Source organism: Vicugna pacos, chromosome 2 (assembly GCF_048564905.1).
Source record: "Vicugna pacos chromosome 2, VicPac4, whole genome shotgun sequence".
NCBI classification, from domain to species: Eukaryota; Metazoa; Chordata; class Mammalia; order Artiodactyla; family Camelidae; genus Vicugna; species Vicugna pacos.
In genome coordinates this window covers 122,784,592-122,856,680 of record NC_132988.1, presented here as the reverse complement: position 1 = coordinate 122,856,680, position 72,089 = coordinate 122,784,592, and the positions used below count along the sequence as shown (strand labels likewise).

Genomic DNA, 72,089 nt, shown 5'->3' with positions numbered 1-72,089 from the left:
TGGCTTGCACACTCTTGGGCCTGCTCCCTCCTTAGCCTGCATAGTCCTGGGCCTGCACACACCTGGGTCTGCCCTCTCCTAGGCCTGTACACTCCTATGCCTGCACACACCTTTGACTGCACCCTCCTGTGCCTGCAACCTCTTGTGTCTGCACACACTCGGGCCTGTACACTCCTGGGACTGCACACTCCTAGGTCTGCTCCCTACTGTGCCTGCACACACCTTGGCCTGCTCCATCCTGTGCCATCACACTCTTGGTCCTGCATACCCCGGGCCTGCAAACTGCTTGTCCTGCCCTCTCCTATGCCTGCATAATCCTGGGCCTGCACAATCCAGGGCCTGAACAATCCTGAGCTGGCACACTCCTTGGCGTGCACTCCCCTGTGCCTGGTTCCTCCTGTGTATGCACACCCGTGGGCCAGAACTCTTCTGGGACTGCACACTCCTGGGCCTGATCCCACCTGTTTCTTCACACTAGTGGGCCTGCACAATCCTGGAGCTTCCCACTCCTGAACCTGCCCTCTCCTGGGCCGGCCCTCACCTGTCCTGCCCTCGCCTGTGTCTGCACACTCCTGGGCCTATACACCCCTGGGCCTGCACACTCCTGTGTCTGCACGCCCTTGGGTCTGCACACTCCTAGGCCTGCACACTCCTGGGCCTGCTCCCTTCTGTGACTGCACAAACCTGGTCCTGCGCCCAACTGTGCTTGCACAATTCAGGGCCTGTACACCCCTGGTTCTTCTCCCTCCTGTACCTGAACTGACCTGGGACTACACAGTACAGGGACTGCACACTCCTGAGCCTGCAGACCCCTCGGCCTGCATCTCCTTGTCCTACCCTCTCCTGTGCCTGCACACTCCTGGGCCAGTCCTCTCCTGTGCCTGCATATTCCTTGGCCTGCACTCTCCTTGGCCTGTACACCCTTGATCTTGCCTTCTGCTGGGCCTCCATAATCATGGGCCTTACCTCTCCTGGGCCTGAACACTCCTGTGTCTGCACACTCCTGGGCCTGCACACTCCTGGACGTAACCTCACCTGTGCCAGCCCCCACTTCGGCCGGCCCACTCTTGGACCTGTAAAAACCTGGGCCTGCTCTCTCCTGTGCAGGCACACACCTGGGCCTGCACACACCTGCGCCTGTACACTACTGGGCCTGTACACTCCTGGGCCTGCACACTCTTGTGCCTGCTCTCATCTGTGCCAGCACCCTCCTGGGCCTGCACAATCCTGGACCTGCACAATCCTGGGACAGTACTCTCCTGTACCTGCACACTCTTGGGTCTGAACTCTACTGGGCCTGCCATCTCATGGGCTGCACAATCCTGGGCCTACCCTCTCCTAGGCCTGCACACAGCTGGGACTGCACACTACTTGGCCTGCACTCCTAGGCCTGCTACCTTCTGTGCCTTCACACTCCTGGGCTTGTACATTCCTGGGCCTTCACACAACTTTACCTGCCCCCTCCTGTGTCTGAACACCCATGTGTCTGCATCCTCCTGGGCCTGCACACACCTTGGCCTGCACACTCCTTTGTCTGCACAATCCTGGTGCTGCTCCCTCCTATGCCTGCCCACAGCTTGGCTTGCACACTCCTGGGCCTGCTCCCTCCTTAGCCTGCATACTCCTGGGCCTGCAGGCACCTGGGCCTGCAACTCCTTGTCCTGCCCTCTCCTGTGCCTGCACACACATGGGCCAGTCCTCTCCTGTGCCTGCATACCCCTCAGACTGCTCTCTCCAGGGCTTGTACAATCTTGATCCTGCGTTCTGCTGGGCCTGCACACACATGGGCCTGACCTCTCCTGGACCTGATCACCCCTGGGCCTGCACACTCCTGTGTCTGCACACCCTTGGGCCTGCACACTCCTGGGTCTGCAAACCCCTGGGCCGGCTCCCTACTGTGACTGCACAATCCGGGTCCTGCTCCCTACTCTGCCTGCACAATCCAGGGCCTGTACACCACTGGTTCTGCTCCCTCGTGTACCAGCACAATCCTGGGACTGCACACCCCAGGGACTGCACACTATTGGGCCTGAAGAACCCTGGGCCTGCATCTCCTTGTCCTGACCTCTCCTGTGCCTGCACAATCCTTGGCCTGCTCTCTCCTGGGCCTGTATACTGTTGATCCTGCCTTCTGCTTGGCCTGCACACTCATGGGCCTGACTTATCCTGGGCCTGAACAGTCCTGTGTCTGCAAACTCATGGGCCTGCATACTCCTGGACCTACCCTCTCCTGGGCCAGCCCCCAAGTCGGACGGCCCTTGCTGGGCCTGCACATTCCTGGGCCTGCACAATCCTTGGAATGCTCCCTCCTGCACCTGCACACTCCTGTTCCTGCACATACTTGGGCCTATCCTCTAATGGGCCTGCCCTCTCCTGGTCCTGCACACAGCTGGCACTGCACACTCCTTGGCCTGCACACTCCTATGCCAGCTACCTCCTGTGCCTGCACACTCCTGGGCCTTCACAATCCTGTGCCTACTCCCTCCTGTGTCTGAACACTCCTGGGCATGCACACCCCTGGGCCTGCAGGCTCCTTGGCCTGAATCCTCCTTGGCCTGCTCCCTCCTGTGCCTGCACACTCCTGGGCCAGCACACTCCTGGGCCTATTCACCCATGGGCCTGCCCTCTCCTGGTCCTGCCCACTCCTGGGCCTGATCGATCCTGTGCCTGGACACTCCTGGGCCTGTACACCCCTGGGCCTGCAGAATCCTGTGCCTGCTCTCACTTGTGACAGCACACTCCTGGGCATGCCCACTATTGGGCCTGCACAATCCTGGACCAGCACACTCTTGGCCTGCCCTCCCCTGGGCCTGTACACTCCTGGGCCTGCACACACCTGGGCCTGCACACTCCGGTGTCTGCACACCATTGGGCTTGCACACCCCTGTACCTGCACACTCGTGGGCCTGCTCCCTACAGTGCCTGAACAAACCTGGGCCTGCTCCCTCCTGTGCCTGCAGATTCCAGGGCATGCTCACTCCTGGTTCTGCTCCCTACTGTACCTGCAGAGTCCTGGGACTGCACACTCCTGGGCCTGCAGACCCCTTGGCCTGCAACTCCTTATCCTGCCTTCTCCTGTGCCTTTACACTCCTGATCCTGCCCTCTACTGGGCCTGCACACGCACGGGCCTTCCCTCTCCTAGGCCTGCACACAGCTGGGAATTCACTCTCCTGGACCTGCACACTCCTTGGCCTGCTACCTCCTGTGCCTTTACACTCCTGATCCTGGCCTCTGCTGGGCCTGCACACAGATGGGCCTGCCCTTTCCTGGGCCTGCACACAGTTGGGACTACACACCCCTTGGCCTGCACACTCCTGGGCCTGCTAACTCCTGTGCCTGCACATTCCTGGGACTGCACACTCCTGAGCCTGCAGAACCCTGGGCCTGCAACTCCTTCTCCTGCCCTCTCCTGGGCCTGCACACACCTGGGCCTGTCCTCTCCTGGGCCTGTACACCCCTGATCCTGCCCTCTCCTGTGTCTGCACACACCTGGGCCTGCACACTCCTGGGCCTGCTTCCTCCTGGGTATGACCTTTCCTGTTTCTGCACACTCCTGGGCCTATACTCTCCTTGGCCTACTCCCGCCTGAACCTGCACACTCCTGGGCCTGCACACTCCTTTGCCTGCTCCCCCCTGGTCCTGCCCACTCCTGGGCCAGCACACTCCTGGGCCTATTCACCCATGGGCCTGCCCTCTCCTGGTCCTGCCCACTCCTGGGCCTGATCGATCCTGTGCCTGGACACTCCTGGGCCTGTACACCCCTGGGCCTGCAGAATCCTGTGCCTGCTCTCACTTGTGACAGCACACCCCTGGGCATGCACACTATTAGGCCTGCACAATCCTGGACCTGCACACTCCTGGGCCTGCACACACCTGGGCCTGCACAATCCTGGGCCTGCTTCTTCCTGGGTCTGACCTTTCCTGTGTCTGCACACCCCTGGGCCTGCACACCCCTTGGCCTGCTCCCTCCTGTGCCTGCACACTCCTGGGCCTATCCACACATGGGCCTGCCCTCTCCTGGTCCTACACAATCCTGGGCCTGATCGATCCTGTGCCTGCACACTCCTGGGCCTGTACACCCCTGGGCCTGCAGACACCTGTGCCTGCTCTCTCTTGTGACAGAACACCCCTGGGCATGCACAATATTGGGCCTGCACATTCCTGTGCCTGCACACACCTGGGCCTGCTCCCACCTGTGCCTCCACAGTCTTGGGACAACACACTCCTGGGCCTTCACACTCCTGGGCTGCACCCTCTTGGACATGCCGTCTCCTGGGCCTGCACACTCCTGGGCATGCACACACTTGGGCCTGGACACTTCTGTTTCTGCACACTTCAGGTCCTGCCATCTCCTGTGTCTGCAACCAGCTGGGCGTGAACAGTCCTGGGCCTGCACACTGCTGTGTCTGCTCAAAACTGGGCCTGAACACTCCTGTGTCTGACACTCCTGGGCCTTCACATTCCTGGGCCAGCACAAACCTGGGTCTTCACACTCCTGGCCTGCACAATTCTGGACCTGACCTCTTCTTGGCAGGCACTCAAAATTCCTTCCCTCTCCTTTGTCTGCGCACTTCGGGGCTTGCTCTCTTTTGGGCTTGAACAATCCTGGGCCTGCACACCCCTGGGTCTTCACTCTCCTGGGCCTTAACACTCCTGGACCTGCCCTCTCCTTGGACGGCCCTCAAAATTCCTGCCCTTTCCTTGGTCTGCACACTCCCAGGCCTGCCCACTCCTGGGCCTGGACACACCAGTGCAACCACACTCCTAGAATGATCTCAATTGTCCTGCTCTCAGCTGTGTCTGCACACCACTGAGCCTGAAAATTCCTGTGCCTGCTCCATCCTGTGCCTGTTCCCCCCTATGCCTGTACAATCCTGGGCATGCACACACATTGACGGCCCTCTCCTGGGACTGCAGATTCCTGGGCCTGCACAATCCTGGAACGGCTTTAACACACAATTATCTCTCAGAACGGAGCATGGGGAGAGACGTTCATTCATCTTGCAAAAAGTGAAGGGGTTGCAGGAGAAACACATACTCTGGCATCTCAGACTGTATCCTAGTGTCGGTTTGAAATCCCTGCAGTTTTCACTGAAAAACCGATTTGGAGCATTTAACACACAATATATATGTATGTAGTGGAGTTTGTAACTGAAAGGAAACTATGTGTTCCCAACAACCTATGTGAAGGACGGCTTTCACACACAATTACCTCTCAGAACTGAGCATGTGGAGAGACGTTCGTTCATCCAGCACAAAGGGAACGGGTTGCAGTTGAAACATACTCTGGTTACTCAATCAGATTCCTAGTGGCAGTTTGAAGTTCCTACAGTTTTCACTGTAAAACCGAGTTGGATCCAGTTCATTTCCTTATATATATATATTTAAGGGAGTTGGCAAATGAAAAGGAAGTTTTTTTTCCAAACATGCTTGGTGAAAGTAGGCTTGCACACACAATTATCTCTCAGAAATGAACATGTGGAGAGACCTTCATTCATCTAGCACAAATGGAACGGTTTGCAGGGAAACACTTACTCTGGAATCTCAGTCTGTTTCCTGGTGCCGGTTTGAATTTCCTGCAGTTTTCACTGTAAACCCGAGTTGGAGCTTGTACTTCCCCATATATATATATGTAGTGGAGTTTGCCAATGAAAAGAATCTTTTTGTTCCACACAAGATTGGTGAAAGTAGGCTTGCATACACCCTTTTCTCTCAGAAATGAGCATGTGGAGATATGTTCGTTCATTAGCACAAAGGAACGGGTTGCATGAGGAACACTACTCTGGTTTCTCAATCTGTTTTCTAATGCCGGTTTGAAGTTCCTGGGGTTTTAACTGTAAAACCGACTAGGAGCTTGTACCTCTTCATAAAGATGTATGCAGAGGAGATTCCAACTAAAAAGAAATTTTGTGTTCCCAACAAGCTTGTTGAAGGAGGGCTTTCACACACAATTATCTCTCAGAACTGAGCATGGGGAGAGACGTTCGTTCATCTAGCACAAAGGGAAGGGTTTGCAGGAGAAAAACATACTATGGAATCTCAGTCTGTTTCCTAGTGACAGTTTGAAGTTCCTGCAGTTTTCACAGTAAAATCGAGTTGACGCTTGTAACTACCCATATATATATATGTAGAGGACTTTTCAAATGAAAAGAAATTTTGTGTTCCCAACAAGCTTGTTGAAGGACGGCTTTCACACACACTTATCTCTCAGAACTGAGCATGTGGATAGACGTTCGTTTATCAAGCACGAAGGGAACTGTTTGCAGGAGAAACAAGTACTCTGGTATCTTAGTCTGTTTCCTATTGCCTGTGAAGTTCCTACAGTTTTCACTGTAAAACCGAGTTGGAGCCAGTATTTCTCCATATATATATATGGAGAATAGATATATATATATTGGAGTTTGCGAATTAAAAGGAAATATTTGTTCCAAACAATCTTGGTGAAAGTAGGCTTCCACACACACTTATCTCTCAGAAATGAGCATGTGGAGAGATGTTCGTTCATTAGCACAAAGGAACGGGTTGCAGGAGGAACACAACTCTGTTTTCTCATTCTGTTTTCTAGTGCCGGTTTGAAGTTTTGCTTTTTTCACTGTAAAACTGAGTTGGAGGTTCTACCTCCCCATATATGTGTATGTAGTGGAGTTTGCAATTGACGAGAAACTTTGTGTTCCCAACATGCTAGGTGAAGGGCGGCTTTCACACACACTTATCTGTCAGGAAGGGCATGTGGAGAGTCTTTCATTCATCTAGCCTAAACGGAACGGGTTGCAGGGAAACTCTTTCTCTGGAATCTCAGTCTGTTTCCTGGTACCAGTTTGAAGTTCCTGCAGTTTTCACTGTGAAACCGTGTTGGAGCTTGTACCTCCCCATATATATGTATACATTGGTGTTTGCAACTGAAAAGAAACTGTGTTTTCCTAACAAGATAGGTGAAGGAGGGCTTTCACATATAATTATCTGTCAGAATTTAGCATGGAGAGAAACGTTTGTTCATCTAGCACAAAGGGAAGGGGTTGCAGGAGAAATACTTTTTCTGGATTCTCAGTCTCTTTCCTAGTGGCAGTTTCAAGTTCCTGTAGCTTTTACAGTAAAACCGAGTTGGAGCCTGTTACTACCCATATATATATATGTAGAGGACTTTTCAAATGAAAAGAATCTTTGAGTTCCCACGAAGCTAGGTGAAGGACGGCTTTCACACACTCTTATATCTCAGAACTGAGCATGCGTATAGATTTCGTTCTTCAAGCCCAATGGGAACTGGTTGCAGGAGAAACAATTACTCTGGCATCTCAGTCTGTATCCTAGTGTCGGTTTGAGTTTCCTGCAGTTTTCACAGTAAAACCGATTTGGAGCTTTTACCACCCCATATATATGTATGTAGTGGAGTTTGCAACTGAAAGGAAACTTTGTTTTCCTAACAAGCTAGGTGAAGGACGGCTTTCACACATACATATCTCTCACAACTGAGCATGTGGTGAGATGTTCGTTCATGTAGCACAAATGAAACGGTTTGCAAGAGAAACAGTTACTATGGTTTCTCAGTCTGTTTGCAATTGTCGGTTTGAAGTTCCTGCAGTTTTCACTGTAAAACTGACTAGGAGCTTGTACCTCTTTGTAAAGATATATTCAGTGGAGATTCCAACTGAAAAGAATCTTTGTGTTCCCAACAAGCTTGGTGAAGGACGGCTATGACACACACATACCTCTCTCAACTGAGCATGTGGAGAGACGTTCGTTCATGTAGCAGAAATGGATCGAGTTGCAAGAGAAACACTTACTATGCTTTCTCAGTCTGTTTCCTAGTGCCGGTTTTAAGTTCCTGCAGTTTTCACTGTAAAACCGTGATGGAGCCTGTACCTCTCCACATATATAAATGTAGTGGTGTTTGCAACTGAAAAGAAATTTGTGTTCCCAATAAGCTAGGAGAAGGATGGCTTTCACACACATTTATCTTTCAGAACTGAGCATATGTAGAGACGTTCTTTCATCTTACACCAAGGGAAAGCTTTGCTGGCAGAACTCTTATTCTGGTTTTTCAGTTTGTCTCCTTGTGCCGGTTTGAAATTCCTGCAATTTTCACTGTTAAACCGAGTTGGAGCCTGTATCTACCCATATATATGTATGTAGTGGAGTTTGCAAAGAAAAGAAACTTTGTGTTCCCAACAAGCTAGGTGAAGTTAGGCTTTAACCCACACTTAACTCTCAGAACTGAGCATGTGGAGAGACGTTCGTTTATCAATGTCAAAGGGAACAGGTTGCAGGAGAAACACTTTCTCTGGTTTCTCAGTCTGTTTCCTAATGCCGGTTTGAAGTTCCTGCAGTTTTCACTGTAAAACCGAGTTGGAGCTTGTATCTACCTATATATATGTATGTAGTCGAGTTTGAAACTGAAAAGAAACTATGTATTCCCAACAAGCTAGGTGAAGGACGGCTTTCACACACACTTATACCTCAGAAATGAGTATGTGGAGAGAATTTCCTTCATCTAGCACAAAGGGAACGGGTTGCAGGAGAAACACTTCCTCTGGTTTCTCAGTGTGTTTCCTAGTGCCAGATTGAAGTTCCTGCAATTTTCACTGTAAACTTACTTGGAAATTATACCTCCGCATATATTTGCTTATAGTGTAGTTTCCCACTTAGAAGAATTGTTTGGTCCCAACAATCTAGATGATTGAAGGCTTTCACACCCATTCAACCCTCCGAAGTGCGTGTGTGTATGGGCATTCATTCAAGTAGTATAAAAAGAATGGGTAGCAGTAGAAACACTTACTGTGATTTCTCAATATCTTTCCTAGTGCCAGGTTGCAGTTCATGCAGTTTTCACTGTAAAACCAATTTGTATTTAGTACCACTGCATATATATTTATAATGTGTATTTCTCCACCTAAAAGAAACTATTTTTTCCCGACAAGCCTGGTGATTGACGGCTATCACACATATTCAATTTTCCGAACTATGAATATTCAGAAGTGTTCCTTCATCTGGCATACAGTTTATGGTTAACAGTGGAAAGACTTACTGTGATTTCTCAGTATGTTTCCTTGTGCACGTATGAAATCATGCAGTTTTCTCTGTAAAACCGTTTGGGACTAGTATCTCCACATATATATGTATGTATTGTATTTCTCCACTGAAAAGAGACTGTGTGTTCCCAAAAAGCTTGGTGATTGACGGCTTTCACACACTCTTATCTCTCAGAATTGTGCATGTGAAGAGGCGTTCATTCGTCTAGCTTCAAGAGAATGTAAAAGCGTTGATCATGGCCTATACTGGTAGGAAAAGAGTAAAGGGAAGATTTATTTAGGGACTTTATAGTTATGGTCAACAGAAATCACAGAATTTCATTTTCAGCAGTAGATTTCTTTTTTTTTTTTGAAGTTCAGAAATCTTAATCGTTTCCTGTATCTGGATATATATATATTGAATGTATTAAAGTGTTTGAGCAACTGCTTTAAATTAGAATAATTACTTTGCTTTTGGTCTTTAACCTAAGGGAATATCCAGAATTCCAGTGGCAGTTCAAAAACAAGGGCCTGTACCTTGCCTATTACATTTTTTAAGTACAGTATGAATAATTGTAAACTAGGGTACTCTGGATAACTGAAAAGCTGCTTGGATATGTTATATGTAAGTTATATTTTTCAAAAATTATAAATATCATAAAAATCAATCATCCTTGGAGATCTTTTAGATATAATTTAATCTTTAATAATGTAGATTTAGATAGCCATTTTGTTTATGTACCACTTATGAAAATAAGTTGGCTTTATATAACTCCTTTATAGATATATGATTTAAAAATTGGTTTTTTTATCATTTGCTTGTTAAAAATAGGATATTAATTGCATAATATGTATTTACCTTCAAGTTCATATATTTTTCCCTATACTATCTTGATTTGTTTAGATAAGCTAACCCATTGTCTTATTTATTTTAAACACTCAGTATGTGCTTCTGTCTGTTGCTTTATTAGAGAGCAAGAATTCTTTATTATTTTTAATAAAATATACTTGCATGAAACTATACTGGGATTCTTTCATTCACAAAGTCAAGCAATGATACCTGTTTTGTTAGATCAATTGTCGAAGCCTCTCAACTTCCAAAAGATTACATGGACAAAGTTAAAAACGTCATAAATGATCAACTAACAAAATATATTGTGTCCCTTGATTAAAGGTGTAAATATGGGTCAGTCTTAAATTCGGATGTAAAGCTCTTATGAATTGCATGAGTCTTCTCCAAAATTCTTTAATTTTGGCTTTAAACCCTCCAGTAAAATACTGGTTTGAAGAAAGAAGAAAGTCGAGAATAGATTCAATCCAAATTCTATGGAAATAAACAAAGCTAAATGTTTCAGTCATTTTTTGAAGCAGAACAGATATGTTTTCTGCACCATATGATTTTAATACTATTCATCTGTACATACAATTTTGACACCATGAGACCACAAGCCAACAAACAAGATCTCAGGCAAAGCAAGAAAAACAACTGAGGGGATTTTCTACTGCAAAATTTCCCCTAACTAGAACTGTAATAGAGAACAAATCTGACGCCATATTGGATCTGTTCCTTCTGTTTGAAGCACTGCGCCCTGTTTTCCAGGCTTAATCTTGCTGGCTCTGCACCTTTTGTAAAACAATGTTGCCTTTAGCCTAAAATCTACAGGAACGCTAATTCTTGGGGATCTGACCTTTAAGGATGTTAGCACTTCTGCACTTATGCAGAGATGGCAAGTTGCAAAATAGAGAGTAACCTTTGTTTTGTTCGAGGTTTACAGGGACACCATAGACTGACCCACATGGATGGCTGCAAGAACAAAGAATGCCTGCAGCAAGAAGTTTGCACAGCCAACCACACCCCCTCCCCTTTTTAGTTTAAAAGGAGCCTGATTTCTGACTTGGGCAAGAAGAATCTCCAGCATATTAGTCCCCCAACTTCTTGGTCTGCCAGCTTTCTGAATAAAGTTACTATTCCTTGCCCCAAAACCTTGTCTCCTGATTTATTTATTTATCCCTGTTGTGCAGTGAGCAGAACAAGTTTAGCCTCGGTAATAGAACCAACTTTGTCATTCCCTCTGATGTGAAATCTCTCTGGGTGTATACGTGCTTGCCTGGTGGTGGTGGTGGTGGTGGTAGACAAAAATGTTTCACTACTTCTGATTTCAATAGGCTAAAATTTCCTGCTATTTAAGTCAATTCTAGACTTTTACAGTCTCACCTGCAGATGTGCTTCTCGAAGCTACAAAAATTCCAACAATGAAAATAATTCTATTGTCTCCAGACAAGATAATTTTCCTCAAAACTGAGCAGCTCTGAGACACACTTCAGGAGTACAGATAGATGCAGTGTGCTTCATTTCCCATGCTGTTCTGACACAATTTTCCACTTATATCAAAGTAAATTAAAATCCGTCTTCAATAGCAGATGCTCTGGCATGATACAACAATGTCAATTCCACGTATTTATTGAGCCAGAGCAGCTTTAGAATAAATTATTTTATACCAAACTCCTGCTTGATGTCCTGTCTTCTCCCTGGTGGCTAATTCCTTCTTCATTCTTCCTAAAAGTTCTCCTGTTATGGGAAGTTAGCCTTTACTGTGCACATTCAATTGGGAAGACACAAATTAAATATGTTAGGGGATGACATGCATATTTAATTCTTACTTATACATATATACAAACACACAGGACCTGTGTCTTGGAAGACGTCACTTCCTAATGTGGACAAGAGGATGGTCTATAGTTCAATCAATGACCTAAAAGCAGTTTTCTAGGATATAATAAAGCAATGCTTGAGTTATGAGACAGAACAACCCCTGGATATGAATCAGTGGCACCAATCAGTGGGTGCACATGCGTGCACACACACGCCCATGCACACGGAGCAGCCTTGGAGACACTCCATCTGTGCTGATGGAGCAAAGTCATGCTGGGGAGATCAGGAAAAAGTGCATAATACAATCAAACCAGGACACCTGTGTAACGAGGAATAGGAGTCAATTGAATTTTCTTTTTAGCTGAAAGTCAAACAAAAACACTTTTAGATTCAAACGTCATTGCTAAAAATTTCCTTAAAGCACAGAAGCCTGTTTTCCTGCCTTGCTTAGTGTCATATGGCATATTAAACATGACAGATTCATACTTCTCTGACTGTGGAACGGGAAAGGCCTTGCTGTCATATTTCTGAACATTAGTCTATGTTTTGCAGCACAGTGGGTACTGAAAATGGGGCAATTGGAGTGAATGAGAAAGAACATAAGCTAGCAGGCAGTGACTGTGTGTGATTTGCCAACTTTCTCCAAAAAGTAGGGGTAGCAAGCAAATCAGATAAATTGAGGGTTCTTGAGGTGGGGAGTCGTGTGGGCTGACAGATGGGTGGTCCCAGGTAGCTTGTTTTACTGCGTAAAATAGTGACTATGATCCAGACAGTGACACATTGTCAAATTCTTGTTCCTGTAGCTTTGATTCCTGGCCAAGTCTGTGCAGCCAATTTTATCGATGGTGCATAATGATGTTAACTAACATTCCCTGAGGACCAGGTTGTGTGACTTCCATGCATTGACTCACTGAATTCCCTTTGTGGTACATAACAATCTTAAAATATGCAGCAGGGAATTATTCTGTCTGCAGGTGATAAAATGAAGCTCTGAACTGTTGAAGCCTGGCCCAAAATCATGCAGATGGGAAGACGCCATTCTGGGAGCTAATCTGGGGCCAGACTACAGAACCTGAAGGGCCCAGCAAGTCCCCTCACCGAGGAACCTGGCCCGCAGCCACTGCCAGGCCCTGTTCTGTTTCTATGAGTGCTCATAGGAAAATACCAGGGACTCAGGGTCAATGTGACTTGATTAAGAAATTCAAACTGGGATAGCCTTTTGTTGGGGACTGTAACCTGGGAGTGAAACTGGCAGTGAAGTAAGGGAGGAAACAGCCCTGGTTGTAAGAATATTTCTAGGGAAGAAGGTTCCCTGATGGGCTGGCATGGGAATCGCTGTGTTTGCGAGCCCCCTGTTGCCCTGTGGCGGTGCGGGCAGGGAAGGAGAGAGACTGTTCAGACTGGTCATAGTCACTAGAGTTTGTAAACAGCTGAGTTCTGTTCCCTCACAGCTCAGACACATGCAGGACATGAGGATGCTTAGTTAATGACCAACAGTGGGTAGCAAAGGCCAAGAGTGGGGTGGGGAGGAGAGATGGGACCACCTTCTGGAAGAACCTCTGCCCCAGGGGACCAGGAAGGTAATGAATGATTGGGGATGCACAAAGGTTTTATATGGCCTCATCAGGTAATTCCTACTTTAAACTGATAGTCTGGAATATATGGTCAAATACAGTGAAATGACTGCTTTTATTTTAGGTTCTACAAACTCTTAAATGGATAGATTTCTATCTCCATTATACAAGCACTGCTGGGTAACATTTGTAGTCATGTGAGGATCAAAAGAGTGATTACTTATTAACACTATTACCATGCTTCTAATGAATTAACACTTCAGCAACAGTATAATGGCCACGCTTCTTAACAACTGCCTCTGTAAGAGCTCTTGAAAGTCACAAATAATAATTATAAAGAAAATATATTAAAAATAATAACAATTAGAGTTGGAAAAACTATGTTGTTTATAATGATGATAGTGTTAGCATCTCCCTCTCATATTAAACAATACCCAACACTGGATTCCTTAGGAAGCAACACCAATGTATTTTTGGACTCTTCAAGTTCTTCACCCCATGAAGCCTGTTTACTCACATTGGTCCGCCACAGCCAGAATTGCTGTTTCTTGCATGGTGGGCTGCCATGCTGCGATTTCCTGGGCTTTTTCTGGCACCATGCGTCTATACCGGGTAGTCAAGTTTCCACGTACCCACTCTGATTTCCAATATATTGTTCTCCAGGGCCAACAGAGGGGCCACTGGAAAGAGGCCACAAATAAGGTGGTGAACCCAAACTGAATACCTGTTGAAGGAATGGACACACAACATGGAGTGCTGGATGGATGGAAGGACAACATAAATTCCTTTACTCCTGTAAAGAAAGAGGCGCAAATGGTGAACTAAATTCCAAAGAGAAAAGACATTCATGGTAATAATAATGTTCAACAGTGAAAGAATAAACAAAAGGCAAATATAAAATCTCTGGGAAGAAGACTAATTAAAACCTGTTTCTTTCACGTATATACCCTTAGTAGGAATAACATACTTAAAAATCTTTAACCAACCATAGTTATTTGCTGATAATAAACTTGTGAATCTTGAAGCATATTATTCACTCTCAGTGTTGAAATAATACAATCTTGGAAGATGATTTTTAATTGAGGATTAAAAAAAGAATATTGTGGATGTATCTAACAATTTAAATAGAAATAGGAAATGTACCTTTGGGAAAGCTCTGCATAGAGGATGTTGGAGGAAATGCACTGAAAATAGGAAAGTGAGCAGGCTCCCTTGAGTCTGGGTAGGTGAGTGCAGCACATTCAGAGTGTCTATGAAGTTATTACAAGTCACAGAAAGGTATACAATTAAAGTGTCTTCATAAGCAAAATGTCCTTCTTCAGGAATTTTTATCTTGATATTTCTATGGTCTGTGTGGTCGCAGGAAGTCAAAGTTATGGTGATGGCTTAGAATTTCTTTTCTCTCTGTAATTTATAGGGCATTGCTACAGATGGGGCAGCAGAGATCTGCGGTAAGCTGTTCCATGGGGTGGGGGAGCGGTTAGAAATGATAAGGCCAGGGATCTAAAAGACTTTTAGACCCTTCCCTCCTAACTGGCAGACCTTGAAACTAAACTAGCACAGGTATGTAACTAAGACATTGGATGAGAGGCAAATTTATACTCCCTTTAGTGTTACTGCTCAGTCAAGGGGTAGGGACCACTCTGGCCAGGAATTCCAAGACCATGGATGGGGTGGATGGGTAGGAGGAGCTGACATTTGCTTCTGACCTGAGAGGCAGGGGTGTGTTGCAGAAAAGCAAACAGTGCTGGAAAGATGCAGAAGGTCCACAGCCCAAAAGGAGCTGTCATATTCAGGGAGGTCAGAGAGCAAGAACCAGAGTTAGTGATGCCACAGAGTCAGCAGTGTGGCAGCAGTGATGTCAGTATCTGTGTCCATAACCCACCTAACCCTACATGAACTCATCTGCCTACAGGGGGCAGGTAAGTAGCAGAAATGTGTGGAGTGGGTGCAGCCTCTGGCAAATTGGTAAGTGGACATCCTAATGAAATGCACTGCTCAAAGTCACCATATTGGAAATAGGGCCTCACACTGTCAGATCTCCTCCTTATTCAAGAGAAGCCAGAAATTAAGAGTTTATTAGCAATCAACCCAGCTCAAAACCTAGAAAACATAACATTTATAATGACAAAAAAGGCACAGACTATTCAAAAATAAATTAGTGAAAAATATTAAGATGATTCTGATAAATGGGGACTTAAAAAAAGAAAAAAAAAGATTATTGAATGAACAGTAGAATGCACCATCCTCTTCAGTGGGCAGACTCAAATTTGGGGGACATAGAACATTTTTTCTCCAAAATAAATTTAGTATCTAAATGCAAATTTAGTTAATAATCCCAAAAGGATTTAAGAAAAAAATCTGAAAGGTGATCCTAAATTTATTCCAGAAATATACACATATATACAAATAAAATAATGAGGAGGGATGTTTGAATTTGTAGTATTAGTGACATTCTGGAAAAGGATAAAATAGGACCAACTCTAGGAAGTATTAATCTATGGTCATGGAAACAGTATAGAAATAGTGCACTGAGAGTATGAATGAAATAGATTACATTTCAAGAATACACGTGGATATTTATGAGATTTTAGTAATATTATAAAACTGACACTTCAAATCAGTGGATTCAAATACTGGAGTAATTAGCTACATCATTGGAAGTCCTGGTACAGTGTCCTCATTTATCACATTAAAATAAATTCCAGATAATTTTTTAATTAAAAAATAAAACACCAGAAACAACCCAACATGATTTAATCTGTTCAGATATTCAAGCGAGAAGAACTTTCTAAAAAGCTTTTGGAATAAAGCCCAAAACAGCAGAGGCCTAGCAACTCAGCAAGGCCAGAAACGCCCACTGTAAAACAAAACTAACCCTCGCCCAACCCTCTCTCACGGCCCTGTATTGCTTTCTGATACGTTCTACACTTTCTTCTTCCCCTTAAATTCCAGTTTCTTGGAGAAGTGCCTGCGATGATGACTCCTCCAGGGCTCAGATCCCTGCATCCCCCACGGCCCTCACCGTGGCACTGAGACAGTAGTTGCACTGCCGGTGGCTGCATGCTTCAAACCAGTTGGCATTTTCAGCTCCTGTTTATTTGATTACCAGTTAGCTTTTGACGTGGGCAAATATTTTCCTCTCAGTGGAATATTTTCCCCCCTTAATATTTGTTTTACTTAAATAAATTTAAATGCCCAGGCAGAAAAGTGTGTGTGCACATATGCACACACACAGATACACACAGATCTGTTTTTTAAAGTCTACCTAAGTATAGTCCTCCTCCTCCTTTTCCCCAGTCTTGTCAATTAAAGGTGGGCTTTAGCCCTTGCATTTTTGCCCCACACACTCCCCTTTCTCACTATGCTCCTTTTAGTCAGTGTTCAAATCCCTCTTAAGCCAGGTTACAGCCTTCTCTGTGTTGCCTCAACTAGTTTCTCCCAACTGCTCTGCTATTCTTCTTTCTCTTGGTGGATTTCTCGTCTCCCATTTGCCATGTACATGGCCCTTTTCCCCAGGGCCTCGTCTTCAGTCCTCCACCTGGCAGGACTGAATCACCCGCATGGCCTCACCCACAGCTCCTCTGAGCTCCTGGCTGGTGAATCCAGCTTAACAACGGACATCACCCCTCAGATGTCCCATAGACATTTCACAATTAAAATGCCACACACAGAAGCATCTCCTTGAAACCAGCTCCTCCCCTTACACTCCCCCTGCAGATCCGCTCTCCGGATGGGTCACTGGAAAGTCACCTCAGCAGCTCTGTGGCCAGCCACCTCGGGCCTGCAGTCCCCTCTGTAGCAGTCACCACTTCTGCCGCCCATGTCTCTCTCCCTCTGCCCAGGGCCTCTCTGCAGGCGTTTGCCACTTGTTGTCTGGGTTACCTGGGTGGTCCCCAAAATATCCTTTCCCCCCAAAATATGGGCCTCCCCCCAAAAATAGTATCTTCCATTCTGCTACCAGTATAACCAGATATTCTTCAACATAATCATTATGCAATTCTCTTGCTTACATATATTCCAATATATCCCTGTTTCTTTAAGAATACATTCAAGTCTAAGCACACAAGGCCCATCGTGACAGGCCTTGTGCACCAGATACTCCCACCTTGGATACTTTGTTCTAACCCTACTTGTTATTCTTCAGTCTGGCCAAGCCGCTTCATGCCGTGTACTCTTATATGTCTCTACCTGTCTGCATGAAGTGTCCACTCCCTCTACCACACATTAGAGAGCTAACTTCCTTTCACCTTTCAAAATTCAGTTCAAATATTTCCAGCTCTAGGAAGTCCAATTTGTGTTCACCTGCTTAGCAATCCATCAACTACTTGCCAAGTCTTGCCTGGCCTGGGGATTGCAGACACCGAGTCTTACCTGTCTTGGTCTCCCCAGCAGTTGATACAGTGTTTGGCATAGCAGGTGCTCAGTGTTTGTTGAATAGATAAACGAATGAATCAGTAAAGAGATGAGAGGTCTACAATCCCCCCCCAGTTACTCAGCTGCCATTTTGGAAAGTTCATTCTGCAGAGTTAAGGAAATGTCTGTGCAGGTGGTGGGCAGACAGAACAGAGGTGAGGGCATGGGGGAGACAGGCCTGGTCCTGGAGAGTGCAGGAGAGGCGTGGGGGGGACAGCACTGGAGAGAGAGGGAATGGGGGGTCAGGTGCAAGGAGATGTTGAAGAACAACTGATATTAACTGCAGCAAATTAAATGGAGAACATAATATATGAAGGGAAGATCAAGTTAACACAGCAAGGGTGGAAAAGGCAGTACCAGAGACAAAGAGCTCTCACTTCATCCCTCACTGCATTTCACTTATGCCACCCGCCCTCTGGGAAGGCAGCACCAAATTCTTGAGAGACTGGTGTTTGTGCTGTGGGTGCTGTAAGTAAGAAACAGTATCTTATGGCTTCCAGATTTTAAGACTGATAGATTATTTCTCTTATATCCCATGTCTGAGTTCTCAGACAGCAGGATCTTTTGCTGGTGGGGGGAGAGCTATCGTGGTTAACAACTCAGGGTTACTCTAATAATCTCAAAGGACAGTGGGGAATTCACTAAAACAAATAAAAGAGAAATTTCACTCAGAAAAAACCATATGCCATATAGAACCTTATGGGGGCCTTGAGGGCAATGTTACCGCCAACTCATCTAACAGCTGTATGTAAGTGTGCTGAAACTCCAAGCTCAAGTCACTTAAACACGTATGAGATCCAGGGTCCAGGCTGTGGTGCTCCAGACATGGACGGGAAGATGAAAAGCCTGACTACTTCCTCCGACAGGATCAGTCCAGCCACGGAGCACAATGGACACGGACACGATCACGCACCATCAAGACAAGAATCAAGTGCAATTCATGCCTAGAGAGGAGAGCAGAAAATCTCTAAAAAGTGGAGGGCTTCCTGCCAAGGCTTGGCAAGAGTCCTTCCAGGCAGAAAAGCAGAGAAAGGTACTTCAGGCGAAGGAGACTAGTGTTGGTGGCTGGGTGTGACGCCTAACGCAGCACGGGTGGAGGGATCCAGGGTCATCAGTAAGTAGCTCTTCCCCTTCAGCAGCTAAGAGGCATAACTAAAAGGCAGGTGGGGTGTCATTAATGATCATGGGGAAAACTGGGAGGAGGAAACTGAGGTCAGGAGATCACCACCAAAGGCACTTTATTTTAGAGGAACAAAAATAATTCAAAAAGCACTTGGAAATTCTATCTCCCATGAACGAAAAGAACATAAAATAAGTTTCACTCCAGCATTGAATACAGAATAACAGACTGCTTACCCTCAGAAATGGATTGAATTTTCTAATTCATTAGGAATTATTTAGATAATAGGAAAACGAATAAATCTGAAAAATCTCTCTAGAATAGCTGTTAATCCATCCTGTTATGTAGGGTAGAGTTAGGCTGAATTATTTAATAAGTATTTTAATGAGACTACAAAGTTCTAAAAGTCCTATAAATTTCTCCCAAAAGCATACAACTTTTCCTTTCAATGACCTTCATTTGACTTAATTAGAACAATAATTTTTTCCAAGGCTTTTTTCGTGTGTGTTAAAATACCAAATGATATGCTGCCTTCAGAATGTTGTTGTTATTATTAATGCTGATAATAGCCCCAATAAGACATATTTACAAATATGACTCATTTTGGAATAACAGGTCATTGGCTTAAAGTCCTTTTGAAAATAAGCAGAATAAACGAATGTAATTTCTACACCAGGGACAGCAGCTGCACCCTTAATGGAACCTGGTCACTAAACACAATAAAATCAAAGATGAAACTCAAATCAGACCCCAGGCCACAAACATAGCTGACTGAAGATGCCACAAGATGAGCTTTCATTCACCAAGGGAACCAGATGTGTTTCCATATACAATATATATTTTTAAAACCAATTATTTTATATATAGAATGTAATTTAGGAGAAAGAAAACTCCCTCTATCTGTAGACTTATAAACAGGAAGCACAAAGGGTGCCTTTGCAGACATGAACCCGCATGCATAAATGCGAAGCCTATTGACCAAAATCCTTTCCTGTTTCCTAAGCTTAAATATAAATAAATAAATAAAACTAATTTAAGGCAGTTATGAGCTGAAATGGCTCAGATACAAAACTTGCACATCATCAGCCTTCTAGTAGCTAAAAGTGTGCCATGCATGATAGAAAAGATGAAGTTTCCTATGGAAATCTATTTTGAGATGCAACAATTTAAAGGCAACTGAGAGCTCAAAAGCAAGTTCAACCAAAGAGAAACAGAGCCCAAGCAAATGTACAGAAATGGACAAAGACATTGGAGAAGGAGGGGATCTGTGTTCTACCAATACTCCATATAAGCAAATTCATCCTGAATTCAAGCCAGTGATGTGCCATGAGGTCACTCAAGGAACCAGGCAGAAACGATCAGCCAGAAGAAATAGGAACAATGTGAAAGGCAGGTGTGACATGTGGAAGGGGTGACCCTGTGAACCTTGCTGCCATGGATGCTCTTGCGGGCTTTCTGCACAGGCTGGCTGGCTCACATGACTCTGTTTAGAAGGATATCAGACAACAGCTGTGCCACACGGGCTACAGCCCGAGCTGAGTCACATCTAGTTACGGTTCTGAGTTCATCTTTAGACGACATGACCAGAAGGATCTGAGAATCAATGGTGGAGACATACCTGAATATTCATTCCATTTCATTCCTTGGCAGTAAATCTTCAGCTTTCTACAACATAAATATTGACAAAGATACACACAGGCACCCTATTTGAAAGCCTGACTGCATAATTGCATCTAATGGAGAAAAGCGGGCTCCATTTCGGTGTGGTAAGTCATTGGCTCAGTAACCGATGCTTCTGAGACCCAAAGCATATTCTAGTATAACCGACAACACAGAAGTCTCCACTGATGACTTATTCATTTCGGGGTATTCATAAAATAACCCCAGTTTGCCCATGGGATACAGATGGTTGTCCTGTTCCCATCGTGGGGTGGTCTGTTCTGCTCCAGAAACTGTGGCACCATTAGATTCATGGCCCAGCTGCCAAACAGATCAAATTATAAGGCAGGATATTATCAGACCAAGGTCATAAAAGTATTACTGACATTTCAAGCTGAACACATCATCTTCCCAAGAATTTAATTTCTTGTTTTCAGGATAAATTTCTTTTTATTGCTGCCTCTGTACCCTCAAATATTGTGAAAACTAGTCCTGACTACGTACCTTGGATTTAGCAAAATTGTAGCGACGACTACTACTTTATCTCCTACCTCCTTTTCAGGTGGGCATTTTAGCTTTTAGAAGATGCCTTCCCTCATTTGTCTTTTTTACCCCCATTTCTCTGCTATTATCCACCATGACCTTTCCAGTCTGAAAATCATCAGAGAAAATAAGAAATATAGGGTCTGTGAGCTGGTGATAAGTGCTGTGGAGGAAAATAAAGGAGGGCGAGAAATGTGTGGTAGGGAGGAGTGGGGCTGGGGCAGTGACCTTTGAATAAGGCAAAGACGGAGGCAAAGGGGTGGGCTGAGGCGGGGCAGAGGGAACAGTGATCACAGTGGCCTGGAGGCCCTCACGCTGGGCAGACAGCATGGAGACTGGTGTGGGCCACAGTGAATAGGAAATAAGTGGTGGTTTTGGGGGTGGAGCCTTAGAGGCTGCCGTGAGGTTGTGGGCATTTTTCCTTCTGAAGGAATTGCAGAGCCATGGAGGGTCACCAAGCAAAAAAGTGATACTCTAATGTTGGATAGAACAGGTCCAAGACCCTAATTTAAGCAGAACAAATCAAGGGCCAAAGAAGTGACTTGCCACCTGAAATTCAGTGCAGAGCTTGAAAGAAACACAGCCCCGACTCGCCACCCAGTGCTCTGCCCCCTTCTGGATGCTGTCCCACAGAGCTGTCTCTAAGGTTATGTTTTTTCCTCACTCAGAGGCTTGTGGGCCAACTGAATGCGTCCCCCTTTTTCAAATGGCAATTTGTCCTGAAAGGAAATCAGAGTTGGCAGTGAAACAATGCATTAACCTGTAGCCTACAGAGCTGTTGTCCCTGAAAGCAACAGCTGGCGCATGGCTTACTCGTGGAGTTCAGCAGAAGAGACAGAGCAACAACAGACTACTTAGGGTGTGGCTGAGCTTCGGCTGACTGCTCTGCACGATTGGATGGATTTCAAATTTGGACAGTGAGGCGGCTTCACACGAAAGGCAGGTGTATACATCATACATGTATGTATGCACATCTGTATGCACAGACGTCTGTATGCATACACACGTGGACACACACAGAGTACATGATGTGACTTGTAAAGAGCTGTCCCTGCTAGGTTTCCCACTGCCTCTGATCTCAGCGTTAACCTTTTACTGGCCATCCTCCAAGGCTTGTTACGAGATTTCTTTGCAATGGAACATGCCCTTCGCTTCACAAACATTCCCCACCTCTTCCCATAACATTAGGGGAAGAGCAGGGAGCTCTGGGATATGGTGGGGATATGGACTCGAGATACCCCTGAATCTGAATCCACACTTCATGGCTTATTTGTTATTTAACTTTATTTACATTCCAAATGCAAATGTTGCAGATCTCAGAAGATGATTTACACTCACTGCTATGGCAGAATGTTGCGGTTAGTAGACCCACCACTGGATCCTTTTAATCAACACGTTCTTCCAATAATTCAGATATTATTGTATCACAAATGCCCATTTCTATATTTTGATATCTGCTTTTCAGTATAATTATCTTCCTTCTTTATTCTCTAAATCTTATGATTTTAAAACATTTTTCTGAGAAGTGGTCCACAGGCTCTACTTATGATAAGTTGATAAAGGGATCCTGGAGATCTAAACCACATTTAAATCCCAAGATAAACTCAATTGTGTCATATACATGGCTAGGTTTAGTCTGCTTATTTTGTTACTTTGTTTAATAATTTTTGTTTCAAACAACAAGATCCTACTGTATAGTACAGGGAACTACATTCAATAACTTTTAATTCCCTATAGTGGAAAAGTATATGACAAGGAAAATATATATATGTATATGTGTATGTATAAGTGAATATATATATATATATGTATGTATGTATAAGTGAATCACTATGCTGTACACCAAGAATTAACACAATATTGTAAACCAACTATACTTTCAACAAAAAAAGTTGATATAAAATTGGGAGATGAAACTTCCACCGCCCAGGCTGCTGTCAGGATGAAATGATTCAAAGCAGGCCAGGTATTAGCAACCCCCCTGACACATCAAAACCCCATGGGGGATCTTCCTTTTGAGCAGCACAGGCTAACAGGCTGTGGCCACCTGTAAATAGGGTTGAAGTCACTTAGACCCTTGGCTTGGGAACACCGTGGCCACAGGGGTGGGGGTCACTGCAGCACCTACGAGAATGACGGGGCCAGCCTGCTGCTGAAGCCGCTCCCCAGGCTGCAGACCGGAGCGCTGCAGGCAGGTCTGAGGTCCAGCCGGGAGCGCGCAGCTCCACAGCCCCTCGAAGCCCTGCGGTGCGGGTGGCGCTGGGACCGTGCTCCGCCATCACCCTTCCTGGCAACGAGACTCGGGAGACTCCTGGAGGAATTTTTCTCTGCCTCATGCTTCCTGTCTCAGCCTCTTGTGGAATCCGATCCATGCCCCAGGGAAGAAGGGCTTTAACGCCCCTGGACTCAAATCCATCACGGTATGGATCCAGGATGAAACATCCATGTTAACTCACCTGGCGCTCCCTTCTTGTGCTGAACTGCCCTCCCCCGTCGATGGCATTAGGTCATATTAGAAGTCCCGACTTGCTTGTCCTTAGCCAAGACTCTGAGCCTCTTGCTCAGTCTCCCTGGGTGGAACCACTCATCTGTGGCAGAAAAGCTTGAGCTGTCGTCTACCCATCATTTTCCTTGGTCTTTTGGGTTTTCTGTTGGGTTATGGTTCTCGTGCAGGGATATCAATCTGCACATGAGAAGCACCTGTAGACATTTTAAAAAATACAGACACTGTATCTTCCCCCCTCTCTAGCCGAGGCTGTAAGCTTTCTCCCTCTAGCAGGGGTTACACAATAATTTGCTTGGGAATTGACCACACATATTGGCATAATCATAGTAAATTGCCCTTTACTCAGTGCTTGCCCCGTGGCATTTTCTAGTTCATGTTGTTTTTGTACCTTCATTATCACATCTAATCCCTACATTATGGATTATCACCATTTCTGTTGAGGACACTCCCCCTTGCTAATCTTGAATACAAGTATCTTTGATTTTCTTAATCTATTTCATTCCTGAGTTTCCTGTTCCTGAATTTAAAGAGTGAATTATGGACACATGTATTTAAAATTCTCTTATTATATGTATCTGACTCATCCTCTAACCAAATAATATCTGGAGAAGAGAGATAGTCTCTTTTAAACATTTGCTTTTTCTTATTATATAGTAGTGCATACACACAGTGGAAAATGTAGAAAACATATAAAGTAAGAAAAATATAGCCATACATTATCTAAACACCAAAGGAGAATGCTATGCTATTTTGGGCATTTAACTATTTTTCTTAATATTTTATCATAAAATTTCCCTAGGCAAGTTGCTTAACCCTGGAATTGTACTAGCGTTTTGTCAAGTACAGAATAACATTCCCAGAAATGACCCCAATATCAAAATAGTATGTGAGGCTGGGAAGGCCACAGGGCTCTCAGCTTATTCTCTGAGTCCTACAAAGAATGCTGTTAATTCACTGATGTCACGCATTCGATGCCTGTGAGTCGCTCACTCACTCAGCTGGCTCGGACTGACACCTACTTTATACCAGGTGCCGATCCACATGCTGGGGAGACCCCAGAGGGAGCCTGGATCACGGCATCACTGTCCTTCTTCATTTGCTCCCAGAATCCTACTCAAGAAGACACAGAGTCAGAGACACTCAACCACGCTGATCTTGAGAGAGATAAAAGAGGTCACAGGCCAAGAGATGCAGGTGGCCTCTGGAAGCCAGAAAAGTCAAAGATACAGGTTCCCCTGAGGCCTTCAGAAACATCCCTGCCAATACTTTGACTTCAGCAGGCTTCTGCATTCAAGAACCCTACGAGGTTAAATTTGTGTTGTTTAGTGGAGACTTTTTCTTTCTTCTTCTTACTACCATGACGTTCGGGGATACTTGTTACAACAGCAACAGAAAGTGAATACAGTAAGCTCCTTGAAATGTTCAGAAATTGCAGATAACACTGGACTGTCCACTTTGATGTGGGATTGGGCTTATGTGAAAATCAAAAGGACAGTGTGACCTTTGCTAACACAAGCTTTTCTCATTTTTAGGAAGAGAACAGTAAGTCAAAACCTCTGTAGTTATTATTTTAGACAAGTGTCTCTTAAAACATTATGTAACCCTGCGACTTAGGACCCCAAGAGAGTCTCTGTTCTTAGAAGAACATGGATTCAGAGAGATAGGGTCTTACATCTGAGTCCCACAGTGGTCTCTTATTGGCAATGAGAGCTTGGGCAAATCATTTACCCTCTTTAAGCCACAGGATCTTCATTTGAAAAAGGAAGATAAGAATAAGATTTGTTTGGGTGATTAAATTGTACATGCACATGCACACGCACACACACATATATGTACCACATTTAATACAGTGACTAGCACATACTAGGCACTCAACAAATTCCTGTTATGGATATTTAAATGCATGTATAAAAGGAGGAGAAAGTTGTGGGAACCTGTGGGAAAACTTAGTTCACAGACCTAAAAAGGGCCATTTCTCAAAGGGCTCTGATCAGTCAGTCCCCAGTGATGGGCTAATAAGCAGAAACTATAGAACTTGGGGATTTAAGTTAAACATAAAATGGAAGGTATTTAAGCATAATTATTAAACAGCAGGTACGTTTTGCACTGTTGGCTGGATCATCTTATCTGGAGAGCTTTAATAAGGAGAGAGACTCCCCAGTTTTAGAGATGGGCACGCAGGAAAATGATGTGGATGGGTGGGCCGTTCTCACCCCAGGATCACATGACTGAGTACTCACGGAAGTAACACCTTTCGTATGTTATTCCAGGTGGACTGTCCTCCCATGATTATTGTCAGCTGTGTCATCAGTTCAAGGAGACAGCCACCTGGGTCACACTGGGGTATTAGAAAGAAAATCTCATTTAAATTTTAGAAAGCTCTAACATGAAGTAAAGTCATTATTTTATGCCTAAAAAAACTAAGGATCAGAAAGTAAAGACACTCTTCATTGGGCAACTAAGAGAAAACATGAAACACGTTAGACTGTCAGAAAACAAGGCTGTATTCACACTTCTTCATTTCTGTATTTTCATAGCCAATACACCAGATCTCCCTGATAAGTCACAAATCTGCCCTTAAAGAATGTGATGTAGAAACACGAGGAGTAGTATTTGACAAACTGGAACAAGAACACCTTCATGGCTGGGTTGTTCTCATAGTCAGTCTGGTCCTTGGGAGCTCTGCAGCTAGAATAAAGAAAAGGTAAGTCTGCAAAACAGTGAACGGCTTTGAGACCCTAATCAAAGCCACAGACACATGAGTTAACACAGTAAATATGTGTTTGTGTGTGTGTGTGTATATATATATATATATATACACACACACACACAAAATTCACAGTATTTTCATTTAAGCTGTTTTGAATTCCTTAACATAGCTACTATGTTAATTCTAAGTGTACACACTGTTGTAAGAGTTTCTCCCACTATGAACGCAATATTCCACAAGACAAAAAAAAAAAAAAAACAGTCAGCCTTTCATTAAAATTTATAAGCACAACAATATCCAATGGGCAAGAACTGTCCTCTGTCAGGTGTAAGTTGACAGAAAGCTACTTTAAACATCCTGCTAAATGATATTATCTTGTCTCCCTGAACGGCAGTAAGGTAGGACTATTGAAGAAAACAAACAAAACACGGGCCAACTTGCTAGAAGCATTTGGGGAACATAAAACGGGTCAAACTCCTAGTTCAGAATTTGAATTGGTCTTAGTGTTTTCAGAAGATGACCCCTGAGCAGACCACTGGGAGAACCACCCAGCCACATGCAGCATGTGGGAAGCACTTAACTTGGGCCGCCAAGCCGCTGGCTGGGATACAAGCCAGAGAGAAGAAACATTTATTACAGAAGAAACAGCTGATGAGAATGGAGCTACACTAACAGGAACAGCATGGGGGAAGACACATAACACTGTGATTACTTGTCCTCTCCATAATGCACAAGAAAATCTGCCTCTGGAACCAGAAACCTCTTCCACTTATTTGCAATACAGAGACTAGTTACTTTCAACAATAGGGTAAATGATCTAATGTAATTGAAATTATTATTAAGCACTGACCTGTTTACACAGAGCTTGGACATTCTAATGCTTCCTTTGTCCCTTTTACTAATGCAAAACTGGAGCTAGTCCACTTCTCACATAGGCTAGAGAAAAAACGTTTCCACTTGAAGTTTTCTAAAGACTGTAATATACTGGAATTGAAGTATCTAAAAGATAGTCTCTGTTTCGACTTGGTTCTAAAACTGGTGTAGAAATGGCCTCAGCTGCAGAAGGAGCTTACCAGACTAACTCATCATGATTGCCACTTTCTCATATATGGCGTTCAGCGTCACGATGATGATAAAACTGATGAGGGAAGCAGTGATGGGCGTGTCCCACCTGCACAGTCAGGTACTTCTGGATTGGGTCACTTCCATTCAGGTTCTTGGGAAGTTTTGAAGAAAATACTATGAACACTGAAAGTCCGTAGACAGTGATCCCAATAACTGAAGCAATGGTCATCAGGACCTGACAACCCAAAAACCCAGCAGCATGAGACTCACTAATGATCGTAGTTTTACACAGAAAACTTGCCCCCAATCCACGCTTACACAGACAACATTCATGTGCTGTAAACCTCACATAAACGTGAGAAGTGATGTAAATCGAACATAAATGTCACAAGAGATGTGAATACCAGGCATCTTAAACTTTAGAGGAGGAAGAATGAAGGATGTCAAAAAGAATGAGCACATCCACTAATGTAACATGCTGACAGCAGGAACAGCTGTGTGCAGGGCATAGAGAATATATGGGAACTCCACTTTCTGTGAATTTTTCTGTAAACCTAAAACTACACTAAAGAAGGAAGCCTGTTAAATATATCTTTTAATGGGTGAAAATGGAGTAACTGGTGGCATGTTCTTTTGGAGACAAGTCTTTGATAGCAGAACCAAAGAAAATATCCCTTCTACATCTATAGAATTACTTAGGTTATGAACTAGTTGTAACCCATGAAGGGGATACACTTCCTTTCAAGGGAGAACCTATCACTGATTTAGGGGTCAACAAGTGCTAGCTGTCGTCTTCATTCTGAATAGGACCAGTGAGGCTGTGGATGTGCCCTGAGGGAAATAGTAGAAATGACAGCAGGTCTCTGCTGATGAAAGCTTCACATGCTTTTCATACTCCTTGAGATCTTAAAATGGCAGGTATTCCTACTCCCTGCATTTGCACAAGATTCATGTCCCTGACCCATTGTAGTTCTGACTGTGTGGACCCAAGGACAACAGGGGTGTCTGAAGCATAATTTGCACGTGGCTGATAGGGTTTCAGTTCCTCACTAGGCAGGTTTTTTCTGGCCACTGAAAAATGCACATTAAAGATCCCATTTTTAAACTGTTTTCCTTCCATCTAGCTTCTTGGTCATAGTCCAGAAGCATGTACTCAGTGTCCCTGGCTGCTCCTGATGGCTGCCCCAGAGAGAAAGCTACAACGAATGTGAATTTCAAGACTAAGTGAACCACATCATGTTATTTACAGTAACAGTGGGCGGCTGGCTTGCACCTGCAGGGCAGAGCAGTGGGAGTGTTTACAAGCCCCTCCTGGAGCCACACTCCTGCATCTGGATCCCAGCTCCGATGCTAGCTGTGGGGTCTTGTGCAAATTTCTTAACCTCGGGGCTTCCATCTCATCACCCATATAATGGGGGAATAATAATAACAATTTATAGGACTATTGTGATGAGTCAATGATTTACTAATTGTGAAAACAATTGGAACATTAACCACAGGCATGTGAAAATCTCTACCTAAGTATTAGCTATGAATATGGTGACCAAAGTCTTAAAAAGTTGTTTCTCTGTTTTTAAACCATCAGTTTTTAGAGAAAACATTTTATTTCCTCATCTAGTCTCTTTCATCATCCTTTTCTTCACAATTAATGCTTCATGCTTGTGAAAGGAATAACTTTTTGGTGTGTGTGTGATTAAATGTGAAAATTAGTTAAGGCTGAGAAAAATGTATTATAGAAGCTTTATTAAGCCTTCCTCTCTTGTACGGCACATATAGGCCATTTAAATAGTATGCATTCTTAAAAAGTCTGCATAATAATTTTTTAATTATGTATTAAGTAATCATAATAGTTAAGATTCCTTAAATGCTTACTATTGCTTCAGCACACATCTATTTTTCTAAATCCTCACAATCACCCGTGGGGAAGGTAATATTATATCTCTTTTACAGATGAGGAAGTAGGGCCATGTGGAAATGATGCAATTTGCCCCAAATGAAGCAACTATTAAGTGAAAGTACTGAAATACTCAAAGAGCCCAAAGACACACTAACTGTATAGCACTGTCTCCTACATGGTCTGTGAAATCAATTCTAATTCATTTCAGAACATTTACAAACTTGACACATTTCCATTTTCCTTTTTAGCACTTAATGGGTTCAATATTTCTTAAGAAACAGGAAAGTTTTCCATTCTCCTTCCTCAAGTTTCTTCTTATTTATCATACTTTCTGATCATAAATTTAACATTTGCTCATTAAAGAAAATTTGAAAGTACTCAGTAGTGAACAGAACTGCTGTCCTGGATCTGTCCCCAGTCTTAGAATAGGACCCAGAATTTGCTTTAGAATAAATAACCTCCCTTTTGTTTTTAGTCCTGTGATTTAAGCTAGATTGACCCACTCTTTCTGAAGCACCAGAGGTAGATCTCAGTTAGTTTAAGACAAATAATACCCCTCATTGTACTGGCCTTGCAAATGATTGGAGAATTGGCAAATAACCCAGGAAGAGCCACTATTATGTGAGGAGATACATGCTGGTGACCATGTGAATGATAAGTTTCCTCTATCAAGAGAGGAAACTGCCAAAAGAGACCTCTCTTGGTTTGGATGGATGATCTGGGATGCTGACTGCCTAGAAGCATTATGCTGAGACACCCTTGGACACAGAATGAAGATAGGACAAAACCAGCCCTTGACATCATCTGGGCTACAGTATCTCTCCTTGACTGAAGCCGGACCTCAGACCTGAGGTTTTCATTTACAGGAACCAATAAATCCCATGCATCCCCATTTTTTGGTTGTTGTTTAAACACATTGGAGATTGATTCTTTCACCTACAGTCAAAAGACTCCAACTCTGAAAATGAATAAAAAATAAAATTAGAAAAATTGTTCTACCTATAGACATAATCCCTTCAGAAGGGTACATTGTTTGTATATTGCAAATCATTTTATATATTAATTTTATTCTCAAGCCTATCTTAAGTATAACACTTTGACATGTCATAAAATATTTTCATGGACACATTTTTGCATGGCTGCATTCTATTCTACTTTGTGAAGTGTTGGAAGTATATTTTGGCTGAGATTTTATATATATATATATATATGTATATATATGTATATATATATACACACATACATACATACATACATACATATAAAAGTATGTCTGTGACTTGCATCCATACTGACTTTTCCCTGCCATTTTTAAATAATTCCTGATTAAAAGTTTTTGAAAGCTGAATTAGTGGATTAAAATATAAGAATATTTTTGACTCTTGATATCAACTGCCAGACTGCTTTCTAAGTAAGCTTGAGGAGTACACCAGAAATTATCACAGCATTGTAAATCAACCATACTTCACAAAAAATATCCAGTAACCTAGGGATGGGATTGGTGATCACTGGCATTTCATCCTCATAAACAGAGCTGTGTCACTTGAGAGGTGGAAAACTATTTCATTTTGATGTGCACTGAGTGAATTACCATTGGAGTGTGACATCTATTTTTTCCTTTGTGAATGTGTGTTCATTTTCTCTGCCTTCTACACTCCTGAGTTTTTTTAATGTTACATTTGAAGTGATCTGATCTCTCTATGTATTGAAGGAATTAGCCCCTGTTGGATTTGTAAACAAATAATATCCTCTGGTGTTTTCTTTAAAATTAGGATTCTTCTGATGCATGGAAATCATTGTATACTTTCCTCTGAAACTTACTGCTCATCTAGAGGTTGTATACTCATCCATATTTATTTCTAGTTTTTTTTTAATTGTGTTACATTGTAAATGTTTCTGGAATTTATCACAATATATGGTTCACTGTATGATTTCAATCTTTTCCTTTCCCCCCAAGTAGCTAACAAGAGTTCCATTCACTGAATAACCTTTATTTATCTCCCTGATTTGTAATGCCTTCCATCTCTTATATTAAATTATTATTGATATCAGAGCCCATATCTGGACTTCCTGTCCTATTTTCTAATCTGGCTATTCTTGAACTAGTAAAACTCTCATTATCTTATTAATTATTATATTACTAGTATGATTTTTTTCACAATAAACCCCAAATGAATTTTATAACTTCTGATATTTTGGAGATATGATCTTTTAATCTAGAATCATGTGATTAAAGCATCTTTTATATATTTCAGTAGTTTTTACTTTTATTTTTTGATAGTTCCTACTATCTTTTTGTTAGGCTATTCTTAGACATTTTACCTTGGTTAATATTCTTGGAAAACTTTAGAAATCTTAATGCCTCCATCTGGTCTCTTAATCAGACCCTGGAGAATCCTAAACCACTGATCTGATTTGAACAAATGAGGTGAAAAGAATTAGGGGAAGCACTGTGGGCAGAAGAGACCATGGAACCTCCAGAGTGGCGCCCTGCGTTGGCTCAGATGTTCTCTGGATAGTTTTCTCTATGAGACTACATAGTTCCCTGCTTGACATTTCAGCATTTCACATTAGATTTTAAAAGTCTGTGGCAGGTTCTTACCCAGAAAAAGAGCACTTGCACAAAGGGTTATATGTATACACTTTCCCCAGGTGGTAAATAGAACACACTCTTCTTCCTAATTAAAAAAACAAATTTAGTCAATCAAGGGATTACACCAACGAAATGATTTTTTTTCCTAACTGATCACTAAATCCTTAACATAATTTAAAAAAAATAATAATTTTCAGCAATAGCCTCCTTATTTGTAAATGCATGGGTTTTATTTCCTGTTTTTTTCCTTTTCTGTTAATGATTTCAAACACACAACAAAATATGTACAGTTTTCATTTTAATACTATTTTTTGAAAATTCACATGTGAACAGTAAACTGTTTCTCTGCCATGGTCTGAGCATCTGACGAGGCCAAGCTTTAAAGCTCTATTCCTTAGCTTGCCTTTGATTACAGAAGTGATTGTAGTGACAGCCTAGACTCTGTACAGGACGGAAAGTATCACGGGGGTCTGCAGCTAACTGGTCTCCACTGTGTGTTTCTTGGTTGAGCTTTATGTGTTAATTAGCTACAACTATGAAGTTTTAGTTTCCATTTTAGAGTTTATATTTAGAATTTTTTTAAGAGATGAAATCAGTAAGACTCAAGATTTATCTGGATTATAAAACCAGATATAGTATAAAAATAGCTGTAACTAAGTACATGGCCCTTCCTTTGTGCCAGGAACGCTTCCAAGTAGATTCTATACATTACTTCAACCCGTCCTTACCACAGTCATGAATAAGCAACTCTCTTATTCTTATTTTATAGGAAACTATGGCACAGAGAAGTTAAGTTGTCCAAGATCACTCAGGAAGCAAGCAGCTGTGTTCAAATATGAATTTAGACAACTTCATTCCCAAGCACTCACTACCACAATGCTGGCCTCTCTAAACAATGGAGCATGCTTTCACAAGTAAAGTAAAATGCTTCAATTAAAAAACTAAAAAAAAAAGTAAAGCAATTTTGTAAATAAGGAAGAACGATCAAGTGAAATGAGTCTTCATCTTCAATTTTTCAACAAGCATGTTCTAATGAAAATTTAAACTTATTAGCTGGCAATTTTAAATTTAAACTTGGCAGTTTAAATGACCAAAAAACTTTTCTTCAGTATTTTTTGTATGCTGCCAATATGATAAGATTTTGTTTTTCAGGACTCAAAAGCATTATGAACATCTAATTTTGTCTAAGTTTTAGCTTTAATCTCTGAATGTACAGTCTTTCACCAACATATGCTTTTACCCCCATCTTCAGTTGTAAACAATGGGAACTATTAATAATGTGGACTATTAGAAGCTTATTACATTGTAAAAGACAAATGTCACTTTCTATTGGTAGCTGAACCTCATTTTTTTCCATTTATAAAAAGAGGAGTTTGACCTGCTCCCTCCACAACTTTTCAGTGCCAACATTCTGTAGATCTGTGATTCAATTTATTAAATCTATATTTGGAGACATTTTCAGATGCTCCTAGTAAAAGCATTTTCTTTCCAAGAGTTATTCATGCTCACAACCTACTGTCCTGCTGCTGCTGACTGAAAGTACCATCAGCTCTAAATTGTCTCAGCTGATGGAAAGAAGCAATATTACAGATGACTCAAAAATCATCTTTTCATAGCTCTGGAATGTTGATACAAAGATATACAGTTTTATTTTTTTAATTTTGCAGCAGGAGTGGCAGCAATAAATTTACATTTCCAATTATGTAAAATGCCTAGCTCAAACACTAATGGCACCTCAACAAATGTTTCACTGCTTCTTCTACACTTTCTCTGACTTTAGGATGAGAGCCATGCTGCTTTGTGCACATCCCAACCGGAAGGGGGTGCAGTGACAGGGACTTAATTCAAGACAAAGGGGCACCTAGTCTACGATGAAAAGGAGGCCGCAATAATGAAGGCACATGTGAAAAAATGGGAGTCAACTATAAAAACGAATGTGTCTTTCCTTCTACATCTATATCATAGCAGCTAATTTATATTTTGCATTTATTTTTTGGTGTTATGAAAGGATAGAAATCAATGCCTCTTATACTCTTATACCAGTCTTTTTCTTTCCCCCTTTTTACTGTTATGATGAAGGAAGGACCACACTTCTCTTCTGCGTCCACCATTCCAGGCAGTGCTCCTTCACCTTGGCTACACATTAGAATAACCAGAGGAGCTTTATAAACTTCCCTATGCCAGAATGCACCCCAGGCCACTAAGTACCATCAGAGTTTGCAGTGATGGAATCCAGACACCAACATTTTTTAAGGCCCCCTGGTGATTCCAACATGCAGCCAAGGCTGACAAGTCCAGAAGTAAACAGACTCAAGTGCATCTAAACAGCGCCCGCTTTTCCTGGGTAATCTCATCTATATCCACATGGGGACACCGCGCCTCCTATTCTGGCCGGACTTGTTCTTCCTGCTCAGCAGTGTCCCATTTGTACTCAAGTTCTGCCTGGCACCGCTTCCAGAACTCCAGAAGTATGGTGACTAACAGAGAGAGAGAACAGCATAATGTGGATCTTCAGTGATGACTGATGCTTCAGAAATCTGTACTTAATATTTATTACACTTAACACTTTGGTAAATGGTTAATAAAATCACATTTTATTTATAGGCGATACTAAAGAGAAAAATGAGGTAATACCTTTTTATTAAGAAAAAAGAAAATGTGGATAATTTATTGAACTTTTGGAAACAGACTCTCTAGCTCAGGGGAAATGTATTAACGTGATGGTCACAGGCAGGTGACTGTGTCTGATGCTAAAGTACCAGCTACCAGCACATTATGCCCACTAAAAACACAAATATTGGGGGGAAGGATGAGTATAGCTCAGTGGTAGAGCACGTGCTAAGCATGTACAAGGTCCTGGGTTCAAGCCCCATTACCTCCATTAAAAAAGAAAGTAAAAAAAAGCACAACTGTCACAATGTAAAAGCACTGCACTGTCCAAACTCCAAGTCTTCTCCTCACATCCCTCTGTCTCTTCTGTCCAAAGGACCTGAGGGTGGGGAAGGGGATTAGAATGCTTTAGTAACCCCTGCATTTCTATTTTCCACCACCCCAGTCACACAAAATAAAAATAATATTCTTAAATATGGAAAACTGCCATTTTCCTCAATCTTCAGTAAACTAATTTTTAGAAATTGTCATTCTGTTTTAAGACTCATAACTTCAAATTGTAGACAAAAACAACATGAAATGTTAATTGAAAATGTGGCTTCAGGGTAAATCCCCTACGCCCTTCTTCCCACCAGACTGTTACCCCTAGGCCCCAACTCTACAGAAATTGCAGAATAACCACTGTTCCTTCCACCATTATACCTGAGTCTCTACCATGCTCTGAGAATAAAGAGAAAAAAGACACAGTCCCTGCTTCCGGGAGCTCCTAGGTGCACAGGAGTCATCGTGAAATGATGGCTGAGGAGGCGTGTTAAGAGGGCTTGGATAACAGTCAGCAGAGGTTGCTCGGGGCAGAGAGCCAGAACTGTAGCCAAGGCTCTCCCAGAGGAGGGAACCACTGTGCTGAGTTCTGAGATGTCCTAGAAGTGATCAGGTGAAGGTATAATGTAAAGGCCATTTCTCCCTGGGGAGCTGCACATTCAAAGGAGAGAGGCCAAAGAGAGCCAGGTCCCTTCCAGGAACTGCAAATAGTCTAGAAGTGAGCACAGGGTGTGGGAGGCATGTGAGGCAACCAGGTGGAGAGATCACAGGTGCACATCACACAGGACTCTGTGTGCCTCCAAGGTAGAGGAGACATGCAAAGTGATCTAGAAAGAGACAAGATAGAGGCAGTGAGACCTATTGGCAGGTTCATGTGAAGTCCTGCTGAGGCCCCGACAGGAGGAGAGAGAAGGAAACATTTCAGCAGGTGGACGGATTGGCCACAGGTGTGATGGAAGTGCAGGAAGAGGTGAAAGATGCCAGCCAGATTTCTGGCTTTGGCAGTGTCCTAAATTATAGTGCCATTCCCAGAAATAAGAAGGGCAAGAAGAGGAGCAAGTCATGAGAGGAGACAACTGATTCAGTTCTGGCTGGGTGCCTGTGGGCTCCAGGAGAGATGTGCAGTAGGCAAATAAAAGTCTAGAAATCGGGAGAAAGTTCTAGGCTGAGCCAAGTAGTTTTCCTGTTTCAAGTGGCTAATGGGTGTGAGTGGACAAGCTCAAGAGAAGAGGTGTAGAGGGGTAGCTCTCACCCTTCTGCACATGGGAAGCATCTGGGAGCCTTTAAAACATAGTGCGTCCCAGCCTGGAGTTGGGCCTTTGTACTGTTTATTATTTTTTAAATACTTCTTTCCTTTTTGTGGGGAGTAGTTAGCTTTATTTATTTTAATGGTACTGGGAATTAAACCCAGGACCTCTTGCATGCTAAGCACGTGCTCTACCACTGAGCTGTACCTGCCCCAACTTTTTTTGTTTTTAGACATTAGCTCTACTGAGCAGTCAGGGTTGAGAATCAACCTGCAGAGAGCAGAGAGCCTTGGGGCAGAGATCAAGGAGAAGCTGCCCAGAGCCCTGCAGACCCCACCAGTGGCAGCCGGAGACGCAGGAAGCCTCGGACGGGCTGTGAGGAACGTGAACCCAACACTCCCCAATGGCGAAGACGACAAACATGTTTCAAGCTGCCACTTCCCAGCAGTGTTTGTTCTGATGTTACTAGTTTTCCAGTGATACTGAGTGAGAATAGAAGTTATCTGGACACAGGGATCATATTCAAATGGTGGTTCTGACCATTCTTGGCTGAGTGACTACTGATTAAAAGGTTACCTGTCTGCCACGTGTAAACTGGGGGACCTAGCACCATGCTCGTGGGCTGCTGTGAGCGTAATGAAATGACATCTATAAAGGCCCTCCTGACTCTCAGAGGTAATTGCTACTATTGTCCCCATTTGGGACACCAAGAAACAGAGGCACAGAAAGCTTCAAACATTTGCCCAAGATGAGGGTTGGGGTCAGGTATCAAGCCAATGACTTCGTGGATCCAGAGCCCAGGATTTTCTTACGAAAAACACGGCACTGCCCAGCCTCCCTGCTCCAAAACCCGCCTCCCTTTGGCTCAGCTCCATGGCGCCTGCACTGCACAGATGCCGTCACTCTCTGCCTGCCCGCCCGGTGTCTGACCCTGGCACTCCTCCCTTCGTCCCACACAGCGCTTCCTTGGGCACACCAACCCTCATGATGCCATTGCTGTGGCTACTCAGATGTTTACACGGAAACGCAGGGGGCAGCCCAGCTTTTTACTATAGATGCTGCTGTCAGTGGAGGCAAGGAGCTCACAGTTGGTGGGAGAGGCCACTTCTGGTCTCCTCCTTGGCTGGAGAGCTGGATGGAAACCAGTTTCCCTCTGCAACTTAGACATCCTGCATGAGAGACATGTAAGGCCATCTGGCCTCTCAACATAGAAATGATGCCCCCGTAGTCGTACTTAACATTGTAACCTCCTGGCTCCACCAGGGAGCAGAGGCCATAGCCTGTTGTCCACCAAGTTTTGTTTCCTTGCACAACAGCTACAATGGGGTGAGTTAACACCAGACCAGAAAATCTACAAAGCCCTCGTGTACTATTTCCTGACACTTGCAAGTCACCAAAATACACCAGATCCTCCAAGTAAACAACTAGTAAGAGGAACTGAGATGGTTCGTCTGTCAGAACCCTGATGGCAGGACTGATTTGGCCTCTCCTGCACTCGGGATGATCCGTTCTCCTTCTGTGTGACCTTCCCTGAGTGAAAGAGACTGTTCTTTGCTTATGGGCTATGGAATATTTGTGGCTGTCTGACCAGAACCTTCAAAAGTAAAACTCATGGTGAGAATCGAAGCATGGCACCCACGTCTCATGAGCTCAGCTACCCAACAGCCTCACTTAACCAAGACTGTGGCCAACACCAGGGGTCCATGCTGTTGAGTGTTGGGTCTGGAGAGCAATGCCTCCACCACTGAGAAGCTGCTCCACCACTTGTGCCCTTGTCCCCATCGAGGGGGAGGTGATGCATCAATGGGATGAAAGCCGTGAGGCACTAGGTGACTGTGGACTAAGCTGTGACTGCCCGGTCCTGTCCCCCATGTGACCCATGTTAGCCTCACATGCAGAAAATCCCTAAAGAGACCCCTGCTTGAGTGAATGGGTCACTTATAAGCCAACTGTCCTTGGGCCGCCTAAGAAGCAACACAGTGTACACAGTGAGCCACCCACTCACTGATATCCCCAAGGCTCACAGCTCCCTAATGTGACACCAGGTAATCCCAGCAAACAGAAGGCCCTTACTTTATAATTGACAAGAATTCTACTGCCAACAGTGCCTTCCACCTTCCACTTATGAAGTTTTTTCCTCTCTATTCCCTGCTCTGCAATTGTGCAATCAGTCCAGAGCTCCTTCATGAGACAGGAGGGAAGGGGGCAGCGCAAAGCCATTAAAAGAATGGCACAGCCATTAGCACCAAGACGATGGAAAAGTCAATTCCCAGTAGATATTGAGCTTCAATACACAATGTCCGAAATACAGCAGGATGGTAAATGGCACTCCCACAGGTGCCAGGACAGGTTCAAGGCTGACCATAAAAGGTCAAAGGGTGAGTGGTGGCCCAATTTCTGGGAATCCCAATACCTTCCCCACAGCAGTTGGAATATTCCTCCCACTTATTAGCATATGAAGATACTGAGTGCATAAAAACTAACAACCCCACACCTCATGGCTGCTCTCTCTGCTGAGGGAGACAGCCCACACTATGTCTGTGGAGTGTGTATCTACTTTTACTTTAAACTGGAGCACCCAAACCCCACGCCTCATGGCCTTTCTCTTGCCTTCTTAAACAGCCCACTCTGTATGTGGAGTATATATCTCTCTGAATTAATCTATATTTACTGAACTGTGGCTCTCTCTTGAATTCATTCCTGTGCAAACCAAGGACTCACACTTCACGAGGTGCATCTCAGGGGCCCAGATAAGACCTGGGATAGAGCTATACTCTCCCCCACATTATCCTGTATCATACATTCCTTCCCAAAGGATCTCACCTTGTGTACTCCAAAGTAGACAGCATTCATGTGTCCTGACCTGGATCTGCTTCTGCATTTATCATTTCTTATGTCCACTAGAACATCACCTTCATGAGGACAGGGAATTGGTTCTGTTCACAAAGGAAACACCAGCATATCACAGGTGCTGGAGAAGTATTAGCTGAATGAATGAGCTGTGAGGAAGTCCTGGAAATTCCACGTGGAACTCCTAGCCACTTGGGACCCTGCTGACTCCAGGTGCTCCCTGCTACTCATGGCTGACCTCTTGCCACTACTCTCTGCTCTGCAATCACCTGAGCCTGGATGAGCTGATATAAGCACACACCCCTGAGAGCATGGCAAATGATGCATGTCGTTGCAACATACTCGCCCTCTGACTGCCAGGGGTTATTTAGGATGGACACACTGAAGGCAGCACCATATGCACCACCCTACCCCACAACTCACTTGAAGCACCAGGACTGCACACAGGGTAAATGCTGGCCCTTTCCAACCTAAGGAGAGGGACTATGGGTGAGAAGAGGGTCTCTGTCAACTAACAGTCTCTTTAAAAGCCCAGTCTTAGAAAAGCTCTTTAAAGACACTTTTGGTATCTTCCTTGTGTTTCTGTAATCCCTCTAGATATTGTCATTTTAATCTATGCATCAGAAATACAGATACTTTTGAAATCTCTATTGATTTTCAATGAAGAAAATCCTCAATTTCCTTCTCTGCTAAGAAAATTACTGCACTTTATATAAAAAAAAAGCTTTCTTTCTTGAGTTTCTATCTTCAAACACCTAATTTCACAAGAATCAGTGAAGCAGGACATGAAAATCATGCTGTGCTTTATCACCTACAGGTGGGCAGGGATGAAAAGAATGAGTACTGATCTCATGAAACAGGAAGGCTGGGGCTGTCTTATTCCTGCTACAGATGGAAGGGTCCATATCTGTGAGGGTGAGGAAGGGCCAAGGATGAGAAACCAACATTTTTGTACCCATTTCTCTTTTTCAGAGTCCCAGACAAAAGAGTGTGATTTTATCAGCAAAAACAAGAACATCAGCACCCTTCTAAAAGCAAGCCACAACTTTACTACTACACACAACACTCTGTCACTGATATAAATGCTGATGACAGCCAAGAAATTTGCAGGGATCTTATTCTGTTCTCATCCCTTTTTGTCTTTGGAACCTCAGGAAATTTACCTCCTCCCCTTGAGTGTCATTTTCCTCATCCTTCAAATGGGAGTGTAACAGTCATTCATTTGCTCAGTGTCTATTTGACAACAGGAGACGGCTTATGAAAACAACAACAAAAAGCAAAACAGCAATTCTGTTCTGTACTCTCTTCCTCCTCCTCCCTGAACATGAACATACAGGGTAAAATGGCATCTTTCATTAAATCCCTAACTTAAGGAGCAGTTCTGAAAAGGAAGTCACAGGACTGCCGTGTAACCGAGAAATGATCTTGTGAAAAAGAATGAGTTTCCAGCAAATCCTCAAAACCAGTAAGGGTACAAACCCTGGGAGCTACAGGCATGGGTGGGAGTTCCTTAGTTCTCAATTTCACAAAGCCGAGAACTTTTCAGATCCATGAAAAACACAGATAGCCCAGTACAACCACACCATGTTCTGGAGTACACCAAGGCCACATCGCTGCTGACCTGTACTTCTTTGTGTCCCAGAGCAAGAGCCCTGGGCGGGGGTAAATGTGTTTGAGGCTGGAGAAGAACTTCCTGTTCTGTCTCTTGCTCTCCTTGCTCTCTCTTCCTGCAATAAAACAAGTGGTAGGACTCTGGTGGGGAGCACTGCACCCACATTCTCTGACAAACCACAAACCAGGCAGCCCTAGCTGATCTGAGAGAGGACTCTTCAATGAACATATATACACCAAAGTCAGGCAGAAGGCTGCCTGTGACCCTGGGAATCCAAACCAGCTTGTCCTGTTAATCAGGATACTAGAAATCTAAAGAAAGTGTGCACCAGATGAAGACGATGCCTTAGACAGCATTGATGGTTATGTCCAGCAGTGTCTAAGGACAAGTCATGCTCTGGTAGATGGGAGCATTTTGGTTGCTTTCAGAGTTTGCTACTGAAGGGCTGGGACATGTCATTGAGCCTTGAAACTCCAGAACTCTATACCCACATAGGCAGACAAATTAGGTGAGCCAGCTCAGCCTTCATTCCAACTTCCTAACCAAAAAGCTGTGAGGTTGAAAATATATTTCTCAGACTATTCTGCAGCAAGGATTCCAGATGTGGCTTTAAAAATGCACATCAGAGATTGAGATTTACAAATATTAACTACTATATATAAAAATAGCTAAAATAAAACTATATTTCTTCTATATAGCACAGGGAACTATATTTAATATCTTGTAATAACCTTTAATGAAAAAGAATATGAAAAGGAATACATACATATATATGTGTATATGAATGACTGGAACATTGGGCTGTGAATCAGAAATTGGCACATTGTTACTGACTATACATCAATTAAAAAAATATACATATAAATATAATGCCAATCAGAAGCTTCTGATGTCACTGAAAGCAGAAAGCTAGATGAATGGAAGCAGAGGTGGTTGGAGGAGCTATGTTATTTTGCTGGGGTGGATGCAGCCGGCATGTCAGAGATCTAGAAGGAATGCTCACAACAGCCACTCACTGATCTGCAAGTGAGTTAGGGTAACAGCTTCCTGAAATCCTCCCCACCCTTCCTGATGAGTCAGGTGTCTGGCGTTTCTCTGGAAATCACTAGGCGCAGTCTGGAACTCAAAGGTAAAAATTAGAAACTGCAGTCAGGCAGCAAAGGGCCTGGCAGGACACGTTGTACAAAAGTAGGTCAGAATCAACAAGGAATGGGGAGGGGATAGAACGTGTGCTGAAGACCCTGACTTCAGGGGTGGATTGTCTGTGTTGAGGACTCTGAGTCAGTATGAGTAGATGGATTGGTGTGGACTAAAATGGTGGCCATTGTTCAGATAAGTGAATGATTTGGACTATATGTATTAGAGGAGGTTGTTTTTTCCCCTTCAACATTTATCATTCCTAGGGAGCAGATAAATACTCTGCAACACAACATCTAAGTGCAAAAGAAATGCTACGGGATGATGGTGGTATGAAAAACTTCAGTTCTGCATTTCCAAGATTTCCTTAATGAAGTTAACAGCAGTTGATACTTAAAATAAAAAAAGGTACTTATAATAAAGACATTATCATATGTATATATCCTTAAAAATACACATATGGTTATATAAGTGGGCCTGAAATGTGTTCTGCTTTCTAAAATCCAATGAAATAAAATCAGTAGCACAATATGCCTGTCGGCCCTATAAACATGATGTAGCTAATGATCTCAGAAAGCAAGGTCAGCTAGGAAATTTGAGATTTGTCTTTTCCAGTGTGAAAGTTAATATTTTTTGCTTTACTTAAAAAGCATTTTTTTAATTAGGGCTGTAGCATCCTTTGGTATTCGGGGTTCAGTAGATGTGTTCAGATGTTCTAGACAGTCAATCAGAGCAAAGACTGAGGTTTAGACAGCAGTTAAATGCCTCACCGGTGTGATCAGCATCCACATACTGCTATACTGAAAATCCTTAAAAGTGAGAACTTCATTAAAGCAACGAAAAGAGAGGGAAAAAAATAGCCACACACTAGTGGAAATTTTGTAAAGTGTAAAAATGACAAAGGGCTATTCATGAGCGTATTTTTAAAAACCCGCACAATTTAATAAGAAAAACAACAAACTGACAACAGGTTGCACACAGCTCCCTGTAGGAGAAGCCATGCAGATGGACTCTTATGTGAATGGGGCTGGAGCTGTAGAATTAGTTAGTCTTGCAAGTAACTCAGTTAAAAACAAATGCAAATGGGATACACTTCTAGAATATCTGAGTAAAAATCTTGGAAATCTTACTCCTCTATGAAGCAATGACAATGGCAAAATTTGTCAAAATTAACCTATGTAGAACTCTGGAAATTAAATCAAGGCTTCCATCAATCCGGGGAATGTTTATTTGAGAAAAATAAAACAGCTAAATCTCCTTAAAGATAGTAAGATTTGTGACATTGTAACTTGATCTACCCCATTCCTGTATCCTCACATAAATGTTGGCCTTTAAAAGCAATAGTCTCACCATCAAGGTAGGGGCAGAAGTGATTTAAAGTTACCCAAAAAATCTGTACCCAGAGAGCTGTCACTATGTGACCTATCACAAACTCATGCTGTGCAACCAGCCTGTCCCCAGAGTGTGTGTGGAAAACAATCAGCAGTGAGTACTTAACATTACAACTGCCTGAGGCAGTGGTACCAGTAGGGGCTAACTAGATGCTGACTAGGAAACTTAGAAGGCAAAATTGAGTAATGAGACGTTCTGGGGGTGAAGGTAGGGTTAAAAAGCTCCAAAAAATTCTGAGAATTGTAGAAGGCCGTACACATGTGTGGCACATGGCAAGGAAAGATCTGAGAAAATCTTAAGCCTTCAACTCTGGCTGAACTTGAGGTTCTGCATAAGCAAGAACTAAAGGCTACGGAAGAGCTGCAGACTGCCTGCCGGTGCTGAGGGCATCCCTCAGCACGCGGACACACAGCCACCTGGCAACAGCTCAAACGATTGGCTCCAGGCATTGAAAGAAATCACTATCCAATCATTATTACAGTGATGACAACTAGGCTTTCTGCACACACACTGATCTCCTGGGCATGCGTGATAAAGAATACAGACTTTACAGAATTTGTTCACGAAAGTAAATAAATAGCTTCAGCAGGAACGACAATGGAATCAACGATAAACCCTGGAGATGAGGAAAATCTGGCTTTCACATCTGCCACATTGTAATATTTTAAATGTCCAGTTTTCAACAGAAAATTACAAGGTGTACAAAGAAACAGAAAAGTTTGGCCATAACAGACAGGAAAAATCAGTCAATAGAAACTCCCTGAGGAAGCCCAGACACTGGACTTACTAAACAATGACATAAATAAGCAATTACACATATGTTCAAAAAGCTAACAGAAACCATGCCTGAAGAATTAAATTATGTGAACATCTCATTGTACAGAGGATATCAATAAATAAAATTTATACTAAAAACCAACTAGAAATTCTACAGATACATATATAATGACTAAAATGAAAACTTCAATATGAGGTTTCTCTGTAGATATGAACTGGTTGAAGAAACAGTCAGTTACCTTAAAACTACTGAGATTATCCAGCCTGTGGAACAGAAAGAAAAAGGAATGAAAAAAAAAATGACCTCTGTGTCAGAGATAGGAGGGACACCATCAACAATACCAATACACACATAATGGGAGCACCAGAAGGAAGGAGAGAAAAAAAGGGGCAGAAAGATTATATAAAGAAATAATAGCTGAAAACTTCCCAAATTTGATGAACACATTAATTTGTACATCCCAGCAGCTCAACAAACTCCACGTGGTATAAACGTAGAGACATCTAAAATAGGCACATCAGACTCAGTGTGTCAAAAGACAAGAACGAAGGACCTTGACAGCAGAAAGAGAAAAGTGGCTCAACATATAGAAAGGCTCCTCAGTAAGACAGTTGATTTCTCATCAAAAACCATGGAGACCAGAAGGCATTGGGATGGTATCGTCAAAGTGATAATAGGAAAAGACTGTCACCAAGTATTTTATAGCCAGCAAAATGATCCTTCAAAAAAATTAAAGGAGAAATTAAGACACCCCTACAAAAACAAAACCTGAAAGAATCCATTGCTAGCAGGCCTGCCCTACAAGCAATACAAAGGATAGTCCAGCAGGTGTAAATGAAAGGACACTCGCCTGAAAAATAAAAAGCACTACTACATGAGTAAAAAAGTAAAACAGTATAAATAGAGTATTACATGTAAATGTTTTGTTCTATTTGATGTAAAGGACAACTGCATAAAACAATACATATGAAACTATGTAGATGTGCTTGTAATGCATAAAGGTGTAATTTGTATGACAGTGACAGCATGAGGAGGGGGAGGGAAAAGGTTGATACCAAAGCAAAGTTTTGGTGTACTATTGAAATTAAGTTGGCATTCATGTGAACTAGATTGTTTTAAAACAAGATGTTAATTATAATCTTCTGGGCAATGGAGGAGAAGTAAGGAGGAGGAAGAGGAGGAGGAGGAGGAGAAAAAAGGTAAAATAAACAACAAATTAAAATGGCACACTTGAAAATGCCTACTTTGTACAAAAAAGTGTAGTAATAAAGGAATGGGGGAAAAAAGACATATAGAAAGCAGATAGCAGATGTAACTTCAACCTGATATGAAATTACATTAATGTAAATGAATTAAACATTCTAATCAAAATACTAAATGCAGAAATAAATGGAATAGAGAATAGATGAACAACAGAGAAAAATCAACAAAAAGAAATGTTGGTTCTTTGTAAAGATCAACAAAATTGACAAATTTTTAGCTAGTATTAAAAAAAGAGAGAAGATTCAAATTACTAAAATGAGAAATGAAAGGAAGGATGTTACTACTGCCCTTACAAAAATAACAAGGAACATAAGGGAATACCATGGATAATTATATAGCCAATAAATAAGATAATCTGGATGAAATGGATAAATTCCTAGAAGGACATAAATTAATGAAGCCAATGCAAGGGGAAATAGAAAACTCAAATAATCCTACAGTAATTAGTAATGGAAATAGTAAACGAAAACTTTCCAACAAGGAAATGCTAGGCCCGTATGGCTTTGCTGGTGAATTCCATCAACTACTTAAAGAAAAAACAAAAACAAAAACAAAAACAAACAAAATAAAACAATGCTTCACAAACTCGTCTAAAAATAAAGAGGAGGGAACACTTCCCAATTCATTCAATGAGACTAGTATCACACTGATACCAAAACCAGACAAAGGCATCACAAGAAAACTAAAGACTATCTCTTATGAATATAAATGCAAAAATCCTCAAAAGAATACAAGCAAATCCAATCCAGTAACATATAAAATAGACCACAATTAAGTGGGATGTATCCAGGTATGCAAAGGCAGTTCAACATACAAAAGTTAATTCATGTAATATGCCATATTAATAGAAAAATGGATACAAACTAGGAATAGAAGAGAACTTCCTCAACTTGACAGAGAACATCTATGAATAACCTGGAGCAAAGATCATACATAATGTTGAAAGACTGAATTATTTCCTCCCACAATCAACATTGTACTAGAGGTTCTAGTCAAAGCAAGCAGACAAAGAAATAAAGCCTCTAGATTAGAAAGAAAGAAATAAAACTGCTTTGATTCCAGATGAGATGATATTATATATTGAAATCACAAGGAATTCACAAAGGCAAAAAAAGAGAGAAAAGAAAAATATCCAATTAAAATTAATAACCCAGTCTGACCAAAATTGTAAGACACAAATCAATATATAAAAAAGTAATTATATTTCTATACAACAGCAGTGAATAATCTAAAAATAAAATGAAGGAATCATTTTCATTTACAATAGCATCAAAAAGAATAAAATACTTGGGAATATTAACAAAAATATGTGGAATACTGAGAAAAATATCTGAAACTTGTATATAGAAAACTAAAATACTACTGATAGAAGTTAAAAATGACCTAAAATAAATGGAAAGTTCTGTTTTCATGGATCAGAAGCCTTATTATTGTTAGGATGGCAATTGTCCTCAAAATGAACTACAGATGCAATGCAACTCTGGCTTTCTGGCAGAAATGAACAAGCTGATCCTAAAACTAATGTGGAAATGCAAGATACCCAAAATAGTCAAAACAATCTTGAAAAAAAACAAAGTATTGAAGTTTCCAAATTCAAAACTGACTAACAAAACTGTAATCCATACAGTGTAGTACTTGCATAAAGGACAGACAAATAGATTGAGAGAAAAGAATTGAGAGTCCATAAACAAACTCTTACACATAGCCATTTAATTTTTGACAAAGGTGCCGTGACAATCCAATGGGGAAAAAATAATTTTACTAAAATGATGCTGGGACGCCTGCATAAACACCTGGAAAGAAAGAAAACTGAACTTTTATCTTAACACCATTTATGAAAGTTAACTGAAAATAAATCACAGACCTGAAACTATAAAACTTTTAGAAAATGAACAATGAGAAAATCTTCAGGAATTTGGATTACAAATACTTGTTATAAATGACACCAAATGCACAAACAACAAAAGAAAAAAATCAAGTAAACTGGACTTCAGTAAAATTAAAAACTTCTGTGCTTCAAAAGACTTCATCAAGAAAGTAAGAAGACAATCCACAGGATGGATGAAATTATTTCCAATATTTTCCCTGATAAGGGACCTTTATCCAGAATAGACAAAGAAGACTTAAAACGTGACAATACAAAGAAAAATACAATTAAAATGGGCAAAGAATTTGAATAGATGTTTCTCCAAATAAGACATAAGAATGGGAAATAAGCACATAAAATGATGTTCAACACCAGTAGGCATTAGGGAAACAGAAATCAAAAGCACAATGACATGCCACTTCACACCAACCAGGATGACAAATATATATGATATATGATATATAAATATGTATCTATAAACCCGGTAATAAAAAGTGTTGGGGATGTGGAGAAACTGGACTACTCATACATTAGTACTGGAAATATAAAATGGTGCAGTCCCTTTAAAAACTTCTTCAGCAATTCCTCAAAATGTTAAAAGTAGAATACATCCCAGAAATTCCATTTTTTGATATATCCTCAAGAGAACTGAATATATGTGTTCACACAAAAACTTGTCCATGAGCATTTACAGCAGAATTATTCATCATCAACCGATGGATGGATTAGCAATGTGGAGTATTTATAACAATGGCATATTACTTGAACACAAAAAGGAATTTGGGTACTGATATATGCTACACCATGTATGAGCCTAGGCAACGTCACACTAAATTAAAGACGACAATCAAAAAAGGCAGCATACTCTATGGTTCTACTTATATGAAATGCCCAGAACAGGCAAATCTGTAGAGGCAGAAAGTAGAGTGGTGGCTGCTGGGGGCTAAAGAAAAGGAAGGTTAGGGACTGACTTAATAAAGGGTTCTGGTTCCTTTTGGGGGTGATGGCTACAAAGCTCTGAAATGTATTTAAAATCCTAATGCACACTTTCAAAGGCTGCATTTTATGGTATGTGAATTATATCTCCATAAAGCTGTTATTCTTGAAGCTGAGTCCACCTATGGAGCAACTGGCACAGCACTGACTGTGGCATCTGGAGGGGTAGGGACCCACCGGCCCACCACGAAGGAGAGCAGCACCTGACCCAGTGTTGGAGGGGCACCATATTCTTGCCGATGGACACTGTGAGTAGCACAGACAAAGGGGCCAACAGAGCAAGTTGAGTTCATGAAACAGGGCGAAGACACAAAGACTGCTCAATAAAACCATTAAAAGCGCACAGTCTCTATGAGAACACATCTTTGTTTTTTAAATCTTTTTATATCTGTTTTATTTTCTATTAACTTTTTAATCTTTACTTTTTAAACATTTCTATATGTTTACAGTTCTCATTTCATTTTTAATTCTCTTGGTTTTGATCTGTTATTGATTATTCACAGGTTTCAAATATTGTGTTTTGATTTTTTTCTTCTTTTTATTAAGGCTTTTAAAAGACATCTCAACTTGACTGCTATTCTGCTTCAACTTGCTCTTTTATTATTGATTATACACTGTTTTCAAACCTTCTTTTCCTCCATTCTTTAAAATTCTCTCTCTCTCTCTTTCATTTTTAAGTTATATTTCCACATAGGCTTTAGATAGATAAATAAATAAACTCCTTTAAGGACCACAATATATAACTGATACTCCTTAAGCCACAGTGCCAGAGATATATGAGCAGTATGAAAAAGCAGAGGAAGTATTCCCAATTAAAAGAGGAAGAGAAATCCCCTGAAAGTACAATCAATGAATTAGACATTGATGGCCTACTAGATCAAGATTTCAAAAAAGAAGTGATCAAATTACTGAAGGAACTAAAAGAGATAGTGTTTAGAGACATAATATATGTCAAAAACAAAATAGAAGCTATAAAGAAGAGCCAATTAGAATTGGTATATTCATTGGCTGAAATGAGATCTGACATAAAGGCTGTAAAAATCAGGCTAGATAATGCAGAGGAATGAATAAGTGACCTAGAAGACAGGACAACAGAAAGCACCCAATCAGAACAGCTGAGAGAAAAACATATAAAACAATGAAAACAATATAAGGAACCTATGGGATAATATAAAGCATGCCAATCTATGCAAAATAGGGGTTCTAGAATGGGAAGAAAGAACAAAGGGGATGGAAAAGGTATTTAAAGAAATCATGACTGAAAACTTCCCAAACCTAAAGAAGGAATGAGACAGCCAAGCACAGGAGGCTCAGAGTTTCCCATACAAGAAGAGCCTAAAGAGACACACACCAAGACATATCATAATCAAGATGGCCAGACTGAAGGATAAAAAAATGATCCTAAAGGCAGCAAGAGAAAAACAAAGAGTGAGTTACAAGAGAAGGCTCTCAGCTGATTTCTCTACAGAAACACTACAGGCCAGAAGGGAGTGGCAAGATATATTCAAAGTCCTGAATGAAAAAACAGATGCAGCCTAGGATACTTTCTGCAGCAAGGCTATCCTTTAGAATAGAAGGAGAGATATAGATTTTCACAGAGAAGCAAAATCTAAAAGACTTTAGCAACTCTAAACCCATGCTAAAAGAAATATTGAAAGGTCTACCCTAAATAGAAAAGAAGTAGGATGCTACAGAAATGAGAACTCTAACTGGAAAGGTGATAACTACCATGAATTACAAATAGAATAAACATGAAATTGTAAAAGAAGACATCTAAATCATTGAGTGGGAGAGGGAAGCAAAAAAATATAGAGTATTTTTTCTTTCTTCTTTTTCTTAAATTTTTTATTCTCGGTAGGATGGGTTTGAGATTACATTACTATCTGTTTAGTACACACAGTTAGAGTAATTGGTTAACACACTTACAAAAAAGTGTAACCAGAAGCCAAAAACTTACAAGTGAGTCACAAAAACTAAATACAATCCAAGATAATACAAAGGAAAATTACCATACTACAAAAGGAAGAAGAAAGGAACAGAGAAGAAATAGCCAATCAACTGCAAAAATAAGTTCAAAATAGCAATAAACACTCATCTATCATTAATTACTGTAAATGTTAACGGACTAAATGCTCCAGTCAAAAGGCAGAGTGGCAGACTGGATAATAAAGCAAGAACCTTCAATACACTGTAAACAAGGGACACACTTTAGGGAGAAGGACACGTATAGATTGAGAGTGAATGGACGGAAAAGGATAATCCATGAAAATGGAAATGCCAGAAAAGCAGGTGCAGCAGTACTGATTTCAGACATAATACACTTTAAAACAAAGGCCATAAAGAAAGATAAATAAAGACATTTTATGATTAAAGGAGCAATACAAGATGAGGATATTATAATCATTAATATATATGCACCCAACATGAGCACCTAAATACATAAAACAACTACTAACAGAGATAAAGGGGGAAATTGATGGGAATACAATCATTGTCAGAAATTTTAACAACACATTAACATCACTAGACAGATCTTCCAGACAGAAAATAAATAAGGCAACAGAGAAATTAAATGATACAAGAGAAAGATTAGATTTAGTGGATATTTTCAGAGCATTACAACCCCCCAGAATAGGATATACATTATTTTCAAGTGCACGTGGAACATTTTCTAAGATTGGTCATGTACTTAGTCACAAAGGAAGCCTCAACAATTTTAAGAAGATAGAAATTATCTCAGGCATCTTTATTGACCACAAAGCCATTTAAACCCAAAATCAACTACAGAGAAGCAAAGGAGAAATAAAGGAAAGCATAGAGATTAAACAACATGCTATTAAAAAATCAGTGGGTCAATGATGAAATCAAAGTTGTAATTAAATAATACCTTGAGACGAAAATGAAAACACAACCACACAAAACTTATGGGATGCAGCAAAACAGTGCTAAGAGGAATGTTTAGGGTGATACAAGCCTTCCTCAGAAAAGAAGAACAATATCAAATAAACAATCTAACCCACCACCTAAAAGAACTAGAAATAGAAGAGCAAAAATACCCAAAAGTCAGCAGAAGGAAGGATATAATAAAGATCCGGGAGGAAATAAATAAAATAGAGTTTAAAAAATAAAGAAAATAATCAATCAAACCAAAAGCTAGATTTTTGAAACAGTAAATTAAATCGACAAACCTCTGGCCAAACTCACAAAGAAGAAAAAAGAGAGAGCCCAAATTTGCAAAATAAGAAAGGAAAATGGAGAAATTACAACAAATAACATAGGAATACAGAATATCATATGAAACTATCATGAAAAACTACATGGAAGAAATTGAATAACCTAGACGAGATGGACAAGTTTCTGGAAACATACAGTCCACCAAGTCTGAATCAAGAAGAAACAGACCACTTGAACAAACCGATCACTAGGAATGAAATCGAATTAAAAATAGAAAAACCTCCGTACAAATAAAAGTCCAGACCGGACAGCTTCACCGGGGAATTCTACCACACATACAAAGAAGAACTCATACAAGTCCTTCTCAAACTCTTCCAGAACATTGAAAACAAGTAATATTCCCAAACTCATTCTATGAAGCCACCATCACCCTGATACCAAAACCAGGCAAAAACACCAGGAAAGAAGAGAATTACAGACCAATATCACTGATGAACAGAGATGCAAAAAGTCCTTACCAAAATACCAGCAAATAGAATCCAATAGCACATAAAAAAGATTATATATCATGCTCAAATTGGGTTCATCTCAGGGACACAAGGGTGGTTCAACATATGCAAATCAATCAATGTAATACTTCACATCAACAAGAAAAAGGACAAAAACCACATGATCATCTCAAAAGATGCAGAAAAGCTTTTGATAAAATTCAACACCCATTTATGATAAAAATTCTCACCAATGTGGGTATTGAGGGAACATAATTCAACATCATAAAAGCTATATATGGCAAACCTACAGCCAGCATAGCACTCAAGGGTGAAAAACTCAAAAGATTCTCACTAAAATCTGGGACAAGACAAGGAAGCCCACTATCACCACTTCTATCCATCATAGACATGGAAGTCCTAGATAGAGCAATCAAGCAAGTAAGAAAAGTAAGAGGGCTCTAAATTGGAAAAGAAGAGGTAATAGTGTCACTATATGCAGATGACACGATTCTATATCTAGAAAACCCTAAAAGGTCCACACAAATGCTACTAGAGCTGATCGAAGGATTTATCACGGTAGCAGGTTACAAGATTAATGTTCAAAAATCAGTAGCATTTCTTTACACTAATGATGAATCAACAGAAAAAGAAGTAAAGAAACAATCCCCTTTAAAATAACACCCAAAATAATAAAATATCTAGGAATAAATCTAACCACAGAAGTTAGAGAATTATACACAGAAAACTATAAACCATTGGTGAAGGAAATTAAAAAAGTATTTAAAAAATGGAAAGGTATCCCATTCTCTTGGATTGCAAGAATCAATATTGTTAAAATGGTCACACTGCCCAAGGGAATCTACAGATGTAATGCAATCCCTATCAAATTACCCCGGACATATTTCATAGAACTAGAACAAATCACAATAAAATTTATATGGAACCAAGAAAGACATAGAATTTCCAGAGCATTAATGAAGAAAAAAAGAAGGAGCCTGGAGGAATAACTCTCCCAGACTTCAGACAATACTATAGAGTTACAGTCATCAAGACACCGTGGTATTGGTACAAAAACAGACATATAGACCAATGGAACAGAACAGAGAGCCCAGAAATGAACCCATAAACTTTTGGTCAACTAATCTTCGAGAAAGGAGGCAAGAATATACAATGGAATGAAGACAGTCTCTTCAGCAAGATAAACATAAGACAAGATACAATAAACCTCCTAGAAGAAAATACAGGCAAAATATCTGACATACATCTCAGAAATGTTCCCTTAGGGCAGTCTACCCAAGCAATAGAAATAAAAGCAAGAATAAACATATGGGACCTAATGAAACTTACAAGCTTCTGCACAGCAAAGGACACCACGAGTAAAACAAAAAGACAACCTACAGAATGGGAGAACGTTTTTGCAAATGAAACTGACAAAGGTAAGCAGCCCATATGACTTAATAAGAAACAACCAAATAACCCAATCCAAAAATGAGCAGAAGACCTAAACAAGCAATTCTCCAAGGAAGACATACAAATGATCAATGGGCACAGAAAAAAAGGCTCAGTATCACTAATTATCAGAGAAATGCAAATCAAAACTACAATGAGGTATCACCTCAAACCAGTCAGAATGGCCATCATTCAAAAATCCACAAATGACAAATGCTAGAGAGGCTGTGGAGAAAGGGGAACCTCCTATACTTCTGGTGGGAATGCATTTGGTGCAGCAACTGTGGAAAACAGTATTGAGTTTCCTCGAAAGACTAGGAATAGACTTGCCATATGAGCCAGGAATCTTTCTCCTGGGCATATATCCTGAAGGAACCCTACTTCAGGATGACACCTGCACCCCAATGTTCATAGCAGCACTATTTACAATAGCAAAGACATGGAGATAGCCTAAATGTCCATCAACGGATGACTGGCTAAAGAAGTGATATATTTATACAATGGAATACTACTCGGCCATAAATACTGAAAATATAGGGCCACTTGCAACAACATGGGTGCTCCTGGAGAATGTTATTCTAAGTTAAGTAAGCACAGTAACAAGGAATAAAGAGAAGTTACCTCCAGGTACAGTTATTTTGATTAAAATATCCATACAGAAAGCAAGTCAACCCCACGACTGCTGCCAGGAGGAGCATCTGAGTGTAATAGCTCAGCCAAGCAAAGAAGATTCCGACCTTCTCTCCGTAGAATTTCCTGCAGAAAGACAAAATGCAGTTTCAGAAGACACACATAAGCTCTCTGTAACTTCATCCTCATGTTAATTTCTTTTTTCTTTTTTTTTGTGGAGGGGGCATAATTAGGTTTATTCATTTGTTTTTAAATGGAGGCATTGAGGATTGAACCTGGGACCTTATACTTGCTAGGCATGCACTCTACCACTGAGCTATACCCTCCCTCCATCATATTAATTTCTGATTCTAAATCAAGGGGGCTTTAAGTTTAAACCTCTGACTCAATTCACACTTAAAACATATGTGTTTTCTTAGCAGCCCCCAAATTCTACCGTGAAATAAGTAGTATTTTATGTATTATAGAAGTACAGATTACTGATTCACTTGCTGAAGAGAGATAAATGAGAACAGAGCAAAGGAGGGGATGAGGCCGACTCTGGAGCAGATGCAGGGGATAATCACCACTCACTGGACAGTCTGGCACATTCAACATATCCCCCCAAAGTTCATTCTAAACAGGCTTGACACAAGTGGACATCAACAAGTGGCTCAGTCATCTGCTCCTGCCTTATCTCGGGAACTTACCTCTAGCAAATGCATCGTAAGCCACAGATAACAAGGAAATGTCTAATAATGATAACAACTGGGAGTGCCATGTCTCTCTCACAAAATATTTATAAAACTCATTGTGGGAATGGGAGAGGGCAGGAGGGATGTGACTGAGGAAGGCACTGCCCTGTATTCTTTGTATCTAGCATGTCTGTTATTCGTAGGTTTTAAAAACTCTTCAATGTTTCTCAGTTAATCTGGAGTAGATGTAACAGGCCAGGGAGGCAAGATTAGAAGAAAGGAGGCAGGGCATGTAGTGGTGCCAGGCTGGCCCTGAAAGGCAGACAGACACAGACAGGCAGACACAGACGGTTGAGGGATGAGGCGGAACAATAAGACGGCGGCTCAGCTGTGTCTTGCTGTTGCTGATACTTCCCTCAACTGGCTCATTACTGACTCGGCAGTGCTTGGTAAAACCTGTGGATTTCTTCAGCTCTGAGTTCTCTCTGAGGCTTCCGCCTCAGTCTGGAGCTCCGCCCCCCAAGGGGGACTCAGCTCTGAGAACAGCCTGCAGTCCTGGGAAACTTCACGCAGGAAACCCCTTGGGCTGGACCAGCGCTCACAGGGCTGCTGTGAGATCAGCTCCATCGTCAGAGACCTGGGCGTGGACCATTCCATGGGGAAAAGGGCTGAGCCTGATGCCAAATCAGATAAGAGGGATAAAGTGTGTTCATTCTCATGTGAATGGGCTTTGTGGCCTGGCTCACGGGTGGCAGGCTCAGGATGGTGTCTGGCAGAGAAAACCCTCGCAATGGGTTTCAGATGTCTTGGGCTCTTTCTTGTTAAGCTTTTTGTAATATATTCTTATCAACTATCCATCCTGAAAATGCCACATTCAAAACTGAAAGAATGTTAGGAGTTGCCTGCTCCAACTGCCCAATGGTAAACACACCCTGCTACAGTTAGAGAGCTGGTCAGGCAGCCTCTGCCTGGATTTTAACAGTGACGGGGAGTTCATTATTTACAAAGGTTACATGTCGGTAAGTAGGTCAGACAGAATTTTTGAACCTTAAACAGATGTCTGCCCCCTAGTCCTTGCTGAAAGGCTAGGAATAATGAGGATCCCTTCAAATGTATTTTGTCTGATTGTTATCCCTCTCTGTCAAAAACACCCCAATTCTTAATATCAAATTTTCAAAATTTATCTTTGATTTCTTTTTATCAAAGTTATACCATACATTCATTAAAGAGTCAAACAATTCTCAAACACCGATTGTAAAAAGGAGCAGTTCCCAACAACCGCCCCATTTCCTGTCCAGAAGCAAACATGTTCAGCTCCTACTGCTGACTCCTGGAATAATTACTCTCTATCTCTGACTAATATCCTTGTAACGCAGCCTACTGACTTTTTCAGCTTTATGTATCACCTATTTAACTTTCTATTTTGGAAAATGAGGATTAAGCCCTCTTTCAAACTCCATCTCATCTACACATCCAAAACTTCATTCTTCCAACCTTTTGATACAATTACATTATAATTTTGATCAGCTCAGTATCCTTGATTTACATTATTATTACTCTATACAGACTGTTCACAGCTGTAGCAAATTGGCTGCTAGGCTTACTTTTTTCTTCCCTACTTTGTTTTTCCTGGAGTTAATAATTGTCTTGGTGGTTCATAGGTTAGATTTCTGTGCACTTGACAATTCAACCCCAGACCTTCCCCTAATGAATAACTTTCCCAATACTTTCCAATACATTGTCTACAAACTACATCTCCTTGAATAAATCTCTTCAGATCTCCTTCAAACTTGATTAACGACATGCTAGTCTTGTCACAGACCTCAAGGGGCCACTAGTGGGAAGCAACAAAGGGAACACATGGACCAGGGGCAGGGAACAGATAAACATATTTTCCTTAGCAAAACATACTTAAAATAGTGGGAAAATTGTTTTCTTTACAAACACACACACAAATCCCAAAAGCCCATAAAGAATGATTAAACAGCCATCAAGCCCATTGCCCTGCCATCAAATTCTGTATAACAAAACAAAAATAACAGAAGGAAAATATCATACAAATATGAACCTCAAGGGGGATGGGGTACACTCAGTGCCAGAGTGTGTGCTCAGCATGCGTAATTTCTTAGATTCAATCTTCAGTACTCCATTAGAAAAAACATTTAAAAAGAAAAGAAAAATGTATCAAATTTAAATATTTACATATGTACAAACATCCTCTTTTAAAACTGTGCTCTACAGGGTAACCCGGGTTAATGAGAAAGTGCCTCTTCATGACTGTGATCCTGCTGATAATTGAGGGAGGAAATTAGTGTATGACCACATGAAATACAATCCCTTATATAATAATGATCCCAGGTGACAATCATTATTGGCTGCTGTCATCACAAAAAAGAGTCAACTGGAAATTATGTACCTTATGACAGGAGTACAAAACTTCACATAACAAGTATTCTTGCACAAAGTTGAACCTCAATCAGATCAAGCTTTTAGGGGAGGATCAAATCACTTAGCTAAAGCAAACACATAGGATGGAGAAACAAGCCTAACACCACAGGGGGGAATGAAATCAGCCGAACAGGAAATAGAGAAACACCTGAGGAATTTCAAGGAAAATGAGAAACAGGAAAATTTTAGATTAGAACCCACTTGAGAGATATGCTAGCTGCAATGTCTGAACCTAGTCTGGATCCCGATTTCAACCCCAAAACTACTTAAAAGTGTATTTTTGTGACAATCAGGGAATTTCTTTGTAACCCTAAATAAAAAAGGAATATTCCAATTGTATTTGAAAGAGACCTTGTCATTCACTAATGAAAGGTTAAGCTATGTAGGATTGTCTTCAAAATGATCCCATAGTGGGGGAGGGGAGGAGTTGGAGATGAAAGATGCAACAAAAGTGACTCTGAGTTTATAATTCTGGAGCTGGGTGACTGATACAGGCAGGCTGGCTGTGCTGTTCTCTCTACTTCTGTACATGTTTGAATCTTTCCATAAAATGTGAAACAAACAAAATGACTTCAGTGTTTTAAAACCCTCACTTTGAACGTTAAGAGGTTTGCCCAAGTAGGTGGGCACCTGCATGGGGCACTGAGATTAGGAAGATCAGGCACCTGGCTCCAGGCCGACCTGGGGCTGCCTTGACCCTCCTCTTCTCATCATCCACAGACAGCCCATAACTGCATCCTGTCAGCTCCACTCCCCAAACGCATTCCTCCCTGGCTCCCACTATCTCTCATCTGGCCCAGTCCAAGTGTCTCCTACCCGGCCTCCCTGCTTCCTGGGTCACTGCAATTCATTCTCCACAATATCTTTGCAAAATATGATTGAGAGGAAATTACTTTAGTGCTTGAACTATCATGACTGCTTCTCACTGCGCTTAGAGTCTACACTCATTTCCGTGCTCCTGATGCCCTTCTAAACCTCGTGTCTCATCACTGTCACCAGTGGTGGCTCCAGTATCTCCTCAAACCTGCTGAGCACATTTGTGCCTCGGGGCCAATGGGCAAGCTGCCTCTATTCCTGGGGTGATTTTTCCCAGAATCTCAAAGCCCAACCTCCTTATCACCATCTCAGCTCACATGTAACCTACTCAAAGATAGCTTTCTTGACTCACTTCCCCCCAAGTCTCCCAACTCAACACTGTGTTATTTCCTTCATTTCAATCTGACATTGTTTCCTTATTCGCCCGATTATTTTTGTTTGCTCGGTTGTCCTTGACCTCCCTCCCCCCAGCAGCCTTGCCCAAACAGCATAAGCTCCCGGGGAGCAGCCGGCACTGCTGCTCTGAGAAGACACATGCTGAGCGCGACATTAGAGTCACATGGTGTAGTGAAACGGTGTCGAACAGCAGATACAGCAAAGCAGTGAGAATTTCTCTCTTATTTTATAATTTAAGTGAAATCTAACGTTTACTCCTGTTTAATGAAGAATTTGATAGGTCTTTGGTCCCAGTTCCTGGAGGGCAACACCTAAAGCCTTGAAATTTCCCAAGATAGGAGTGTTTTTGCTATTCATGGTGGAAACTTGGATGGCATGTGTTCATGAGATGACTCAGGATGGGGACTGGCCAGCCAGAGACACCAAACATGTGATTAGAGGAGTGGGGCTTTGAGCTTTGTGACAAGTGAGTGACCACCAGGAGAGGAAGGGGCTCAGTGGTTAGAGCTAAGGAAAGGTTTGACTTAAAGTTAGGGTTTGGGTTAGCCATGTAAGTAGTGACCCAATAAATCATGTCTTTGTTATAAAGCCTCCAGTAAAAACTTGGAGCAACAAAGCTCAGAGCTCCTGTGAGCTTCCTGGTTGGTAACACTCTTGGAGGACTGTCACCCTCAGATGCCATGAGGGCAAACCTGAGCCCTTCCCACTGGAGTGCTCTCCACAACAGCTCACCTGATGAGATCTAAGGGCTGCTTCTTGTCTATGCTTCGAGGAGGATCCGATTCCCTGTACAGAAGTCCCTGTTCGCTGGGGCAGCTGAGGTCCTCTGACAGAGGTTGAAGTTGCACTGGGAAGCAGAAGCAAACAGGTGAGCATCACTATCACCACGTGATCACATGTTCTGTTGATAAAATGTGGTACTAACACTTCGTAGTCATTTGTAAATAAGGGGCCCTCACTTGCCAGAAGGGATGGAGGTACCATATAATTTTTCATAATTCTCACCCAGGATTAATACTAACCCCTTGAGGGTCATTTGCATATATGGGTGGAAAGGAACGCTTGGATGTTACAGTCCTGGGGCCACAGTGGGTACCTGGGGAGAGCCTTGCAGATGCTTAATATCTTACAACAGGGCCAGTCTTCCACAGCAAAAAAAAACTAGGCCACCCAAGTGCCCAAACTGCAGCAGTAAAGGGACACCTGACGGTCCAGTCCCCTCCTTGGACACCCAGAGGAAGCTGGACTCTGGCTGGTTAGGGGCAGGGTCAATTCTATAACCCAGGCTTTTTTGTCCCCACAATTCAGTAGTTATTCGGTGACAGCACATGGAATATAAACAACAAAGAAACTTGACATGATGTTATATATTTAGCTTACTCAATAAACAAAATTTAAATCCAGTCATTCTCCTTCCCACCTGACCTACTTTCTTTCTCCTGTACTAGAACCAGATTATTACCCAGCCAGCCTTAACATGGGTCCTGACTCCACTTACCTCCCTCCCAAACACCATATGAGATGATTCCTAAGCCTGGAATGTTCCTAAGCTGGATGTGGGACCAGCAATTACAACAGGCTTTAGTGAAAAAGAACTGGTTGTGCACAGATGCCAACTAAACACTGTAGAATCCTGGTGTCCCACATTAGTAATCATGACAGCTGTTTGCAAGTGTCCCCAAAGTTCATTTAAGACTCTCACTGCTAATTTTGCTGGGACATAAATATAAAACATTTGGACAGCTTGGCTGGACTGCTATGCTGGGTCTCGGGTCCAGGAAGCTCAGTGTCGGCTCCCTGCACCCAGCTCCCTGTTCTGTTCATGCATGTGCATCAAGCAGCTGTTTAGTGTCCATTTTAATACCTTAAACAGTGCATTTCATTATTGTCTTCATCCACAAATACGTGTACCACACAGCAGCAATGATCAATCTCAGCATTTGCTTTCTTTGGTCTTAGAGTCAGATAAATAGATAGCAAAGATAACAAAGTCATAGAGCGCTATAATATAGTATTTCCTTTATTTCAATGACAGGATTTATTTAAAGAGCTTAGATATAACATCCTTGCATTTATGGCATCATTAAGCGTCTGAAGCTGTTACATTATAAGCACTTCATTTCAAGTGAGATGTTATCAGTTAGAGAAGCACTGCTGAATTTGAGGGGTTGCTGTCATCTCAGATGGAGTCCCTAAAAAATGTCAACTCTCTGCAGTATTACCATCATGACAAGAACCCAGACAGATGAAATTTGGAAAGTCCTGTGGCTTTCTAGTGCACAGACAGAAAATGGTATTTCAGAGGGAAAAGCCTGAATTACAGAAAATGATAAATGAAATGGTCTAACATGCATTTCCGTTACAAAGAACTAATACTTCTTTGGTCGATAATAACATCTGTCAGTAATTATGAAAAGAGCTGACAGATGCATAGTACTTAATATTAGGCAGGGCTGTTCTAACATTGACACAGATTCATTAATCCCCATAGCAACTCTACGAGGTGGGTACTACACTTATCCCCACTTTATTGATGAGGAACTTGATATACACAGAGGCTAAATAACATTTACAAGGTCGACAGGGAGAAACCAGCACAGGTGTTCCAGCCTGAGTCTACGCCCTTGGCCACTTCTCTTTTTTTTTTTAGTGGCGGGGAGATATTAAGGTAATTCTGGTGGGGGGTGCAGAGGTAATTAGGGTTATTTGTCTATTTTAGAGGAGGTGTTGGGGGCTGAACCCAGGACCTTATGCTTGCTAAGCATGCACCCCATCACTTGAGCTGTACCCTCTCCTCTCGAGTTTATGCTCTTAGCTGCTAATCCTCACTGTCCCACATGGTAACTCTGGGGGAACTACAGTTCATTCATTCACTCGTTAAACTCAGCCTTCCCGGTGCCTGGGATTCAGCAGTGAACAAGACAACATGGTTCCTGCCTTAAATGAGCTTGTCGCCTCCTGACATATTATCTTCATTTTACACAGGAAGAAACAAGGTCAAGAAGATTAGCCTTTTCCTGTGAACACCTGAGGAGACATGAGGTGCTTTATTTCATTTCTGCCATTTGACTTAAACCATGGGGAGAGAAAGCTGCCTTGCAGATCCCGGAGCTCACAAGCCTATTAATCCCGAATTTTTTTTAACACTGTCCTTTACTTGATACTTGATCTGTGAAAGGATGAAGTAAACCTAAAAAGATTCTAAGACAGCGTGTGGTTTATACAAGGTAACAAACCAGCCACTGTTTACTATCCTAACAGGAATCTGTAGGCATATTTCTTTTCTTTCTGTTTTTTCCTTTTTATGGGCAGCTTTTAAAAACCAAACCAAACCAACCAAACCAAATCACTGAAATTCAACAGCAGGTTCTAAATCACCCCCAAGACAGCAGCTAAACTCGGTTTAGACTTACAATGCGGCTTCTGGTGGTTGGATTGAAGAATGTATCTCTATCCTGAATATAAAAGCCATTCATGCAGCTCTTCTCAAATAGGGCAATGAAAAACCCTTGCTCCTGTTGTTGATACTTTCATCCACTTGGAGGACTTTCATAAAACAGCTAAAGTTATCAAAGGTTGAGGACCGGGTTTTGAGATCATTGGACTTCAGAGGCAATTTTATGTGCAGTATCTCAGCGTATGTACAGAGCACCTCCCACAGGGGGTGTACTTTTGCAAATACAAGCTTGTCATCCAAAACCTATATTGGGAGAATGAAAACACAAACCAGGAAACCATTTTCACATTTTTAGTACACAGATTTTTCTTACGTTGCTGGTAGTTAAAGCACTTGTGTAAACACACACACATATGGCACTGGTAAAAGTGAAGATATAATAAAAATAGATTTGCAGACCATCATACATTTTTGCCTTAAAGATAATTTCTTCATTGAAATTACTGAAAAGTTATTTAAAATCATTACACTTCATTCATAAAATAAACAATGTTTTAGATGAAGAAAAGCAAACTTGTTAATTTTTGGTCCAAATTAGTAACTAAAAATAGAAACACCAAAATATTCTTTGCAGTGGTGTTGTAATGACAATTTTTTAATTTCTGAAACCTAGGACTATTTACATATCTGTTCAATATAGTGTTAAACAGCCATTAAAAGGGATTTAAAAGAGTTATATTTATTGATATGGAATATATAATAAAAGGAGAAAGCAAAAATAATGTGAAATAATAACTTTCCTTTTTGGAAGGGAAAAATATCTTCATTTGAACAAAAAAATGTTTAGAAAGATTTTAAGATTTTTTTTTAAGATTCTTTATGTATAATTAAGATACAGATGATTTTGAATTCCACTGTTCTTTCATTTTAAATTTTGGGGGATAAATTTTTATGATAAAAAAATCTTTAAAAATATTCTTACATAAATACAATAATAGATATATTTATAACTATATTCTCTGGCTATTAAAAAAGATCTCCTAACTTTGGATCTGAAACATACATTCCATAATGCAGATTCTGACTGACTCGCCTCCCAGCCCACAGAGAAGGCACGGCTGGTGTGACATGTTTCAAATATCATTCCAGGTAACATGCAGGCTCCCAGCCAATGGCTGCAAAGGGACTGACACTGATCTGGTTGCTCCCAGCTGCAGACCATCACAGATGAGTCTAGCTTCATAGGCTTATGTTTTCTCTGTCAAAAGAAATCAGAAAATGTTAGGCTTTTACTTTCACCAAGGGAACAAGAAGTTGTTTGATTTTTTTTATGCAAAAAGTAACAACAAACCAGTTTGAAACGGATGAAAAGACATTTCCTCAAAACAGCACAGTAGCAATGAAGGTGCTCTGGCTGGCAGGGACTTGGTGGATTCCCGTGAGTGCTGGACTCCTCACATGGATTTCCCTTGGCACTCCAGCAGGTCTGTGGTTGTCCCCATGGGTCTGTGGCCATATACGGCACACAAAAGTCTCTGGCTTTGTCACAATTTCAAAGCCTTTTTTGGCTTATGAAATGTTTTGCCCTCAAATGGAGTTTTCTTGAGACCAGACACTGATGTCATTTACCAGAGTTATAGTTCAGATCTGACATTCTAGACCCTTAAAATCTTGCACACATTCAAATGGTTCAGGTTTGGATGTGTATTCACCTCTGGAGGCCTGGACCAAATTCGATAAAGCCACCCGGACAAGTTCAGCAAAATGCAAAGAAATTTTTCTCTCTGCAAGACTGAAATGTCTGTGAAGCTATAAAAACATCTGCATCTACAAAAATAGGGAATCAACTCATCAATAACCTATCTATCCATAATGCATGGACATTTAAAAAAATACTGTATTTACTCCCATTAAATTCTATCTGGCTTTTGCCAAATTGTGTCCTAAACTGTAAGGAAAGTATATAAATGTAGAGATTTTTGACCTTTTAAGAGGAAAAGGAACCCTCCTACTCGGTTGGAGGGAATGTAAATTGGTGCAGCCACTATGGAAGACAGTATAGAGATTCCATGAAAAACTGAAAATAGACTTCCATGTGATCCAGCAATCCCATTCATGGGTATATGTCTGGAGAAAAATATAATTCAAAAAGACACATGCACCCCAATGTTCACAGCAGCACTATTTACAATAGCCAAGACCCTGAAACAACCCAAATGGTCACTGACAGATGACTGGATAAAGAAGTTGTGGTATATTATATATATATATATATATATATATATATATATATATATATATACACACACACACATATATACATATGAACACACACATACAACGGAACACTGCTCAGCCATAAAAGATAAATTAATGTCATTTGCAGTAACATGGATGGAACTACAGGGTACTATGCTAAGTGAAATAAGTCAGAGAAAGAAAAACAAATATTCTATGTATTAACTTATATGTATATCTAAAAAATAAAACAAATGAATGACTATAATAAAACAGAAATAGACTCACAGGTACACAGAACAGACTAGTGATTACCAATGTGGAGAAGGAGGAGAGGGGAGGCAGGAAGGGGGTAGGGGATTGACAGGTGAAAAGTACTACGTATAAAATGGATAGGTTACAGGGCTGTATCATACAGCACTAGGAAATATAGCCATTATTTTATGGTGACTTTAAATGGAATATAATCTATAAAAATGTTGAGCCTTTGTGTTGTACACCTGAAACTAATATGATGTAAATCAACTACTCAACTACAAAATTTTTAATCAAAGTTTTCTTTTCATATTATTTGCAATAAGTTAGAAGCCAGCACTGTCAATAGAAACATTTTCCAGTAATCCCATTTAGAAAATAAAAAGGAACAAGTAATACTTATATTTATTCCAAAATATCCAATATACTATCATTTCAAAAGTGTGATTAACACTTTTAAAACTTATTAATAAATATTTTACATTATTTTTGTTGTACAAAGTCTTGAAAATCTATTATGTATTTTCCACTTATAGAACATCTCATTTCACAATAGCCACATGTGCCTGTTGGCTACCATACTAGACAGAGCAAATTACACCATTCACACTTCTTATAAATTACCTGCTCTTACTTATTTTAAAAAACTTTCAGAAAAGGCTTTAGATATTCCCTATATCAAACAAAGCAACCTTGACGGGTGGGGAGTATCTTCATTATAAAGTGAAAAATAAAGGTAAGAGAGCCATGGTTACATGTATGTTAATGTAACAATACCTTCTTAATTCATTCAGGACTTTACAATCTTTATTCATATGCCAAGGATTCACTGTCACTGTGCAATATTTTTCACTATTATTATCTTTGGAATTGAGATGCTTCTGATGACCCTGCTTTGTGCATCTGTACATAAAAGAAAACAACAAAACAGAGAAGGGCTTATTAAAGATAATTTAGGGGGGAGGGTATAGCTCAACTGAAAGATCATATTCTTAACATGCACAAGGACCTGGGTTCAATCCCCAATACTTCTTCTAAAAATTAGATAAATAAAAACCTAAATACCACCCCTTGCAAAAAATTAATTAATTACTTTAATTAAAAGTTAAAAAATGATAATTTAGTGCAGGCTTATCAGTCTACAAGAGCTACAATGAATGCCCCACCCCCATTAATTTAGAAGAAGTCTCACAGTATTTCCCAACATAAATGCTAAAATATAATTCAGAACACTTTCTGATGGTCAGCATGATTTTAACAAAAAAGTAGACAATTACCTCCCAGGTGACAAAGATCTTTCAGAGATGGGCACAGAAAATTTAGTAAAAATGATTTTGCAACTTCCTTTGAAAGAAATGCTGAGAAATGATCTTTTCTGTTGGAAATTAGCCTGCTTTTACATTCTTCAGTAGGCATATGTGTTTACAAACCAGGCAGGAAAGGGATCATATTTTACACATACTTTAGAAACTGATTTGAATTTTGCTCTCTACCTGCAAGGCTATTTCTTAGGTAATAACATAAGCTGGCCAATATACTAAATTTTATTTCCCTGTTTGCTTAGTCCTCACAAATCTGTAAGCTGCTATTATTACCCCCATATAACAGATAAAGAGCTTGAGGTAGAAAATAATTTGGGTAACTTGGTAAATGGTGGAGCTGGGTAAGACTGCAGCCGGTCTGACACTCAAGTCCATTCTTCTCACCAATGTCTGATACTGCTACCTACATTCAGCAATGACCGCTGATTTCATATTTAAGTGTGTCATTTCTAAAACTGCAAAGCTATATTAGTACTGCTGTGTAAATTATTCTTTTCAGATATTATTGCCAAAAAACAGAAACAAATAAAATCAGGGTTCCACTGAGGGGAGGGCGAACTGCATATGGACGGACACAAGGGGTCTTTTTGAGGATACAGTTGCACAAATCACGATATAGCTAAAATGGCTGACTTGTACAATTATAATATGTGAATTTTATGGCCTGTAAATTACACCTTAATACAGCTATTAAATTAAGAAACTGGGATACCAAATTAAGACTAAAACACATATATAATCACACAAAGAACACAGGCAAATATCATTATTTACTGCACCATTTTCCTTCATGCAGCTTCCTTTCCTCACCCATTCCTGAAAGGATGATTCATTTTTAAAATAGTCTTTTAATTTATACAGCAAATTATTTTTGTCTAGGTACTATGTACACAGGACTAGTCTAGGCACTTGGAATAGATCAATAAATAAAACAAAAATCCTGTCCTCACGGAGCTTGGTTGGAGTCTAGCTGGGGTGGGGGGTGGAGATGACAATTCACACAAAAGAGCAGCAGAGGAGGTGGCATGTTAGGAAAGAGGAACCATGGAAAAATGAAAAAAGGACAAGGTAAAGAGAGTGGAGGATATGGGAAGAGGGTGATGTTGTATTAAATACCAGAGCAGGCCACACTGAGGACTGAGGTTAGAACTAAGACTAGGAGGTGAGAAGTCCCAGGTGGACGGAATAACCATCACCAAGGCCAGCGTGCACCTCGCATTTTCCAGAATGGGGGCACGGCTGGAGCTGCGGAGAAGTGTCAGTGCAGATCCTGTACGGCCTTGGAGGACGTTGTAAGGACTGTGGCTTTTACCCGGAGTGAAATGGGGAGGCACTGCAGAAGGATGACACAATCTAAGTTAGGTTTTCAAGGCTCACTTGACTGCCGGGTGAGAATAGTCGAAACGGGTCAGAGATGAAAGTAGGAAAGCCTCTGAGAAGGACTGTGCAGGAGGAGAGGACAGTGGCTCAGGGCAGGGAAGCAGCAGTGGCGGCAGGAGCCATGGTGAGAAGTGGCTGGGCTCCGGATATGTTTTAAAGTCAGTGTTAAACCAGATCTATTGACAGAATTCATGTGGTATGTCAGTGAAAGTCAGAATAACTCCAAATTTTTTGACCCAAGCAGCTGGAAGGATTAAGTTTCCACTAACTGAATGGGGGAGGTTGCAGAAAGAACCAGTTTGGGGGGTAGGAGGACCAAGAGCTCAGTTTATACACATGTTGGTTTTAAGATATCAGAGTTCCAAGTGAAGATGTCAAATCAGCAGAAGATTGTAAGAGTCCAGAGTTGGAGAGGAAAAAGTCTAGCGGGAGACAGAAATGTGTGAATCATTGGTCACACAGGTAGTATAGGAAGACATGAAACCCAGGTACTCAAACATAAAGATAACCTGGCATTAGCCATAGAAGTTGTCCCTGAGGGTCTGCCTACTAGGTGTGGATATCAGTCCTACATCCCGACCACTCGAGTTTTAAAAAGGACCTTACAAATGAATTCGTGCAAGACACTGCCTCCAGTGGGTGGGTCCAGAGCTGGAGTGGGAGAATGGGATGGTGCACACTACTCCGTATGGCAGAATGTGTGTGTGTGTGTGTGTGTGTGTGTGTGTGTGTGTGTACGCATGTGTGTGCGTGCAGGGGGATGAGATACACCTGGCTAAAAAAAAGAGCTAGTAAGTCTAGAAGCTGAAAGATGAAAGAACATCCAGATATGGTAGAGGGAACAGGGGAAACACGGTGTACTGTAAGACATATCCCCATAATGCCACTTCCCACCATCCTTTCATCAGGAACACAGTTGGAAAGGGGGAATTATGTAGGTACGTGTGATGTACACAAACTTTCCGAGTATGTAACACTGAATATCTACATATGTATCAAGTTAATGATATTTATATCTGCTTCAAGTTTAATAACAAGTTCACAACAGAGGGAAAATAAAATACTGAGGACTGGTAGAAGTATCATAGAAGACTTTTCAATGCTCAGAATGGAAGCAAAATCAGCTTCACCCCACAAAGAATGTCATTAGGAGTCAAGAATGTTTATATTTGCTTAAGAAATTGAGAGTTACAACTTCCTGCCTTAAAGAGTTAACTTTAAGGCAGATACCACACTATAAGCAACGTCTATACTGGAGCTTTCTTACAGCCATTTTTAGTTCCTGCTTGTTCTGATGTACTCCAGAACCTCTGCAAAGAAAACCTTCTTTTCAAAGGCTTAAAGGAATAAAAAAAGAAATAACACTGCATTCTTTTAAGTGTTCTCTGTACCGAAAGTCACTTGCAAATGCAGCACCCTGCCACAGGACCACATTTTTAACAATAATGTCCTTTGCGCAATTTTTCAATTGCTATGTGACTTTGTGTCAGTCTCTCACTCAGAAGCAGAAAGGAGTACCAGAAAATGTCACATCATGTCTAAAACTACAGATGTGGAAGATGAATGTACACCAAGAAACAGCTAAGTGGGAGGGTAAGGCTTACCTTTTAAGTTACCGTAAGTGCAGTTACACCTTCTCTCTGCTTCCCCTGTGAAGTGAAGAACTAGTCTTTTCCAGGAAAGCTCTCATTCTGAGAACTGTCTTCTTTAAAATATTTGGAGATTCCTTTTTAAGGTTCTTTCATGTTTAAGTCTTTCCCCAACTCTACATCCATTAACAAGTGTTAAAATTATCCAATAGCCTATTTCTACAGAACATAATCCACAAAAGCTGAGGATTCCCAGGGTTTGGATCCCAGAATTCTGCTACCAGATAATCCTAAAGCCTTCCTTCCATAACTGACTCTTCTGCCAATTCCCAGCTGCGGGCAAATTCGGCTTCTCAGACCAGGTAATTTTCTAATTCTGCCTACGAACACTCTACTGCCAGTAAGGGAACTCTCAGCCAGGAAGCACACAAAGCCCCTAGTGAGGGTTGCCTCCTTCAAACAATCAAGATGCCATCACCAAGCAAATATTTAAACCTACTGCAAAACTTCTGAAGACATCTTACAAACAATACAGTTTCTATAGAGGCATACTATTTGCCCTGGAATAGTGATTTCCAATGGAGGGAACGAAGGACCACATGACCCAAGCAATTTTTTAAAACTACACATAACCGTCCCTCTTCACGTGAGGATTCAGGCAAGCCCGTCTTACAGGCCTAGGTGTAACAGAATGACAGCAATTCTAGGAGTAGGGTGAAAAGCGGCAAGGTAGACTTTTAGTGAAATGGGGTGATGTAATAGGCCCCATCGCCCACTTACCTCCCACCACAGGACAATCACCTCAGATCGAGAACAAACACTTTGGGAAACAGAGGTTGTTTATGTTTTTATGGTTTTCTGGTGGAAATAATGCCCTGAGTCATGTGAAGTTGTGGCTGCAAAATTGAACAGGGGACCAGACATTTTCACATTCAGGACACAAACACTCAACCCCCAGGTGACCACCGTATCTGCTCTCCCCTTTGCCTGTTCACCCCAAAAGCTGCAGGACTCTCCTGCTTGCAATGACAACCAACACTTCTCACAAATTCCTGCCAAGATCACGTCAGCAGCTGGTGGTGTCAAAGTCACCATTTGTACTGCTCTGAAGTCCCTCCATTACTTTTTATCCCTTCTATTTTCTCTGTTGTCTTCCTAGCTACACTTGCATCCACAAGATGGTTACCGCACTAACATTGCCTCTGTAATCATTCCAGGATATAGGAGGTAGAGATTCAACTGTAACCAGTCCCAGAATACTTGTCATGCCACTCTAGTGTCCCAACAAAATACTCTGGCATCCCTCATCTCACCCAAAGAACCACATTACTTAGAGGTTGTAAAAGTGGAGGGCTTTCTCTACTGGAAAACACTGTGGCTTGGGTATAGTTGTGATTTCAGTTTTTGCAACTAGTTACAGGCAAAAAGACATGTTCCACAAATTTTCTTCAAGCCTTTGAAATTTAAACTTTTATTAGATACAGAGCCGGCGGACTAACCGTAATCTATGAACATATGGTCATATTACCAAATAATGTTCATATCTGCCTTACAGACATGTAAGAACTTGAATTACACCTGCATCCTGTAGGCCTTTAGAATTGGATGTGAAGCATACTGTGACATAAAAAACCTCCTATCCAGTCACAGAACACCTTACAGACAACATCACATTAATGCCACTGAATACATTAGTAGAGTCTATGTATGGTTAAGTCACATCTCCAATTTCTCAGAGCTGGAAAGGAGATGTCTAGAAAAGCTGAAGAGCCGAATTACCAAGACAGCTCAAAAGTTAAAGCAGACTCCTTCACCTCCCAAAGCGGAGGGCGGAGGGGGTATTGCCCACCACCCTCTCCTCCCACAGGACATGGCATATGGGGAAGCAGGCAGGAGTGGGAGGCTGGGACTTGGAGGTGGAGAGGTGATGAAAGCAAGAGTGGAACTGCTCTGGTCCTAGAACAACAGAGCTGTAAAATGCTCGGCTTCAGTTCAACCAGCTCCCTCTCCCACTTTCCCTCACACCTACGTGACAAAAAGAGCAAGTCAGGCACTTTCTGCCCATGACGGTGACTACTAGCAGGAAACGGACCAGGATAAAAGCATGTCGTATAAAAGATCAGTCTTAATTTAAGGACTTTGTTATAAACAATGAACAGCACTATCAGAGTGGGACACTTGTGAGGCGCTCAAATAGGGAGGAGGAGGCTGAGGATCCATTTCCAGCACTTCCATGTCTTTTATCACTCCTATTTCTGACCTTTCCTTTGCCACTTTTTGTAGCACTGCCATCACTGTCAGGTAAAGGTGCAGGAATGTGACTTGGCCGTTTGGCTGATGGGGCTACATTTCGCAGCACTGGAATGAAAAGGCACTGGAAGAGGATCAGCTGGAAGATGTGAACAGCGGTCCTGGCCTGTGCCAAACACTAACCAGGTGACCCTGGTTTAGGCTCTTAGTCTCTCTGGGCTTCCAGCTGTTTACTTATAAAAGAAGGTTTTGTCATTGCGGAAATATATCCAATATGAAATGTAACGTGAAAGTCAAACATAATGACATCTCACCTGCTTGCCTCACGGAACTGTACAAGCACTGAACACTATGTGAATGTAAACACAGAGTTAAGAAAACAGTTGAGTTATAGCACTAAACTGAACATGGAGATAAAATTTTATGGATTTTCTTGGCTTTCTTTTTTAATTGCAACTCTGAATTAATAGTTATTAGCTATATTCCACACCACCACCCCTGTGAATAAATAAAGTAGGTAAGCAATCCCTGGATGCCTTCTATTGCTCCATGCTAAACAGTGTGAGGGGTATAAAGGAGACTGAACATGGGAGTCTTCTCCAGTTATGAGCTAAGTGAGGAGACACATTGGAAACCACCCGGGAATGGTATCAAATCAGTACTCAAAGCCAAGATTACAGGCTAACAATCTTAAACAGTGCAGGAATACAAAGAGGAGCTAGAAGTATTTGGAGTAAATAGGGAAGACACTATGAAGGGGATGGGGATCCAACTACTTCTTAGGGCAATTCTAAGCTGTTTTAACTGAGGACTGGATAGGAAAAGGCTGGTGACTCCTGGTTTTTAATAAGGCACAGGTTACCGTAGGAGGCGAAGTCACATAATGATTGGAACACATAAGGTAAGGCAAAAATGATGGAGGGTCGAGACTACCTGGCTGAGATCTGCTTGTGGTACGTCTTTGACTTGACTCTAGATGTTGGAGGGTCAAAACTGTAGGTTGAAGGAAAGGGGGGAAGAGAATATCCAAGAATTCAACAGAAGGAAAAATTCATGTATCAGGGATGAAAGCTCTTCATCCGAGTATCAGCAATCACAATAGACACTTAAAACCAAATACATACAGTTCCAGAAGCTGACAAAATGTGGAGGGTGGTGAGAGAAAGATAAATCAAAGACCATTCGAAGCCTTTGGGTATTCAAGACCAGAAGAATGATTATCCCACTGAATAAGTGGAGACGCTGCAAGAAAAAAATGATGAAATCAGCTTTAGACATGTTGAATCTGACCTATGAGCTAAGAGTAGGTGTTCTCTAAGAAGCTCAAAATTCAAAACTGAAGCACAGATGTAGAGTACAGGCTTAAGATGCAGATGGACAAGACACGATAAGTCTCCTAAAAGAAAACATAGGCAAAACATTATCTGACATAAATCTTAGCAACGTTCTCCTAGGGAAATCTACCCAGGCAATGGAAATAAGAGGAAAAAATAAACAAATGGGACGTAATTAAACTCATAAGATTCTTCAAAGCAAAGGCAACCAAAAGTAAAACAAAAGAACAACCTACAAATGGGAGAAAATATTTGCAAATGATACGACTAACAAAGGCTTAATTTTCAAAATATATAAACAGCTCATGAAACTTAATAACAAAAAAAACAAACAACTCAATCCAAAATAAGCAGAAGACCTAAACAAGCATTTCCCCAATAAAGACACAAAAGGCCAATAGGCACATGAAAAAATGCAAATCAAAACTGCA

At 41.4% G+C, this 72,089-nt stretch overlaps 2 long non-coding RNA genes across 3 annotated transcripts; one reads left to right on the top strand and one right to left on the bottom strand.

The window, feature by feature from the left end:
• Positions 1 to 23,433: 23,433 nt before the first annotated feature.
• LOC140688513 (uncharacterized) lies at positions 23,434 to 61,468 on the bottom strand. The gene is made up of 4 exons (XR_012063259.1): positions 61,307 to 61,468; positions 58,626 to 58,740; positions 53,551 to 53,685; positions 23,434 to 23,671 (listed from the first exon to the last, which is right to left on the bottom strand). It is a non-coding gene; the product is annotated as an uncharacterized lncRNA (long non-coding RNA).
• Positions 58,033 to 61,044, top strand: LOC140688514 (uncharacterized). Of its 2 annotated transcripts, none has more exons than XR_012063260.1 (3): positions 58,033 to 58,099; positions 58,554 to 58,761; positions 60,879 to 61,044. It is a non-coding gene; the product is annotated as an uncharacterized lncRNA (long non-coding RNA). The 2 variants fall into 2 exon arrangements; XR_012063261.1 differs by having other exon boundaries at positions 58,035 to 58,099; positions 58,569 to 58,761.
• Positions 61,469 to 72,089: the final 10,621 nt, after the last annotated feature.